The sequence below is a fragment of the Antechinus flavipes genome, chromosome 2, assembly GCF_016432865.1.
Source record: "Antechinus flavipes isolate AdamAnt ecotype Samford, QLD, Australia chromosome 2, AdamAnt_v2, whole genome shotgun sequence".
NCBI lineage: Eukaryota > Metazoa > Chordata > Mammalia > Dasyuromorphia > Dasyuridae > Antechinus > Antechinus flavipes.
In genome coordinates, this window is record NC_067399.1 from 99,599,287 (window position 1) to 99,671,375 (window position 72,089).

General features: G+C 32.9%; 1 pseudogene; it reads right to left on the minus strand.

Moving 5' to 3' along the window:
* Positions 1 to 28,951: 28,951 nt before the first annotated feature.
* LOC127552728 (uncharacterized) lies at positions 28,952 to 29,084 on the minus strand (annotated as a pseudogene).
* Between the last annotated feature and the right edge of the window lie 43,005 nt (positions 29,085 to 72,089).

The window sequence follows — 72,089 nt, forward strand, 5'->3', positions numbered from 1 at the left end:
TTTTTTTTTCAGATATGAAGTAAAAAAAAATTAAATGCAATAACAGGTCAGGGGAAAATAGACCAAAATTAATTAAAAACTAAATAATCTAATTTTAAAGAATGAATTGGTGAAAAAATAAATCATAGACTCAATCAATTATTTCATCCAGGAGAATAAAAATAATGAGAGAATATACCAAAATTTGTGGGATGCAGCAAAAGCAGTTATTAGGGAAAATTTTATATCTATAAATGCTTACTTGCATAAAATAGAAAAAGAGATGATCAATGAACTGGGTTTGCACTAAAAAAAAACTAGAAAAAGAAAAAAAATTAAAAGCCCCAATTAAATACCAAATTTAAATTTCTGAAAATAAAAGAGCATATTAATAAAATTGAAAGTAAGAGAACTAATGAATTCATAAATAAAACTAAGATCTGCTTTTATGGAAAAAAAAGAAAAAAGAAACATTTAGTTGATTTGGTTAGAAAAAGGAAAGAAAAAATCAAACTGTACATCTCATAAAATAAAAGGGAGAACTTTCCTTCATTGAAGAGAAAATTAGGGCAATAATTAGTAGTTATTTTGCCCAACTATATGTCCATAATATATAGAGAGCAATACCTACACAAACATGAATTTCCCAGATTAATAGAAAGTGAAATAACTTTTCTTTTTTTTTTTTAATTTTTATTTAATAATTACTTTATATTGACAGAATCCATGCCAGGGTAATTTTTTTTTTTTACAACATTATCCTTTGCACTTGTTTCTGTTCCAATTTTTTTCCCCTCCCTCCCTCCATCCCCTCCCCTAGATGGGAAGCATTCCTTTATATGTTGGATATGTTGCAGTGTATTCTAGATACAATATACATTTGCAGAACCGAACAGTTCTCTTGTTGCATAGGGAGAATTGGATTCAGAAGGTATAAATAACCCGGGAAGAAAAACAAAAATGCAGATAGTTCACATTCGTTTCCCAGTGTTCTTTCTTTGGGTGTAGCTACTTTTGTCCGTCATTTATCAATTGAAACTCAGGTCTCTTTGTCAAAGAAATCCACTTCCATCAAAATATGTCCTCATACAATATCGTTGTCGAAGTGTATAATGATCTCCTGGTTCTGCTCATTTCACTTAGCATCAGTTCATGTAAGTCTCGCCAGTCCTCTCCGTATTCATCCTGCTGGTCATTTCTTACAGAACAATAATATTCCATAACATTCATATACCACAATTTACCTAGCCATTCTCCAATTGATGGGCATCCATTCATTTTCCAGTTTCTAGCCACTACAAACAGGGCTGCTACAAACATATTGGCACATACAGGTCCCTTTCCATTCTTTAGTATTTCTTTGGGATATAAGCCCAATAGAAACACTGCTGGATCAAAGGGTATGCACAATTTGATAACTTTTTGGGCATAATTCCAGATTGCTCTCCAGAATGGTTGGATTCGTTCACAACTCCACCAACAATGCATTAATGTCCCAATTTTCCCGCATCCCCTCCAACATTCATCATTATTTTTTCCTGTCATCTTAGCCAATCTGACAGGTGTGTAGTGGTATCTCAGAGTTGTCTTAATTTGCATTTCTCTGATCAATAATGATTTGGAACACTCTTTCATATGAGTGGTAATAGTTTCAATTTCATCCTCTGAAAATTGTCTGTTCATATCCTTTGACCATTTATCAATTGGAGAATGGCTTGATTTCTTATAAATTTGAGTCAGTTCTCTATATATTTTGGAAATGAGGCCTTTATCAGAACCTTTAACTGTGAAGATGTTTTCCCAGTTTGTTGCTTCCCTTCTAATCTTGTTTGCATTAGTTTTGTTTGTACAAAGGCTTTTTAATTTGATGTAATCAAAATTTTCTATTTTGTGATCAGTAATGGTCTCTAGTTCATCTGTGGTCACAAATTTCTTTCTCCTCCACAAGTCTGAGAGATAAACTATTCTATGTTCCTCTAATTTATTTATAATCTCATTCTTTATGCCTAGGTCATGGACCCATTTTGATCTTATCTTGGTATATGGTGTTAAGTGTGGGTCCATGCCTAATTTCTGCCATACTAATTTCCAGTTATCCCAGCAGTTTTTATCAAATAATGAATTCTTATCCCAAAAGTTAGGATCTTTGGGTTTGTCAAACACTAGATAGCTATAGTTGACTATTCTGTCTTGTGAACCTAACCTTTTCCACTGATCCACTAATCTATTTCTTAGCCAATAACAAATGATTTTGGTGACTGCTGCTTTATAATATAATTTTAGATCAGGTACAGCTAGGCCACCTTCATTTGATTTTTTTTCATTAATTCCCTTGAGATTCTCGACTTTTTACTGTTCCATATGAATTTTGTTGTTATTTTTTCTAGATCATTAAAATATTTTCTTGGAAGTCTGATTGGTATAGCACTAAATAAATAGATTAGTTTAGGGAGTATTGTCATCTTTATTATGTTCGCTCGGCCGATCCAAGAGCACTTAATATTTTTCCAATTATTTAAGTCTGACTTTATTTGTGTGGAGACTTTTTTATAATTTTGCTCATATAATTCCTGACTTTCCTTTGGTAGATAGATTCCCAAATATTTTATGGTATCAACAGTTATCTGAATGGAATTTCTCTTAGTATCTCTTGCTGTTGGGTTTTGTTGGTGATGTATAAAAATGCTGAGAATTTATGGGGATTTATTTTGTAGCCAGCTACTTTGCTAAAATTATGAATTATTTCTAATAGCTTTTTAGTAGAATCTCTGGGGTTCTCTAGGTATACCATCATATCATCTGCAAAGAGTGATAGTTTGGTTTCCTCATTGCCTACTCTAATTCCTTTAATATTTTTCTCGACTCTTATTGCAGAGGCTAGTGTTTCTAATACGATATTAAATAATAATGGTTCTAGTGGGGAACCTTCCTTCACTCCAGATTTTACTGGGAAAGGTTCCAGTTTTTCCCCATTGCATATGATGCTTACTGATGGTTTTAAATATATGCTCTTGACTATTTTAAGGAAAAGTCCATTTATTCCTATGCTCTCAAGTATTTTTATTAGGAATGGATGTTGGATTTTATCAATGCTTTTTCTGCATCTATTGAGATGATCATATGGTTTTGGTTTGGTTGGTTATTGATATAGTCAATTATGCTAATAGTTTTCCTAATATTGAAGCAGCCCTGCATTCCTGGTATAAATCCTACTTGGTCAAAGTGTATTATCCTGGTGACAATTTTCTGTAATCTTTTTGCTAATATTTTATTTAAGATTTTAGCATCAATATTCATTAGGGAGATTGGTCTATAATTTTTTTTCTCTGTTTTCAGCCTATCTGGTTTAGGTATCAGTACCATGTCTGTGTCATAAAAGGAGTTTGGTAGGACTCCTTCAATCCCTATTTTTTCAAATAGTTTATTTAGCATTGGAGTTAATTATCCTTTAAATGTTTGGTAGAATTCACATGCAAATCCATCTGGTCCTGGGGATTTTTTCTTAGGGAGTTGATTGATAGTTTGTTCTATTTCTTCTTCTGAGATGGGACAGTTTAGGATATTTACTTCTTTCTCTGTTAGTTTGGGCAAGCTATATTTTTGGAGGTATTTTTCTATTTCATTTAAGTTGTCGAATTTATTGGCATAAAGTTGGTCAAAGTAACTCCTAATTATTGCTCTAATTTCCTCTTCGTTAGTGGCGAGTTCTCCCTTTTCATTTTTAAGACTAACAATTTGATTTTCCTCTTTCCTTTTTTTAATCAGATTTACTAAGGGTTTGTCTATTTTGTTGGTTTTTTCATAGAACCAATTCTTAGTTTTATTAATTAATTCAATAGTTTTTTTACTTTCTATTTTATTGATCTCTCCTTTTATTTTTAGAATTTCAAGTTTAGTGTTTGACTGGGGGGTTTTAATTTGTTCCTTTTCTAGCATTTTTAGTTGCAAACCCAATTCATTGACCTTTTCTTTCTCTATTTTATACAAATAGGCCTCTAGAGATATGAAATTTCCCCTTATTACTGCTTTGGCTGCATCCCATACATTTTGATACGATGTCTCATTATTATTGTTTTCTTGGGTGAAGTTATTAATTATGTCTATGATTTGCTGTTTCACCCAATCATTCTTTAGTATGAGATTATTTAGTTTCCAATTATTTTTTTGTCTACTTCCCCCTGGTTTTTTGTTGAATGTATTTTTCATTGCATCGTGGTCTGTAAAGGACGCATTTACTATTTCTGCCTTACTGCATTTGAATTTGAGGTTTTTATGTCCTAATATATGGTCAATTTTTGCATAGGTTCCATGAACGGCTGAAAAGAAAGTGTATTCCTTTCTGTCTCCATTGCATGTTCTCCAGAGAGCTATCATATCTAACTTTTCTAGTATTCTATTTACCTCTTTGACTTCTTTCTTATTTATTTTGTGGTTTGATTTATCTAATTCTGAGAGTGCAAGGTTAAGATCTCCCACTATTATAGTTTTACTGTCTATTTCTTCTTGCAGCTCTCTTAATATCTCTTTTAAGAATTTAGATGCTACACCACTTGGTGCATATATGTTTAATATAGATAGTGCTTCATTATCCATGCTACCCTTTAGCAAGATATAGTGCCCTTCCTTTTCTCTTTTAATTAGATCAATTTTTGCTTTAGCTTGATCTGAGATCAGGATAGCTACCCCTGCTTTTTTGACTTCACCTGAAGCATATTAGATTTTGCTCCAACCTTTTACCTTTAACCTGCATGTATCTCCCCGCTTCAGGTGTGTTTCCTGTAAACAACATATTGTAGGATTCTGGCTTTTAATCCATTCTGCTAACTGCTTCCTCTTTATGGGGGAGTTTACCCCGTTCACATTTATGGTTAGAATGACCAATTCTGTATTACTTGCCATCTTGTTAACCCCGGTTTATGCTTTTCTCCCTTCTTTCCCCTTTCCCCCCTTCCCAGTATTAAGCTTGTGAGCACCACTTGCTTCTCACAGCTCTCCCTTTTTAGTATCCCTCCCCCCGCCTTAGAGTTCCTCCCCCTATCTTACCCCTTTCCCTCCCCATTTCCATATTCCCTTCCGCTTAGTTTATTCCTTCCCTTTTCACTTTTCCCTTCTCACTTTTGAATGAGGTGGGAGAAGTTTCACCATAGATTGAATATGTCTTAAGATTTTTCACTTAAAGCCAATTCTGAAGGCAGTAAGATACCCACTATATTCATCCCCCTCCATTCTTTCTCTCAGATATAATAGTTTTCCTATGCCTCTTCATAAGATGTACTACCCCCACTTTACCCTTTTTCTGGTACAATGTCCTTTCCACATCAATTTCCAGAACAAGGTATACATGTATTCTTTATACATCTATATAGTTGAAATATAGTTCCCAAGATTAATCTTTACCTTTTTAGATTTCTCTTGAGTTCTATATTTGTAGATCAAACTTTTTGTTAAGTTCTGGCTTTTTCATCAGAAATAGATGAAATTCGCTTACTTTGTTGAATGTCCACCTTCTTCCCTGGAAAAAGATGCTCATTCTAGCTGGGTAAATTATTTTTGGTTGAATACCAAGTTCCTTAGCCTTTCGGAATATCATATTCCAGGCCCTTCGATCTTTTAATGCGGATGCTTCCAGATCCTGCGTGATCCTTATTGTGGCTCCTTGATACTTGAATTGGGTTTTTCTAGCCTCTTGCAATATTTTTTCCTTTGTCTGAGGGTTCTCACATTTGGCCACTATATTCCTTGGTGTTTTGATTTTAGGATCCCTTTCAGTGGGTGATCGATGAATCCTTTCAATGTTTATTTTTTCCTCTGTTCCTATGACTTCTGGGCAGTTCTCTTTGATAATCTCCTGGAAAATAGTGTCCAGGCTCTTTTTTTCATCATGTTTTTCTGGGAGTCCAATGATTCTCAGATTGTCTCTCCTCATCTGTTTTCCAGGTCTGTTGTCTTCCCCAGAAGGTATTTCACATTCTTTTCCATTGTTTGATTTTTTTTGGATTTGCTTGACTGATTCTTCTTGTCTCTTCGAGTCATTCAATTCCAATTGTTCAATTGTGATTTTCAGTGAAGTATTTTCTTCACTCACTTTTTAAAATCTTTTTCTAATTGTCCCATTGAGTTCTTTTGTTCTGTGGAATTTTTTTCCATTTTGCCAATTTTGTTTTCCCGTTCACCAATCCTATTTTTCAAGGATTTTACTTCTTTATCCACTCTCTCTTTAACTGACTTCTCCAGGCTCTTTTGCCAAGCCTCCCTCTCCTTTTCCCAAGCTTCCCTCTCCTTTTGCCAAGCCTCACTCTGCTTTTCCCATTTTTCTTCTAGCTCCCTTGTGAGAGCCTTTTTAATTACTTCTATGAGGTTCATCTGTGCTGAGGAACAGATGATCTCCTCCTTTGGGGATTCACCTGGAGACAGTCTGTTCTTAGTCTCCTCAGGATTTAGAGTCTGCTCTCTATCCATATAGAAGCTGTCAAGGGTTAAAGTCTTCTTAAGTTTCTTGCTCATTCTGTCTAATAATCAAAGACAAACTGGCAAAGAAAAACAGAAAAAACTGGAGTCTTTCTTTGGGGGAGAGGCTGGGTTTGTTACCGAGCTTCCTCTCCAGACTGCGGGGGGCAGCAGTGAGGCACTAGCCCGACTGTGCTGCTCCTGCGCTCTGAGATCCCAGAGCGTGCTGAGTCACTCTGGGTGGGGGGGGGGGGCGGGAAGGGGGGGGCGCCTAGGTCCCGAGAGACTCCAGCTGTTTGGGGTTGTATTCTTCACCCCCGGTGTTTTTAGCTTCTCTGCTGGGCTGCTGACTTGCTGCTGGAGCAAAGTATCTAATCCTGTAGTGAAGCTCTCCCCACAGAGACGGCTGAGATCACTCCCCACCCCCTCTCCAGTCTGCTCCCGTGCTCTCACTGCCTCTGCCCGCCACCTGCACCCGATCTAAAACCGTCACAGCCCTCCAGTAAAGACAGACCTTTCTTGGTGAATCTCAAGGATGGCTTCTCCTGGTAACTATTTGTGGGTTTTTTTTCAGTCAAGCATTAATTTAGAGGCTTGTAATGAAATGGATAGTGAGAAAAAGCGTGGAGCTACACAATTGTGTGCCTCCTCTCCGCCATCTTAATCGGAAGTGCAAAGTGAAATTACTTTTCAAAATAGTCTCATTTGAACAAATAGAATGACTGATTCATTGAGACATCAAGAATCAGTCAAACACAAAAAAATTAAAGATTGGAAAAAAATATCAAATATTTACTTGGAAAAACAACAGACCTGGAAAATAGATCTAGGAGAGATAACCTGAGGATCATTGGGCTACCCAAAAAGTATAATGAAAAAAGAGCCTAGATACTATTTTACAGGAAATCATCAAAGAGAACTGCCCAGAAGTAATGGAATTGGAAGGTGAAATAGGCATTGAAAGAATTCCTCAAACACCTTCTGAAAAATCCTAAAATAAAAAATCCAAGAATATTGTGGCCAAATTTCAGAATTTTCAGACCAAAGAAAAAATCTTACAAGCAGCCAGGAAAAAAACAATTCAAATACCAAAGTGCCACAATAAGGGTCACGTAAGATCTGGCTGCCTCAACATTAAGGGATTGAAGGGCCTGGAATATGATATTCTGAAAGTCAAAAGAATTTGGAATGCAGCCAAGAATAAACTACCCAGCTAAGTTGAGCATTTTTTTTTCCATGGAAGAAGATGGACATTTAATGAAACAGAGGAATTCCATTTGTTTCCAAGGGAAAAAAAAAACAGATTTAAACAAAAAAATGTGATCTCCAACCAAAGGACTCAAGAGAAGTAGAAAAAGGTAACAGGAACTCTTGAGAACTGTATTTCTGTTATGGATATACATAAAAACCACATGTATAATTTGATTTTACCGATATAACATAAAAAAGGGAAGTAGAAATGCAAAGGGGATAGTGTCAGAAAAAGGGAAAAGGGGAGATAAAAAGGGAAACTACATCCCATGATAAGGCAAAGAAAACCTATGTTATCTGAGGGAACTTAGAGAGGGGAAGGAACATGGTGTGAATCTTATTCTCATCAGAGTTGGCTCAAAGAGAAAATAATTGGCATATTTGTTTTAGAGAGAATCTTCTCTCACCTCATTAAAAAGTGGGAGAGGAAAAGGGAAAAGGAAAACAAGTGATAAGAGAAGGGTACAAAAAAAGGAGAAGGGATTCAAAGGGAAGAGGGAGGGATCCTAAAGAGGGAGAGCTGCACAATGCAAGTGGGACCCATAAGTTTAATACTAGGGAAGGGGGTAAGGGGAGCAAGAAAAAGAAAAAAAAACATAATCTGGGGATATTAGGATGGCAGGAAATACAGAATTAGTCATTTTAACCGTAAATGTGAATGGGATCAACTCTCCCATAAAGAGGAGGCAGAAAGCAGACTGGATCAATATGTTGTTTACAGGAAACACATTTAAAACAGGGAGATACATACAAAATAAAGGTAAAAGGTTGGAGCAGAATCTATTATACTTCAGGCAAAGTAAAAAAAAAAAAAAAAAGCAGGAGTAGCTGTTGGAATCCTTACTAACTGCTAACTAATTAGAGTTGATCTAATCTTACAAGAAGATGTTTTGGCCAGAACCTGAAACAAGGTACTAAGTAGAACTAATCAATACAAGGCTTGTGTTCACACCTTTACTCATTGGAGTCCACAAGTATGCTAGCTTCACAAAGTACATTTTCTAACTTCAAGGGAGTCTACACATCCCTTAAAAGCTCATTGGGCCAGAGAGCACTATGGGAGAAAATCCATAATCCCATTCTCTCAGAAGAGGTAGGTAAAAGGCCAGTGATGAGGCATCTATGGCAGAATACATTTTTTCCTCTTGGCTGGCTGATCGCACTGGACTCGGGAGGAACGACTCTGGTGCAGAGAACACTTTTGACGGATTTCAGTGGAGCTACGCCAGAAGCCTCTCTCCGCGGCAAGTTGGTGGCTGGGCTCCCCAGAAGGAGATAAGAGAGACCTTCCATCTCTGTCTTGGTTGGAGGCAGAAGAAAGCAGAGGCAGAGGCTGAAGGACAGAACCTTTGGATTTGGAGACATCCGAAGGGCTCCAAGCCTCTAAACCGGCTTTGCCCTGAGAAGAACAGGAACTCCAACATTTGAACTCACAACAAGTAGCCATCCTTATCTCAGATCAAGCAAAAGCATTAAATTGATCTGATTAAAAGTGATAAGGAAGGAAACTATCTTACTAAAGGGTACTATAGACAATGAAGCAATATCAATATTAAACATATATGCAACAAGTGGTATAGCATCTAACTTCGAGAAGTTAAGAGAATTGCAAGAAGAAATAGACAGCAAAACTATAATAGTGGGAGATCTCAATATTGCACTCTCAGAATTAGATAAATCAAACCACAAATAAGAAAGAAATTAAAGAGGTAAATAGAATATTAGAAAAATTAAGTATCATAGTTCTTTGGAGAAAACTGAATGGTGACAGAAAGGAGTATATTTTCTTTTCAGCAGTTCATGAAACCTACGCAAAAATTGACCATATTTTAGGACATAAAGACCGCAAAATTAAATGCAGGAAGGCAGAAATAGTAAATGCTTCATTTTCAGATCGCGATGCAATAAAAACTACATTCAACAAAAAGTTAGGGGTAAATAGACCAAAAAGTAATTGGAAACTGAATAATCTCATCTTGAAGAATGGGTGAAACAGCAAATTATAGACACAATTAATAATTTCACTCAAGACAAAATAGTCTCATTTTAGAAAAAGAAATAAAACAAGTTATTAATCAACTCCCTAATAAAACATCTCCAGGGCGAGATGGATTTACACATAAATTCTATCAAGCATTTAAAGAACAATTCATTCCAATACTATATAAAATATTTGGAAAAAAATAGGAAAAGAATGAGTTCTACCAAATTCATTTTATGACACAGATATGGTGCTCATTCCTATACTAGATAGGGTAAAAACAGAGAAAGAAAATTATAGACCATTTTCCCTAATGATGCAAAAATGTTTAAGAAAATATTAACAAAACGATTACCGAAAGTCATCACTATAATAATACACTATTACTAAGGGTTTATACCGGGAATGATAAAATATTAGGAAACTGGTTCAATATAAGGAAAACTATTGATATAATTGGCTGTATCCATAACCCAACTAACAAAAATCATATCATCATTATCTCAACTTTTGCAAAAAGAAAAAGGATTTGATAAAATCAAACATCCATTCCTATTAAAAACACTAGATGACAAAGAATAAATGAAGTTTTCTTTAAAATAATCAATAGCATTTATTTAAAATGATTAGCAAGCACCATATATATTTGAAACAAACTAGAACCATTCCCATTGAGATCAGGAGTGAAACAAAGTTGTCCACTCTCACTGTTAATGTTCAATATGCATTAGAATTGTTAGCTTTGGCAATGAGAAGAAAAAGAGGTTAAAGGAATTAGAGTAGGTAATGAAGAAATCAAGTTATCACACTTCCAAATAATATGATGGTACACTTAGAGAACCCTGGAGAATCAACTAAAAAACTACTAGAAATAATTCACAGCTATAGCAAAGTTCTAGGATACAAAATAAATCCATATAAATCATCAGTACAGGGGCAGCCAGTTGGTACAGAGCAACAGCCCTGAAGTCAGGAGGAATGAATTCTAAATCTGCATTCAAACACTGAACACTTGACCCTGGGCAAGTCTCTTAATATCAATTGCCCTAGCCAAAAAAATAAAAATAAAAAAAAAATCAGTATTTTTATTATCATCCACAAAGTCCAGCACCATGAGATACAAAGTTAAATTCCATATTAAAAAAAATGTTGATAATATAAAATATTTGGGAGTCTACCTATCAATGTAAAGTCAGGAACAATATGAACACAACTATAAAACACTTTCCTCAGAAATTAAGTCTTATCTTGCAAATTGGAAAAATTTCAAGTGCTCATGGATAGACCAAACAAATATAATAAAATTAGAATACTTTCTAAATTAATCTACTTATTAAGTGCCATACCAATCAAACTGACAAGAAATTATTTTACAGATCTAGGAAAATGAATAATAAAGTTCATCTGGAAGAACAAAAAGTCAAGAATTTCAAGGGAATTAATGAAAAAAAAATGCCAATGAAGGTGGCCTAGCTGTACCAGACCTAAAACTATATTAAAAACAGTGGTCATCAAAACCATTTGGTCCTTGCTAAGAAATAGAGTAATCTATCAGTGGAATAGATTAGGTTTACAGGACAAAATAGTCAATGACTATAGTGATCTAGTATTTGACAAACCCAAAGACTCCAGCTTGCTGGGGAAATTGGAAACTAGTATGACAGAAATGAAGCTTTGATCATACCTAACAATATATATTAAGACATAGTGGAAATGGGTTCATGTTTTAGACATAAAGAGTGACATTATATGCAAATTAGAAAAAAAAAAAAAACCATAGGATAGCTTATCTCTCAGATCTGTGGAGAAGGAAGAAATTTGTGACCAAAGAAGGACTGGAACTCATTTTTAAGCCCCAAATTGATATTTTGATTACATTAAGTTTAAAAAGTTTTTGTACAAAAAAAAAAAACAAACAAACAAAAATAATGCAGACAAAATTAAAGGGAAGCAATATGAATGTGGGCAGAGAAGAAGGGGAAAAGTGGAACACAAGGTTTTGCCAGAGTGAGTGTTGAAAATTTATCCTTGCATGTTTTGAAAATAAAAAGCTTTAATATATTTACATGTATATGTACATGAACACACATACACATGCATACATATGCATAAATATACATATATGTATATAAACATATGTATAAGCTTACATGCATGCATGTGTGTATATGTATATGTTTGTCTATCTAACTGTATGAAATTTATAAGAACACAGTCCCCAGTGATTCCCCAGTTGATAAATGGTCAAAAGATATGAAGAAACAATTTTAGATGATGCAATTAAAGTCATCTACAGTCTTATAAAAATGCTACAAATCTCTATTGATTAGAGAAATGCAAATGAAAACAACTGTGAGTTAATACCTCATACCTCTCAAATTGGTTAAAATGACAAGAAAAAGATAATAATTATTGTTGTAACAAACATATTGTTGTATGTGGAGAAAATTGGGACAGTAATGCATTTTTGATGGAGTTGTGAAATGAACAAACTATTCCAGAAAGCAATCTGGAACTATGCCCAAAGGGATGTACAACTCTTCATACCCTTTGTCCTAGCAGTGCCATTCCTGGGTCTGTGTCCCAAAGAAATCATAAAGGAGGTAAAAGGACCTATATGTTTAAAAATGTTTGCACCATTTTGTAGCAACTCTTTTTGTGGTAGCAAAGAATTTGAAATGCTGAACAAATTGTTTTTAGAAAGACCTGGGAAGATTTACACCAACTGATGAAACAAGCCAAATAACGAATAGATTGTACACAATAACAGCAAAAATGTCCAGTGATCAACTATGAAAGAATTGTTTCTTCTCAATAGCTCAGTGATCCAAAGCAATCCCAATACACTTTGGACTGAAAATGCCATCTGTATCCAGAAAAAAGAACTATGGGGATTGTAATGTCAATCAAAACATGCTATATTCACTTTTTTTTTCTTATTTTTAATCTCTTCCATGTTTTTTCCCCTTTGCTCTGGTTTTTCTCTTCAAAAAGCAATATGTGTTAAAAATAAATAAAAATTTAAAATGCTGTGAATATTTTTTTGTTATGGGTACTATCCTTGAAGTTTAATGAAGATAATGAACTGAACATAAAATTTTAAAACATGCTCAATTCTGACACTTAATATCTGTTTCCTTTGGCTTCATACTTTGCCGACCTTGAATTATGCTTATTTGCAGAAATCAAGATGACAATCCTAATACTGTTTTCCTTATTCATTCAAAAATGAGTTCCAGTTTTTCTTTAACCACAAATTCTTTCCTTCTCCACAGATTTGAGAGGTAAACTATCCTATGTTTTTCTAATTTGCTTATAATATCACTTTTTATGTCTAAATCATGAACCCATTTCCACTTTGTCTTGGTATATATTGGTAGGTGTGGAACAAAGCTTCATTTCTGTCATACTAGTTTCCAATTTCCCCAGCACTTTTTGTCAAATAATGAGTTCTTATCCCAGAAGCTGGAGTCTTTGGGTTTGCCAAACACTAGATTACTATAATCATTGACTATTTTGTCCTGTAAACCTAACCCATTTCACTGATAGACTACTCTATTTCTTAGCAAGGACCAAATGGTTTTGATGACCACTGCTTTGTAATATAGTTTTAGGTCTGGTACAGCTAGGCCACCTTCATTGGAATTTTTTTTTTCATTAATTCCCTTGAAATTCTTGACTTTCTATTATTCCAGATGATTTTCCTAGATCTGTAAAACAATTTCTTGTCAGTTTGATTGCTATGACACTTAATAAGTAGATTAATTTAGGAAGTATTGTAATTTTTATTATACTTTCTTGGTCTGTCCATGAGCACTTGAAATTTTTTTTTCCAATTTACTAGCTCTGACAGTTTCTGAGGAAAGTGTTTTATAGTTGTGTTCATATAGTTCCTGACTTCTCATTGGTAGGAAAATAATGTTTCCAAATATTATTATTGTTATAATAATAAAAAAATTTGTAATGAGAATGGAGGTGCTTTGTAAGTGCAAGTAAATTCTATAGAAAGATAAATATACATATTTGTATATGTATATATGTGTGCATGAGAAAATGGATGCTATGTATTATTGCTTTTTTTTCACTTTTGAAAGCTTAATTTTCTAAATTTTATTTATTTATTTACAAAGCATATATGCATAGGTAATTTTTCCAATATTGACTCTTGTGACACCTTTTGTTCCAAATTTTTCCCTCCTTCCTCCCATGTCCCCAGCTGACAGGTAGTCTACTACATGTTGAATATGTTGAAATACATGTTAAATCCAATGTATGTATACATATTTATACAGTTATCTTGTTGCACAAAAAAAAATCAGATCAAGAAGGAAGGAAAAGAAAAACTGAGAAAGAAAACAAAATTATGCATTATTGTTAATGCTATATTCAAAATATCCATTTTCTGGGTGAGCTTCAGTCAACTTTTTCAAACACATGGAAAGCAATTCTCCTTTTGGTTTCTTCCAACCCCCACTGCTACTTTAAAAACCTATTAAAAAAGCAAAGAGGTGATAGATCATTTACCTTCATAGCTTTCAGAGTGAGTAATATGTAGCTTTCTTGGTGCTCACCAGAATGACTGGTGATAGTGATAATGATGAATATCCAAGCAGACTTCTTAAGATATTAGGAAAATGGTTCTCTTTAACTCACATTAAATACTTCAGCTTCCTAGCAGGTGAACAATGTCTTTGAATGATATTATGGAAGAAGAAAATATATGAGTCCACTTAAACAACTGTAGGGTATTTTGCAAACAAGGATGTGCCAGGGAATTAAAAATATAAATGGGAGTAAATAAAAAGGGCTCATTGAAGGTCTGGACTTTGCATTAACCAGGAACATGCTAAAATGAATTAAAATGGAACCATATTTCAGTTTTATGTTTGTTTGACTTTTACTACACTACACTAAATTCTTTGAAAAATTAGTGTCCACATTACTAGGAAAAAATATTTTATACTTCAGTTTCTTCAAGGGTTATGATGGTTTGTTTTATATGTTTGAATTGGAGATGGAATGAATCAAATGAACCACTGTAGTATAATGTTCCCATCAAATAAGGCAGAAGTAAAATCATAATTTGTGATCAAAATATGATGGGTAACTAGGTGAGAACTTTTGGGTGCAGATTGTCTATAAGCTGCATTTAGTAATCACCTGCTTCTTCCTACAGAAGCTACATAAAGACACTTGATTTCATGCTCACCATGTCATTAAATCTTCATTTGTTTCTTCCCCTACAGCCACCATGTCATTCTTGTTTTTTTCACATCACAGTCAACTTCAAGCCTACTACTTTTTCCATTAAAATATCACCTCTTACTGTACTATTTTGTATCTTGTCTAATAATAACACCAGCTCATAATCATATTCATATGCAGTTTTTCAGAGTACTTTATTTCTTTAACCTCATTTGATTTCATAATTCGTGCTAATCGGGAATAAAAATGGAGAACACTATACGATACATACAGATTTCTGTGAATTGAACTTTTGACTTAGTTTTAAAATGTGTTGTTTTCTGTGATTTATCATATTTATGTTATTATTTTGTTTTTTAAATAACTTTTTATTGATAGAACCAATGCCAGGGTAATTTTTTACAATAATTAATTACATTAATTTATCCCTTGCACTCATTTATGTCTGATTTTTCCCCTCACTCCCTCCTCCCCCTCCCCCAGATGGCAAGCAGTCCTATACATATTAAATATGTCACAGTATAGATACTATATATGTGTGCAGAACCGAACAGTTCTCTTGTTACACAGGGAGATTTGGATTCAGAAGGTAGAAATAACCTGAGAAGAAAAACAAAAATGCAAACAGTTTACATTCATTTCCCAGTGTTCTTGCTTTGGGTGTAGCTGCTTCTGTCCATCCTTGATCAAGTGAAATTGAGTTAATATCTTTGTCAAAGAAATCCACTTCCATCAGAATATATCCTCATATAGTAACTTTTAACAATGATACTATATGAGGATGTATTCTGATGGAAATGGATTTCATTGTTAAATTATATAATGATCTCCTGGTTCTGCTCATTTCACTTAGCATCAGTTCATGTAAGTTTCTCCAAGCCTCTCTGTATTCATCCTGCTGGTCATTTCTTACAGAACAATAATATTCCATATATGTTTATTATTTTGTATATTTCCCAATTATATGTTAATCTGCTTCAAGCTGCATTAAAGTATTTCCAGCCTCTTGGCCATAAATTGTACCTCTGTATTAAATGATTTCACGTGTCACAATGCCCATTTTGTCTACACAACTTAGGCATATCGTGTTCCTTACCTAAGATGCTTACCCTCTTACTCTATGCCTCTATTTACCAAAGTGTGTTCTCTGCTTATTGAATCTAGATGATTCATGGGGATGGAGCAAATATAAGCATAAGAACTGAATTTACCATGAAAAAAAACTTGAAATTTCTAGAGAAATACACTGGTTCCTTTAAGAAAACTTACTCCTTGAGACTTGCTTAGAAGATTGATCATTTAAATGATTTATCCTGCACAAGTAAAAAAAGATAGTCTTCTTACTTTCAGGCCAACTCTCTATCCTCTATATGTCAATTTATGTCATTACTATCCTTTAAGACTTAATTTATTTCCATCATGTACCCTTCCATTAAAAATTCACTAGCCTTTTTTTGAATCCCTATAATGTGCATTTCCAGTTCATTAATTTGTTGGTATTTATATATTTTATTTTCCTAGCTATTCATTTGTATACCTATGTCAGATAGTCCCATCACATACTGTATATTTTTTATGTCTCTACTATCCTGATCATTAATCCAAACTAAAGCAAATTAGACACATAAGCAAGTTTTAAAATGTTATATACTGAGTCTAATTATGTTTTCTTCATCATCAGAGCATAAAAAATGAAAATCATATAAGGAATCATCTAGTTTGACTATTTGATCCTGTTAAATAAAGAAAATGAGGCACAGAGAAGAAAAGTAACTTGATTAAGGGCCAATGGGTAGAAAAATGGAATATATGACATTTTAAAATCTTTCCCTGCTTTATATTCTATGCTTAAAATGCCCTACTCTTTCTCATTAATGATGATAATGAGAACAAGAATGACAACAACAATAACAACAATAATTAACATTTACATAGCACTTCAATCTTTAGAGCATTTGGTACATATTAGCTCACATCCTCATAACAATGTTGGGAGTTAGATGCCCTTGCTATTTATAAATGCTTAAACTGAGGAAATCAGACTTCAAGTGACTTAGATCACACAGATAGTATCTGAGAGGATTCAAACTCAAGACTGTCTGACTCAACTAAGTCATCAATTATTTCTTTAAATTTATAAATATGCTTTAAGATTCAACTGACATATGACCTAATTTTAAAAATGTCCATTATTTCTCCACTTGATAATATCCAATATTTATTTTGATTTCACAGTACACTTTGATCAGGAGTTCTAGTCTTCAGATCTTTTCACTACTCTGTTTTAAATTGGTATTTAATCCCTGAAGGCATCACCAAATCTTCTACCACTCTCACTGAGAGTGCAATTATTTTCACTCAACTCTACTTTATTGATATTTAGTGCTCCACTCTTCAACAGGTGTCATCAATCTTCTTTCCTTCTAGGTCTTCATGGATTAATGATGTTACATTTCTCTCTATTGTCTCCATCCTCTAAGAAGCAGAATGATGCAACCTATGTTAGCTGAAGTCCCATAGGCCCAGTGGCTTGACTTTGGAAAAAAAAATTTTTTGTATTGTTCAAATAAGTTTCTCTTTTACCATCTAGGTCTGCTCATTCTGAATGTCTGTTACATATTGAGTATCATTTTTCTCTTTGTACTAATATCACCATAACTAAGTATTATGCGTGGCATATAGCAAACACTTAAGTGCTTATGAATTGATTAACACCATGATGATTCTCTCCTTTTAATTCAAGAAATTTATTGAGTGCTTGCCACTTGTGTAAATTTCTACTCTTTCTATTTTATCATTCTTTCTCCTTCTATTTCTGGAATAGCTAGATAGCAGGCTATTTCTTGAAAATTTTTATAAGTGAAAGGAAATGGGATCCATCTTAAGCTCAGAGGGAGAAAGATCTCTCATGTTGAAATGTATTTTCTTTAGATGATGCATGTGAAGTCAATACTGCAAGTATGACTATCATTTTTATTTTATAGATGAGAAGACTTGAATATTCTGCTAGCTATTTTAATTTGTAATATCTCTAACTCATCATATTCACCACAGCTTACCAGAACTTCAAACATCTCTTTTTTGATTGTAGGTCTATCACTATTTGTCCAATAACACAAGTTTATAATTTCATTTATATTTAACTTTTCCCTTTCAAATTTCACATTCATTTATCTTATTATTTTATATTGTTCTATTAATGCTTATATATATGTATGTTGACATTTGTAAATATACATATATACACGTATATGTATGTATGTGCACTTATATAATCCTATGTATGTTTATGTCACTCAAATTTTACCCTTCATCTCTCTCTTCCTTCTTTTTCTCAGGAAATCATTCATCATTACAAAGAACATCATTGAAAGAAAAATATAAAATACAAGATTAAAAAAACATTCCACAAAATTTAAAAAAAAATCAGTGTTCCACATCCACCATCATTTTTTTTTTTCTGGAAAGGAGTAGAGGACAGGTCCTATATTTCTCCTATAGAGTTAAGATTGTTCTTGATAATTTTTTCAAGATTTGTTTGCAGTTGTTTTGTAGTCAATGCTCTTTCTACTTATATTATTGCAGGAAATGTGTATATTTCACTATTGCATGTTTGCTTAATTTTGCTTTTGTTCATGTAAGTTTTTGAAAATTCTTTGTATTAATTTTTGTAATGTTTGGGCTAACTTTCTGGAGGTCCTCCAAATGGGCCTTGGTCTCAATAGAATAATTATCATGAGGATGAACAAGAATAGAGTCCAATGTCTTTATTGTCTCTTACACAGTCTGTGTCTGTCATAGTCTGACTGAGTCTCAGTCTGACCCAGTTTCCTTCAGCAGTCTGCCAGTCTGCAGTCTTAACCAGTCTCCCTCTGAGTCTGACTTTGTCCCCAGTTTAAATACCCTATTACAATTACATCATTACAATATACTGAGTATGTGTGAACTAGAGAACCAGTAGCTCACCAATTCCACTGAGTTAATATCGTGTTTCAAATATATTTCTCCAGAGTTCTGGCACTCTACAACATTTACCTGCTATTTCTTGCACTGCAGTAATATTAGATTACATTAAATAATTTACTTAGCTATTTTCCTAAGTGAAGGGTATATTTTCCCATTTATATGCTATCACATAAAAAGATTCTATAATAAATATTTTGTATATTTGAAGTCTATTTCTTATCAATTATATCCTTTGGTCTGTATTTATACGAGAATATTTTAATCAAAGAATATGAACATTTTTATCTGCTTTGAATGATTCAAGTTATTTTCTAAAATAGTTGGACTAATTCATATCTCTTCCAAAATCTATTAATATGCCTCTATTCTCATAATCCCTCTTCTAATATAAATTATTTCCACATTTTGTCAGTTTACAGTGTATGAACATTAAAATATTTTTACATGGATAACATAGAGTCAAATTATAGATGATTTAATCCAATGTATAACAAGAAACATTTATTCTGTGAGTTAAGTATTGGGGATGCATATATGTAATAAACAATGAAACAATTATTTGTAGGGGTGTATTGATAATAAAATTTGCTCATTTGAGGAAGATTAGAGTACTCACAGAGGAAGTTTAGTATGACATTTCTATAAGAAATTGACACATGGCCTAAGTCTCTAACATGTTTGGAGTAAGGTTGAAGAGGAATTAGATTCCAGATATGAGGCTTAATCTATGCAAAGAACTGATAGAATAGAATATTGAGTTCAGAAAAAAATCAAGATAGAAAATATAAAGTATGTGAGGGTGGAAGTTAATTAATTTGTTTAAAAATAATGTATATGAATTTTGAAGAATTTTAAATACCAATTGAAAGAGACATTGTTAATGACCTAGTTCAGGTCTTCATCTATTTTATCTTGTACTCCTGCAATAACCTTCTAGCAATGTTCTTGGCTTCCAAGTGCTCTAATCAATTCTTCACATAGAAACCAAAAATAACATCCCAAGAGCTCAAGTATGACCAAGTCACTTATGTATTCAAAAATCTTTTGTTTTTCCCAATTGCCTGAAGAATGACATGATTTATCCTTAATTTTCAAAGAGAACCAGTTAAATTACAGGGCAATGTTTTGACTTGCTCATGAATTTGATTTAAGTGAAGCATAGTTGCGAAGTTATCAGTCTCACATTCTCTTCCAGAGTCATCAAAGTGTAGTGGCAGGAAAAATATAAAGACGACTGGCAATGGCCAGGGATGCATACATAAAATGACTTCGGAATCTTCTCCATAGTGCCTGTTTCAGGCACCTTCATGGCCTCTTGGATGAATTGTTCTCATCTGTCTATTCTGCTAGCGTAAGTCTTCATATGCTTAGGAGAGACATCCCAAAATTCACTGATGTGTGAATTTTTGGGATCTGGTACTTATTCTCAACCTTATTTAACCCATCTGCCAAAATTGTTTTATTGGGATTTAGTTATTGTATGTGTCATGGCTTCTTGGAGCCAAAGCTGAGAAAAGTGTAAATAGAAGTTAATCTCAAAGGGAAAGCACTAACCATAGTTACAATTATGAAAGAAGTTTGCAAAACTATGGTATTTGATGTTATCCATTAAAACCAGAGAAGCCAAAGAAATAGATGAAGGAGATCATTCCAAGCATATAAAAGCACAAAAATGCAGGGAGTTGGGATATGAAATATAGTGTATTAGAAATAACAATAGGACAGAATTTTTTTAAATGACATTTGTTGACAATAAACATCTAACTAGACTAATTCATCCACCCAACAGATATTTATTTGGAAGTGACATTTATATGATATTTTAAAGTTCCCCAAATGACTTACAACCATGAAGTAATTATGCCCATTTTTCAAATGAAGAAACAGAGTTTCCAAGACCTTAGTTGCCAAGCTCATGATTACAATTTACTTAGTGTTCTGGACAGATCTTAAACTTGATTTCAGTTTCAGAACTCTACCACACCATGATCTAAGCATTGTTTTCTAGTACAGACACAATATTTATATGACACATTTTGATTACCTATATTTATAGAATTTACAATAGTAAAGATAGAAATATGCATCATAATCAATATGTAATAAATATATTTGGATATATAAAGTTAGAAAAACAGTTTTATTTTAGCTATGATGATTAAAAGAGTTCCTCAGGTAATCCCTAAATCCCTAAATCCCTAAATCAAGTCACTGCCCAGAAAACTTTAAAGAGCTGCAAGTGAATTACAAAAAGCATTGGTTTTAGTTTTCTCTTTTTTTCTGACTTTTTGTTTTGAGAATGGTAATGTGGAGCTCAAAAACAGAAAACTGGAAAAGCTGTGGATAGAAAGGAAATGGACCAAAAACTCTTGAATAATAAAACATGATTATATTTAATCTCCCAACAATGACAATTATAACAAGGTAAGGCAATATGCATACACACACACACATACACACACACACACACACAACACACACTTTCCCTACTAAGACCTTTCAATGTAACTGAAATCTGTTTTAAATCTGTTTTAAATAGTATTATGTTAAGTCATATTGTGGTTGGGGATCTAGACTGGGAATCTTTGTCATTGGTAAATGTAATGAGCATATTTCTGACTTGTCTCTCATGAAGTTGCCAACCAGTATAAATTTTCTCTGTTCTTCTTTCTCCTAAATATTTGCTTTCCTGGATTGTCAAAATACTTACTTTTGAATATATTGACAAATATATATTCATAATTTTCATATGATTCAACTTCAGATTCCACAACATGTTTTCATGTATGGAATTGTTGTGATCTTTTTCTTCTCAAAAAAGCAGCCAGGTGATAAAAGTTCAGATCTTTTAATATCTCCAATATAGCCCGGTTAGCTTAGAGGCCTATCTCTCTGCTTGGTTCCAAGAGCTCTCTCCAAATGTCTTTAAATCCAAAGGTCTGGTCCTTCAGCCTCTGCCTCTGCTGTCTTCAGTCCCCAGCCAGCTCCAGTCTTCATGCCATTCCGGTGAAAATCCCCCAAAGTGCTCTGTGTCTGTTTCTTTTATACAAGAGGGAGGAATTGTGGGATACGAGAGAGAGGGATTATGGGTTTTCTCCCATAGTGCTCTCTGGCCCAAAGAACTTCAAGGGAGGTGTGAACTCATTGAACTCCAATGAGTAAAGGTGTGGACACAAGCCTTGTATTAATTAGTTCTACTTAGTACCTAGTTTCAGGTTCTGGCCAAAACATCTTCTTGTAAGATTAGATCAACTCTAATTAGTTAGCAGTTAGTAAGGATTCCAACATCTCCCCCTTTCTTTTGTTTTAAAACATAGGGGGTTTCTGAGGGGGTACACATAAATCCATCAATATGGGCCAGAACTTTGTAACAGATATACATGGTATACATAAATCCATCAATATGGGAGGCATTATACATAATTTACATGAGCACATAGCAATATAACACAGGCTAGTGGTAATGTAACAAATAACATGAATCAACATGAAAATTTAACTACTGCAAAAGTCTCATCAACAATCTTTCATCTCAAGAAATCCAATGATTCTTGCAATTGCTTAAAATACATAATATAACACAGGCTAGTAGTAATGTAACAACATAAATCGACCTGAAAATTTACAAATGTCCATAAGTCCTAGAAATAGTCCATAAGGAATCCATTGTCCATTAGTTCATGCGCCAGGAATCTAATAATTCCTGTAAGCTCTGAAGTACTGCAAAAGTCTCATCAACAATTTTTCATCTCAGGGAATCCAGTGATTCTTGCTGGTTTTTCAGGAACTGAAAGCTGAAGATTTTAAAGTTCTTTTGACAGTCTCATTGTTAGCCATCTGATTCCTTTTCCACCTGTGGAAATATAAGCAGATCCTCTTCCCCAAGCAGTTAACCTATCTAATTCTCTTCTATTTACCACTTTTGGGATTTCTCCTCATCATCTGGTAATTACATTGGAGCTGTTTGCATTGGATATTGTCTTGTTGTCTTAAAGGCCTGTATTCTTCCCAACTGTAATCCTGATTGCTTTTCTGTTGGTTGATGACATCAGAGTTCTGAATTTCTAAAGTCTCTCTGGGTGTGACCTCAGCTGCTATCATGCCCCACCTGTCCTTTGATTGATACTTTAGAGCTGGGCCCTGCCTCTCATTCTTCTGGGTCAATATACATTTAGAGGCCCAATGAAAGCCTCGGTTACATTTTGGACATGGGGTTTTGGGTTTTCTCTCACCCTGTCTTCTCACTCTATCTCCATATCTACAATGAGCTCTCAAATGTCCAATTTTTCTGCACTGAAAACATCGACGAGTTTCTCTAGAATTCCTCTGCCAAGAAGGACCTTGTCTTTCCATGTTCATCATAGTCTGGGCATAATAAGCATTTGTGCCCACTGTGGCACAGCGTCTAATGATTTCTTCTAAAGGAGCATTTTTGTCTAGCCCCCATATAATTCTCTTGCAAATCTCATTGGCATTTTCCTTAGCCAAATGTCTAGTCATTATTTCTGTTGCTGCATTGTCTCCAATGGTTCTTATTACAGCTGTTTGTAAACGTCCCACAAAATCTGCAAAAGGTTCATTGGGACCTTGCTCTATTTTTGTGAAAGCATTATTTCCATCTTTCTGTCCAGGGAGAGAATTCCAAGCTTTTATGGCAGCCTTAGAAATTTGCTCATAGACTGTTATGGGATAATAAATCTGTTCTGAACTCTCTGCATACTGACCTTCACCAGCTAGTTGGTCAAAAGTGATTTGTACAACAGCTCCTTTTTGCCTATTGCGTTGGGCTTGAATCCTACATAATTCATGAAACTCCGAAAGCCACAATAAATTTTGTCCCGGTTCTAGACAAGTTTTCGTTATGGATTTCCAGTCATTTGGGGTTAGGATTTCATTAGACAAATTATCCAGTAACATCTTCACATAAGATGATGTAGCCCCATAAAGAGTGCAACCCTTTTTCAAATCTTTAATTTTTCCCAAATTAAAAGGAGTGTATTTTCTCTCTTTTTGACCTGAGGAGTTGAACTCTTCAATCACAGGATATGCATTTAGGCCCATTTTTATCATAGAATTGACAAAGATCCTCTCCAACCAATTTCCATTCATTTAGATCTAATTCCTTATCAAGAGAGAAACAAGGACATATGTCCTTTACAGTTTGTAAAAATTCAGTGATTTGCTGTAAACTTATAATTAAACCTTGGCTTTCCATAATTTTGACAATGCTCTCTAAACATTTTCCTTGAACAGAAACAGACTGTTTTCTAAATATCTGTCCCATCTTAGCTGAAATTCTACTTTAACTCTTCTAACAAAATTTCTTTGTTGCACTCACCCTAATTTCTGGGTTGAAGTCTTTTCCACTGGATCAGGATCAGAGGCTTTTCCACTTGAATCAGGATCGTAGCTTTTCCACTGAAATCCACTGAGGGGGTCTGTTTGTCCCTGTTCGGGCGCCAAAATGTTGTGATCTTTTTCTTCTCAAAAAAGCAGCCAGGTGATAAAAGTTCAGATCTTTTAATATCTCCAATATAGCCCGGTTAGCTTAGAGGCCTATCTCTCTGCTTGGTTCCAAGAGCTCTCTCCAAATGTCTTTAAATCCAAAGGTCTGGTCCTTCAGCCTCTGCCTCTGCTGTCTTCAGTCCCCAGCCAGCTCCAGTCTTCATGCCATTCCGGTGAAAATCCCCCAAAGTGCTCTGTGTCTGTTTCTTTTATACAAGAGGGAGGAATTGTGGGATACGAGAGAGAGGGATTATGGGTTTTCTCCCATAGTGCTCTCTGGCCCAAAGAACTTCAAGGGAGGTGTGAACTCATTGAACTCCAATGAGTAAAGGTGTGGACACAAGCCTTGTATTAATTAGTTCTACTTAGTACCTAGTTTCAGGTTCTGGCCAAAACATCTTCTTGTAAGATTAGATCAACTCTAATTAGTTAGCAGTTAGTAAGGATTCCAACATGGAATGAATTATTTTTGCTTGATTATTTTTGTTGAATTGGGTATGGATCAAACCCATGTGCATAGGCATGTGGATTCAACCATGGATTTTATATTTTCAGTGCCTCATAGAATTAAGCATAGTGAAAGTGTTTAGTAAATATATAAAAAAATTTTGATCTTTCTAGATAATCACCTTAAATAGCAATACTATATGATTTAATTAGTGACTAATCATTGAGACCACATGAACAGAGTTGTAGATTCTAATTAGGTAAATATCTTTTAGCTTCATGTGCTGTTTTATATGAAATTTGTTATTGTTTTAAAATGTATGTTGCTCAAAGATATCTAGGAGGGCTGGAGGTTGCTGCCTAACACAGATCTATATGGATTTTTCCTTTTATCCTCTTATAGTTTCATCTCATTTAGCCTCCAGGTGTTCTGAGATTTTTTTTTATCTTATTCAACCCCCCTAATGATTACCTCAAAGTCTCATGGAGTCCTCCTACCAATTACTGCTAATTACTTGCTAACTACTGCTACTAACTACTAACTACTACTATTAGCATGCTAAAAATATAATTGTTGACTTACCCAAGTCATGATAAATGACTTATCCATAGTATCATACATTAAATGCAGAAATTAAAAACATTCCCATTCTAGAAAGGAATAAAACAACGCAGTTTAAACCATTTGAACCATCTTGTTAAAATTTATCTTTTCAAATTAGAGGGATTACCTCTTGAAAAAGAAATGTTGAAACATACACTTCCTAAGAAATAATATTTCATATGCTTTCAGAAATACATAGATTTCTTTCTTCTTCCTACCATGTGTGTTGTAATTATTTTTATATTTCCAATTATGTGTTTCAAGAGGGGGTTTTGTGCAAAAGGCACACATTTCCAAAAACATAGAATCCCAAGATCTACTATTGAAACTAAACTCCATGGTATAACAGAGGAAGGAAGAGCAGAAGGTTAATGGAAATTAACTATCTGGGAAATCAAGGACTTCTTAATATGTCCATCTGGCAGCCTACCTGTTTTTCTCTTTTTTAAAAGACATAATTTTGCATGCAGTTTGCTTAATATGACATTTTATTAATTTAAGCAAATAGAAATAATTACTAAACATCACTCACTAGCAAATGATATTTTCTCTTTACAACTATGTGGAACACAAGAACTAAAAATGAAACAGTTTATTTTCTCATTTAGGGGAAACATTTTTCTTCTCTCATGGAATTTGAAACAAGACCAAATTGTATATAGTTTTATTTTGTAATGACAAAAAACATGAAGTTTTAATCTACATATTCTTTGATTGATAGAATTAAGTTGTTATGAATTAGAGCTGTACTACTAAGGTATCCTGTATTACAATATTCCTGCTCTATTTTTTACCACTCCTGGCTGACAATTGAATTTATCATATGGTTGATTCTATTAAATGGTACAGCAATAAATAATTAATCTCAGAGAAAAAAGTTTAATAAACAGACCTTGTATTCTTTAGTAAATGTGTATGGGTAAGGTCTTTACTTATTACCTATAGGTCTTTCTATAATACTCAATCATTTTCATTAATCTACTTCTAGACAGATTACAGTGCTTTCAAAATGATGGCCTAACCTTTGAGTATTTTGTAAAAGTGTCAAAGTATAAATGAGGAGAGGTATTGAAGTAAGAACTGAATGACAGGCCAATATAAGTTTTGTTGAGTCAGGATAGAATGTCTGCTGGCTTCTAAATAATTATTCCTTCACTTTGGAGAGATCAAAACCAGTCTGTACTTATAATACTTGTGAATGGGTTATAGTCTAACAAGGAAGAAAATACTGAGATAAACTTAATGAAAAAAGAAATAGTGTGATATAAAATGTGAAATTCTGTGCAGTCCTAACACAATTTTCAAGACTAAATTGTCTGCTCATTTCATTTTTCCAGGAACAGAAATAAGTAGCACATGCCCAACAGCAAAAAGAGAATAAATCCCTTTACCAAAACTTGCACATCTGTCTGACATTTCCCATTTTCTTTTAGTCATCCTGAGTTTTCAACATACATTAACTTTTTTTTTTTTTTTTTTTTTGGCAAGGGAGGGGTTGCTTAGAATTTTTGGAAAGTAACAATCACAGTTCTAGTAGATATATTTTTGAAATGTCTTCATCAGGATCATAGATACCATTAAAATTCAGAATAAACAAACTATCAAATCCATTGAAGTAGGAGTCTATTCAGCTATTTCAGTATTTTTTTTTAAATAATAGATAACTTGGTGATCATTACATTTGTTCAGAATGACATAGATCAGTCATTTAGGATGTGGAGACACAGGCTCAAAGATGAGTTGATTGATTTATGACTTCTTTGTTCCTTGATTTTAAATGTTTGAATGGTGACAGTTCGTCCTAAATTCAAGATTCAAATTAAGCCCTATTGAAACCTCTCTAACAAGTGCATCGCAAAATAATAGCTTATTCCCCTCTGAATTCCTATAATAATCAATTTTTATTTCTCTCATTCAGTACTTATATTCTGTCTTGTGCTAATTAATGCACAAATATTGAATTTATAACTACATTAAAAGATAAATTTGAAAATGTGTTATACAAAAGTTATACACAAAAATGCTCCTCAGACTGATATTCTTCTTAAGACATACCAGCTATGTTGGTCCTTAAGTTTCTAATAAAATTATTTAAGCCTTCTTAAATTTCTCATTTCATCAGAACACAGCTTACCTCTGAAATAGGGGAGTATAGAATTTGCCTTATAGGGTGCTTTTTAAAGCTATAATGTTCTGGCTAGCTCTCTGAGGTCCTCTGAATGGGTCTTGGTTTGAACAGAGTAATCACCACAAGAATAGTCAGGGATAAAAGCCAAAGTTTTTATTATCTCCTTCACAGTCTGTCTCTGTGAACTGGGGCTGCCCTACCATTCTGGGGGATCTTCAGACAAGCCTTGGGCTCAATGGAGAAATGTAGGAGGACAGGCCAGACACCATGAGGGTCTCTGTTTTCAAGTCTCTTGGGATCCTCCTCTAGGTCTCACTCTGACCTCTTACACACTCTATTAAAATTAAATTCATTCATTACTGAGTATAAGCCAATCATTCTATCACTAGAGAACCATTATTTGTTGTAAGATTAAATCAATCATACTGAACTAAAGAACTATTAATTACCATGCTAAACTAGATAATCATTGTATTATCAATTCCTTGTTGTAAAAATCCTTGCCTCAAGTATATTTCTCCAGAGTTCTAGCCCATTACAACAGCAATAAAAAGAAAAAAAAAAGATGAAGCCTGCCAAGATGAAAAGAAAATATCACTAACTTAAATTTTACATCATTATGTTATGATAATTTAAAAGAAATGACAACTGGCACTTGGATTTTATGGTGAGATTTGCCTATGAATTGGGAAATTAAAATAAAACAAGTCTGAACATAAAAAAAAATCCATAAATTCAATTTTTTCCCTGAAAAACAGGCCTGGGACTTCTTCAGTATTCTGAAGAACATTGGAAGTGTGCCATATGAATTTCTTGGCAGTCTGTTATATGACATTGCTGATGTGAGACACTTGAGAGATCAGAGTTTGATTTTTCTCAAGAATCCTTAGGATTTTTTGGCACTTAAGATATGAACAAATATATCTCAAAATGTAGAGAGGTTATATGAATTGAAAAAAAAGTTAAGAGTCAGAAACTGCTCTAGAACTGTGAATACTTTCTTTCTCTAAGATTTTCAATAGCATGAAGGTTAGGCAAAGGGCTTTTTAGATACTCAGTCTCCACATATTCTCCTTTACCTTGTCAGAAGTGATGAATCCTTGATATAGATAGCAGATAGAGAATGCATATAGGCTTACATAAGTTTCTGACTTTATGACATTTTTTTGTTTATTTATTTCACCTTGAAAATGACTTTTTGAGTTTGATACAGTTGGTGATCATGTCTTTATCAATAAAGGCTACCTGTCAGCAAGAGAACTTCGTTGAATTGTAGAGGATGATGACAGTGGAGGAGGAAGCTAAATTGTAAACTGGATTTATTCATTTAATGTTTGGAACTCTCTGAAAGAATTATTCTTGACTTTGTCAATATGGCAGACCAACCAGGGATAATTTTAATAGTTAACATTAAATCTACAAGATTTAGAAAGCGACTTATTTATATTATCTCAATTGACATTCATATCAGTGTGAGGTAGATATTATTATTGTTGGGAAAAGTTTTCAATTAGCAATAATCATGCCTCAGGTAAACCTCATTTGCTACAATACTGTCACTGTGCAAAGCTGGTGATGTTATTATTTTTATTTTAAATGTGAAATTGAAGCTTAAAGATTTTATGTGTATTGCCTAGTGATACTCAACTGTTAATTGATAGAGGAAGAATTTGAATTCATGTCTTCCTGACAATGAATTCAATACTTTTTCTATTATTCCACCTAGCTATATCTCAGGATATGGCATAGGGAGATTAGAAATAGAGTAGGGTTGAGAAAAATACTGAATTCAACATAAGCAAGAATCAGTAGCCCCAGCCTTTTATTTGTATGCCATCACTTAATACAATTCCTGCCACACAGCAGACAATTAATTCTGTTTATTTTCTGTTGAACTAATAAGTCTAACATTACAGAAACATTTATTAAGCACTTACCATATGTCAGGTATTGCTGATTTTTGTTGAGAATTTTTGTTGTTAAATCATTTTCCAACATGTCCAAATCTTTGTGACTCTATTTGGGGTTTTCTTGGAGAAGATACTGGAATTATTTTACATTTCCTTCTCTAGTTTCATGTTACAAAAGAGGAAATTGAGCAAACATGGCTAATTAGCCTTGCCTGGGGTTATATTCCTAGTCTGAGATAAAATTTAAACTAAAGAAGATGATTCTTTCTGACTCCATGTTTGGCATTTTATCTGCTGTGCTGCCTAGTTGCCACAAGACTGAAAATATAAATGTTTAACTTTGTCTATATCAACATACTTAGACCTACAGGTACATATATAGGTGTATGTGTATATATAATAAAGAAATAAACAAAAAATAAATAAAATAATAAATATTTATAAATGTTTGGTATCTATTATCTATCCATCTACTATTTATTTTTATACCTACTAATCAAAAAGAAAGAAAAAAAAAAACATTTCTGGCCCTCTAAGAGTTTAAAAGGCAACTGAAAGAATGTGGGGGAGAGGAAGATATTAATATTGTAATAGTCTTGACATTATATAATGAAGAATTACCCCAGATTACTTAGAGAAAAGAGAAGGAAGCATGTGCAAGGGATTTTATAAAGGCAAAATCCTAAGTAAAATGCAATAGATAAGTAATGGGACAGATTAGTAATAGGCTTAAATAGAAAATAATAAGTAAATTTTTAGGAATAGTTCCAATTCATTCCCCACAACTGATTGATTAATTCATAAGGCATTTTTAATGTTTTATACAATTCTTTAAGATTTTATACAATACAATACAATGTTCTTTTCCTCTCCCTCCCTACAGGTTTCTTGATGTGATAAATACAAAAGGGAATGCTAGAATTACATCAATTTAAAAAAAAATTCTTAATCCTTTGAAGGATTTTCCACATAGCTGTTAGATCAGAATTTAGACTTTAAGAACCAGTTGTTCATATCAATTATTTCTCATTTTTTTTAATTTCTCTCATTTTTATATATTTGAATCACTTTTTTATATATTTGGAAATGATTTTTTAAATTAATGTAAATACTTTCCTTCAGATATTTTCCTGTAATTTCATTTTCTTTTGTTTATTCAATTTAAAATTGTATGTAATCAAAAGTGTCCATTTTGTTTTTGTGAGCCTTTTTAACTCTTACATGATTTTAAATTCCCCATCCTTACATTCAAAAGGTATTTTTTCTTAACACTTCTGTTTGTTTATAAGGTGAGTTTTTTATATGAAAATCATGCATCCATTTAAAATGCCTCTAGGTATATGGTGTAAGATGTTGTTTTGAACCTAATTTCTTTCATACTGTTTTGCAGTGTTTCCATAAGATTTATTGAATAATGGTTTCCAACCTCAGCAGCTGGGCTTTTATGGATTATTAAACACTAACTTGTTATTTTGTTTTTCTATATGCTGTATCATTAATCTGTTCTACTGATCAATCTCTAATTATTAACTGGTAGCAACTTATTTAGATGATTATTGTTTTGTAATCTAGTTTGAGATCTGGCACTTCAAGACCTTCTTCCTCATCACATTTTAAAAACATTTTTCCCTTTTTATTTTTGCCCTTTTTAGTCAAAAGCATTATAATAATCAATAATGCTAGTGTCAAGGTCATGAAGCTTTTGAATGGCTTCTTCAATCATAATTGAATCAATAATGAGTTGTTCTTTATACCCCTGAGACTTTTTGGAACACTCTTGTTACTCATCAGCCATTTTTTAAAACCTTGTTAATGTTTATAGATTTTTTTTTTGAGTGCTAAAACCACAAATGTGCAGTGTAACATATATAATGTGTAATTGACTTACATTTGGAGGAGGAACTGGTCACATTTCTAGTGATAAATTCCCTCTTAGAAGGAAGATAGGTTCAGAGAGAAAGTTAATAACATACTATTCTACTGTAAAGTGTTCAAGCTAATAGTTATAAATTTCATCAAGTACTACTTCTTTCTAGTTTTGAAGAGAAATGAGTTTATCACTTTAATTAATGCAATCATTCTGTTATTAATGCTGCTAATATGCAAGTTTTCAGTTTTTATTGACATGTAAATCATATGAATATTTTTTTTTATCTTGTTTTGATTGTGTAGGGTATTTAATGGCCATATAAGGTAATGAAAATTTTATTCTTTTTCATGAATTCTTTCATTTCTCAGTTTCTCAAGCATTTGAATCAATGATTCTTTAATGAGTATATGTGTGTATGTGTGTGGGAATGTGCATATGTTGTGGACACTTTTGGGATTCTCATGAAAGTTATAGACTGTCCCTCAGAATGTTTTTAAATGTGTAAAATAAAATTCATTGGCATTCAGAAGAAACCTATTGAAATATTTTCCCCAAAACCAATTCTTGAATCCCTGATTTAAAAAAAAAATATCCTGTATATTAATTATTTGGATGGATGTTGAATTGTGGATAATATATTTTGTGCTACTTTAAATCTTTATTTCACTTGTGAATGACATTTATTGATCACAAGCTCACTCAGTTCTCCTCCCCGGCCCCCCTTGTTTCTAGCCATGGGAATACACCACCAGATCCAAGATCATACTACAGGCTTACAATATAACTAACCTTTATAATCTGTGCCTTTTTCCCCACTTTATAATGTCATGAAGACACTACCTCAAGGCTCAAAATGTTTGCTTAGGGCTTATCAGCCAGCTTATTCCTAGTCCTACAAAAACAAAATCTTTCCAGGAGCTGCAACCCCAAAATATCAGTGCTGCAAAACTGTACTAGTAGTGCCTAGGAAAATAGCACTGCATAGTTGTGTATTTCTGATGCCAGGTCAGACAACTGAAGAATATATACTGAATGGTATAGGAAACTGAGAAAAAAATAACATGTTTTTATGTGTAGAGGATGTGAGTGACATAAGAAACAGCATCCACCTGAAGCAAACCAAATGTCAGTTGGGGCAGACAGCTAGGCTTATGAATTGTGAATTGTCTAGTGTGGAGAAAGCTGAGATGTTTTGAGATCCTGTCTCTAAGGAAAACAGAGGAGAAAGTGTGGTTTAGGAAAAGAAGTGGGGGAAAAACCCTAAAGTTACAAAAAATATCAAGAAGAAGAAAACTTAAATTCTTTGAAAATAAATAAATAAATTAATAGGCAACACAGCAACAGAAAGAAACATAAGCGCTTCCAGATATATAAATGACTTAAGTAAGTATAAAATAAATGAAAGTGATACAACAGTGATGATTAAGAGGACCCCATCAAATTTTAGGTAAACAGAATCACAATTAAGTGTTACAGAATAATTTAAAAGAGAAATTATAATTATTGCACAATAATTTAGTTCTGACACAGAAAAAAATAGTAACAAAATTTTTAAAAAATGGATCTGAAATGGTAAGTTTTATTAGAGAAACAAATGAGAGAATAGTAATTTAGGAATTCAAGTACAAAGCAGTAAAAAAAAAAAAGAAAAAAGAAAACAGCTTAGGAGGAAGAAAAAAGCATAAAAACATTAAAAGAAAATATATTCACGGGCAGCTAGGTGGCACAGTGGAGAGAACACCAGCCCATCTGGCCTCAGACACATAATATTTCCTAGTGTATGACTCCAATTGCCTCAGCAAAAAAAGGAAAAAAAAATCATTATTCAAGAAAAACATATTGATCTGAAAGACTAGATGAAAAAGTAAAAACTAAGAACATAGTAGATGATAGCAAAATCTTTACTTGTATTGAATGAAATTAGGTCCCAGAACTTCTGGACATAGAAAATGAAATTCCAACTGATTATGATTCTGAAATTGAAATTAAATTATGAAAATGAAAGTGAGCATCACAGATTACTTCCTGTCTATGTCATGTGTCATTTCCTGCTTTGTTTAATGTTGCTACTTGTACTAAGCAGTTTCTAGAAGATGAGATATGGGTATTTCCAAGATCTTCCAATGTATCTTGAATTCTTATGATACCAGATCATAAAGTATACAACTTTTGTACTACTGTTTTTGGTATTTGAAAGGTTTTTATATTTTTTGTAGTTCCCATTTTTCATCCTTTGCAAGTCTAATTTTATTAAATTCACAGAAACTTTAATATCATTCTGCCTGATGTTTTGTTCATCTCTCTAACTCTCTATATACATATAATCTCACTCTACACACACACACACACAGAGAAACTATATATATATATATACATATACATATATATATGTATATATATATAAATCCACAATAAGTGTCAAAAATCTTTCACTAGAAATTGTCCTCTATATCTGTGGAGGATTTAGCCAAATGATGAAATCATAGGTAGCAAGGAAATACTTAGAGCAAGCATTTAATAAAATTAATAATTTCCACAACATCAAATTTATGTACACAGCTAATATTATCAATTTAGGGTACCTATGCTACACCTGTCTTACCTTAGTTAATAAAGATAAAGTACAGATCCTGTTACAGAATCTCCACATTTCTTCCAAACTTATGTAATTTCTTTTGGAAAATGAGAAATATTTCCTATTCATGATCTTCACAAAAATGTATCACATTTCAGACAATACTTGAATGAGTTATTTTGGGTCTATATTATTTTTTTATGTGATAATGCATTTAAACCACTTAATACACTTCCTGTTGTAGTTATAATGCTGGAGCAATCTCACTAGTTCAGTGTTTAAACTAGACAATCAATATATAATATAGAAAAAAAGTTGTCTATATTTTAATAAATATTTCCTTAATACCAGGTCTTGAAAATGTAACAAGTTGAGCTACATGGAATAAAGAGTGTATTAAAATCCCTAGAGTGCACTTAGCACCAATTATTTTTTTTCAAAAATATATTTAATTCATATCTCATTAATATAAGGAGGATAATTTGACTCCTGGTGTTTTCAAACAAGTCAGAAAATGTTAACAGTGACCATTTTATTTTTCCTATCTTCTGAATAGTCCCCCTTACCACCTAGAAAATCAATCATTCTCTCAGAATAGTGCTAAATTTTGGGATGCAAATTGCCTAGTTCAAATTTGCTTAAGGTCCTATGTTAAAATAGTATTTTTAGTTCTCAATCCATTTTTACTGTGTAAACATAAACAGAACTTTACTCACAAAGTCAATAACAACAAAAATAAATACACACAAAATGCAAGTTTAATAGATATCTAATAATAAAAATTTAACAATTAAATTTAACAAATTTAACAGAAATTTGATGAGAAGTAAAATAATTGTTTACTCAGCTTTGGGTTGGATAAGACATCATTTATTTTGCAGTTTTACTCTGGTCAATCTACAAATGCATGACATATATTTCAGTGGCCTGAGATTTAAAGAAATTTTCTATTGAAAAATTCAGCTTTAATATTTACACATTTTAAAGGGGAGACTCCTTTTACAATAAGTTTCTCTGTCAGAATAAATCATATAGTAAATATTCAGTGGTGAATGTGAGAAATGAGTAGTATTGTGAGTAAACACATTATCTTTAGATACATGCAATATTCTGATCATCCAATGAACAAAAAGAGGGCAAGATCAATCCATATATTGTCCTTTGGCATTAAATAAGACATGTGTCTAAAGAGTAGACAGTGAGAATGAGCAGAAATGGAATTCTGAGTGAAAAAAAATCCCCTTATGATATTCAGATCAAGAATGTAACCTTGGGTTTTTGTTCTCTTCACAGTAGGGAAAATATAAAACTACTTCTATTCAATTAGATAAAGTTTTAAAAGTTACTTTAAAAAGGTAAAAAGATATAATAATCATAATTCTAAAGTAATTATTGATCATATTACTCTTTATAATATGATTAATTTACATGAAATGGTCGCTTCATAAGTGCCCTGTAGCATATATAGCACTTTCTATGCTCCTTTACACATGGAGGTGCACAGTAAATATTGTCTATATTGAATGACAATGACACACACATATATTTTTTGTGTATATAGATATGTGTGTGTGTGTGTGTGTGTGAGTGTGTGCATGTGTTTGAATATGTGTATGTGTAAATATAACAAATGTGATATTGACTAAATCTCTGTAAAATATATCAATAAAATAAGAAAGTTTCCCAAAATTTTTGACATTCATATGATAAATGATAATTATATAGTTTTAATAAGAAATCTGCTAAAGCAATTATTTTCTGTTCCATTCATTGACATATAGTACATTCTTGTTTATAATCTTTATTTTTTTTTCATTTCTGTAATATAAATTGCAATGTTTTTGAAAAAAAGAATGATAACTTTGAGAAAGGCAGTGAAATAGAAAGAAAAAAAAAGATTTTAATTGAAATAGAAAGACATTAATTCTAGTCCATGTTCTGATATCAATCATTTTATCCTAAACAAAGTAAGAAGCTCTTCTGACTTGCATTTCTAATATAAAAATAACAATATTGCACCACCTTAATAACGGTATTACTGATTATAAGGAGATTGAGGATCAGTATGATTTCTTACTTGAGTTCAAGAATAAAGATTTATTTTGGAGAGGAGTGGGAAGATGAAAATAAAGGATCATAGGTTTTAGAGTTAGCTTTCTTTATTTGTAGCCAGATTCTATTATTTTGAAGATTGATGACCAAGAAAAAATAATTCAGTTCTGTAACTCAGGTGTTTATCTGTTTTTCATCTGTTTATTTTATTGTTTCTATTGACCTAACATAGCACAGAACCTCTCACATAATAGACAATAAATGCTCACAGGCATGAATAACTTGTGACAGATATTTTAAAAAAAGAACTCCTGAATCAATGAAATCACAGATGGCAATTGTTGAAAATATTTTTTGCACTAATACAGACAAGATTAGAAGGGAAGAAGCAATAAAGTGGGAAAATATTTTTACAGTCAAAGGTCCTGATAAAGGCCTCATTTCCAAAATATATAAAGAATTGACTCTAATTTATAAGAAATCAAGCCATTCTCCAATTGATAAATGGTCAAAGGATATGAACAAACAATTCTCAGACGAAGAAATTGAAACTATTTCTAGCCATATGAAAAGATGCTCCAAGTCATTATTAATCAGAGAAATGCAAATTAAGACAACTCTGAGATACCACTGCACATCTGTCAGACTGGCTTGAATGACAGGGAAAGATAATGCAGAATTTTGGAGGGGATGTGGGAAAACAGGGACACTAATACATTGTTGTTGGAATTGTGAACATATCCAGCCATTCTGGAGAGCAATTTGGAACTATGCTCAAAAAGTTATCAAACTGTGAATACCCTTTGATCCAGCAGTGTTTCTACTGGGCTTATACCCCAAAGAGATACTAAAGAAGGGAAAGGCACCTGTATGTGCCAAAATGTTTGTGGCAGCCCTGTTTGTAGTGGCTAGAAGCTGGAAAATGAATGGATGCTCATCAACTGGAGAATGACTGTATAAATTGTGGTATATGAATAATATGGAACATTATTGTTCAGTAAGAAATGACCAACAGGATGATTTCAGAAAGGCCTGGAGAGACTTACATGAACTGATGCTGAGTGAAATGAGCAGGGCCAGGAGATCATTATATACTTCAACAACAATACAATATGATGATCACTTCTGATAGATCTGGCCATCCTCAGCAATGAGATGAACCAAATCAGTTCCAGTGGAGCAGTAATGAACTGAACCAGCTATGCCCAGGGAAAGAACTATGGGAGATGACTAAGAACCATTACATTGAATTCCTAATCCCTACATTTTTGCCCACCTGCATTTTTGATTTCCTTCACAGGCTAACTGTACAATATTTCAGAGTCCGATTCTTTTTGTACAGCAAACTAATGGTTTGCTCGTGTATACTTATTGTGTATCTAATTTATACTTTAATATATTTAATATCTACTGGTCATTCTGCCATCTAGGGGAGGGGATGGGGGGAAGAAGGGGAAAAATTGGAACAAAAGGTTTGGCAGTTGTCAATGCTGTAAAATTACCCATACATATAACTTGTTTTTTTTTTTTTTTCTATTTTTTTTTCTTTTTTTATTTAATAATTACATTATATTGACACTCGTTTCTGTTCCGATTTTTTTCCCCCTCCCTCCCTCCACCCCCTCCCCTAGATGGCAAGCAGTCCTTTATATGTTGGATATGTTGCAGTATATCCTAGATACAATATATGTTTGCAGAACCGAACAGTTCTCTTGTTGTGTAGGGAGAATTGGATTCAGAAGGTATAAATAATCCGGGAAGAAAAACAAAAATGCAGATAGTTTACATTCGTTTCCCAGTGTTCTTTCTTTGGGTGTAGCTGCTTTTGTCCGTCATTTATCAATTGAAACTCAGGTCTCTTTGTCAAAGAAATCCACTTCCATCAAAATATGTCCTCATACAATATCGTTGTCGAAGTGTATAATGATCTCCTGGTTCTGCTCATTTCACTTAGCATCAGTTCATGTAAGTCTTGCCAGTCCTCTCTGTATTCATCCTGCTGGTCATTTCTTACAGAACAATAATATTCCATAACATTCATATACCACAATTTACCCAGCCATTCTCCAATTGATGGGCATCCATTCATTTTCCAGTTTCTAGCCACTACAAACAGGGCTGCTACAAACATTTTGGCACATACAGGTCCCTTTCCCTTCTTTAGTATTTCTTTGGGATATAAGCCCAATAGAAACACTGCTGGATCAAAGGGTATGCACAATTTGATAATTTTTTGGGCATAATTCCAGATTGCTCTCCAGAATGGTTGGATTCGTTCACAACTCCACCAACAATGCATTAGTGTCCCAGTTTTCCCGCATCCCCTCCAACATTCATCATTATTTTTTCCTGTCATCTTAGCCAATCTGACAATCTAATGGTTTGCTCGTGTATACTTATTGTGTATCTAATTTATACTTTAATATATTTAATATCTACTGGTCATTCTGCCATCTAGGGGAGGGGATGGGGGGAAGAAGGGGAAAAATTGGAACAAAAGGTTTGGCAGTTGTCAATGCTGTAAAATTACCCATACATATAACTTGTAAAAAAAAAAAACTATTAAAAAAAAAAAAGAAAATATTTTTTACTTAAGATTTTTTTTTAATAATACAATGTCAAAATTCAGCAGGGGGCATTTTTAGAATATGAAGAATAAATAATATTCTTTGTTGGTTTGAATCTTAGGCAAACTCAGATTTAGCAAGAAAAAATGAGTCATTATGAAAATTATGATTAACTAATACCATATACTAACTGAAATAGAAGCAGGTGTGTCTACACATCACATAAGTGTAAGTTCTAACTGATCAGTGATCAGACTGATTTAGATAGCAATGATAGGAATGAGATACAATTGGTCTACAATGCAAATAATAGAATAGAGATTACATTTACTCATTCATGTTTTCTTTACATGCAATTAAATGTGTTCATTGATGCAAAAGTTAATTCCTACTTATTCCATTTCACTATTTTTCTGTCATAAATTTATTGATTTTTATTAGTATGCTCACGTTTTACAGTTTTTAATTCATTATTTAGTATATTAACTATGAAAACATAATATATTTTCTAAAACTACTAATACGTCATTATTGAATGACTTGCTGACTTATAGAGAAAGCTGTAAATCACTAAAAATCCAAGTGTTGTTTATTTTGTTTAGTTTTTGTTTTTCCTATATGGGGAACAGAGGAAGTTACTTTAGAATTCAAAATTAGTAAAATATTTTCTTTTCCCTTCTTGTTAACAGGAAATAAATAAATAAATAAAGCTTCTGAAAAAAAGAAAAAAATGCTAATTAATAATTTATTAATTAACTGCATCACAGAAACTTTTCACAAGACATTTAACTTTTAAAAAGCATTGGGAAGGACATTTTAAAAAGATAATGTAAAAATGTCCCCCAGTTGCTAAAGAATTGTCTAGGATATGAAATTGTGGGCTTTTCCAAAACCACTCCAGTAGATATTATGAGGATAGTAACATTGAAACTTGAAGGTGGGATGAGGAGGAGTGAAAGAGTGAAGTCCCATCGATGATAGTTCCATGGATGTAATTATTTTTATTAGCTAAAAATCATTTTGAATTGAAGGATTCAAGACCTCCTATTTAGTGTGTAACCATGTCTGTTTCATCTTATGCTTGAGGAATTACTTTTTGGACCCAAATATAAGACTTTTTTTTATTCTTCATTAAATAGCAGATTTTTTTTTTTTTTTTACATCTGTATTCTAGACTATCAAGAACTGGCTGAATTCCATTTCCACTCAGAAACAACATTAAATCAAGCCTCTAAACTGATTCTGGAGTGATAGAGCCATCACAAATTCAGAGTGAAACAATTTTCCACCTTAAAATATCTTGCCAGGGCATCAGTAAAGGTATGCCTCACTTGGATAAAAGGGGAATGTATGCAGCATATGTGCAGTGCAAGGAATATAGTAAAAGGCTTTTAGCTATAGCACAGACCAGCAGAATAACTCCCAGTGATCCTGGCTCAGTGGGCCAGCTGTGAGACCTCTCTAACTGAAATGCAGAAAGTTTGTGAGCTCCTAATTCTCTACATGACATGTAGGAGTAGGACAGCCAAATCAGAATAATGGGAAGAAAAAAAAAAAAGCATTTTCAGCCCCAGCATGGAAAGCAAGTGATATGCCCCATCTCCCTGCAAAAGAACACTGGAAGTGTTTCCCCTCTGCCCTTAGAAGCAGAACTCAACTTTTTAAAAAGAGTAAAATATCAAAAAGAGCACTGACCAAAGAAAATTACTAAGGTGACAAGGAAGATCAGAAAAAATAAAATAAAATCTCAGAAAAGCTCAGCAATGACAAAATACCTACATGCAAAACCTTGAAAGGTAATATTTTATTTGAATAGCTCAAAAATAATTTTTAAAATAAAGTAAGAGTTAAAGAAAAATTGATAAAAAGAAATGAAAACTCTGGAAAATGAATTATGAAAAAAGGTCAACAGTCTAGAAAAAGAAGAGAAAAAATACACTAAAAAAACACAAAATTTTAAAAATAGACTTGGCAAAATGGAGTTTTATATATGTATATGTATTTACGTAATGCACACACACATACACATATCATACATAAACAAAAAACTCATTAAAATAAATTTGATGAAATGAAAATAAAATAAAAAATATTCCTTAAAATATAAATCCCTACTTACTTACCATGTTGGGGAAAGGGGGAAAATTTGGAACACAAGGTTTTAAAAGAATTGATGTTGAAATGTTATCCATGAAAATGAATGGATGCCCATCAATTGGAGAATGGCTGGGTAAATTGTGGTATATGAATGTTATGGAATATTATTGTTCTGTAAGAAATGACCAGCAGGATGAATACAGAGAGGCTTGGAGAGACCTACATGAACTGATGCTAAGTGAAATGAGCAGAACCAGGAGATCATTATACACTTCGACAACGATATTGTATGAGGACATATTTTGATGGAAGTGGATTTCTTTGACAAAGAGACCTGAGTTTCAATTGATAAATGACGGACAAAAGCAGCTACACCCAAAGAAAGAACACTGGGAAACGAATGTGAACTATCTGCATTTTTGTTTTTCTTCCCGGATTATTTATACCTTCTGAATCCAATTCTCCCTACGCAACAAGAGAACTGTTCGGTTCTGCAAACATATATTGTATCTAGGATATACTGCAACATATCCAACATATAAAGGACTGCTTGCCATCTAGGGGAGGGCATGGGGGGAAGAAGGGGAAAAATTGGAACAAAAGGTTTGGCAGTTGTCAATGCTGTAAAATTACCCATACATATAACTTGTAAAAAAAAAAAACTATTAAAAAAAAAAAAAAAAAAAAAAAAAGAAATGTTATCCATGGACATCCAGCCAAGATGGCGGAGAGGAGGCACACAGCTGCATAAGCTCCGCATTTTCTCTCAGAATCCATTTCAGGACAAGCCTCTGAATTATTGCTTGACTGAAAAAAAAAAAAAACCTACAAATAGTTACTAAGATAAGACATCCTTGAGATTCGCAGGAAGTCTGTTTTTGCACAGTTTTAGATCAGGTGCAGGCTGAGGGCAGGCAGCTGAGAGCACGGCAGGCAGCTCACAACCAAGCAGATGGGAGAGGGGGTGGAGTGTGATCTCAACTGTCCTTGCAGGGGGGAGCTTTGCTATAGGATTGGATATTTTGCCCTGGCAGCAAGCCAGCAGCCCAGCAGAGAAGCTAAAAATACCGGGGATAAAGAATACAACCCCAAACAGCTGGAGTCTCTCAGGACCTGGCCGCCTCTCCCCCACAGTGTCTCAGCACGCTCTCAGATCTCAGCGCGCAGGCACCGCACAGTCCTGCTAGTGCCTTGCTGCTGCCCCCACAGTCTGTAGAGGAAGCTCAGTAACACCACCCAGCCCCTCCCCCCAAAAAAGCAGTCTCCAATTAGGGTTTTTTCTTTTTTTTTTCTTTGCTAGTTTGTCTTTGATTCTTCTCTGACAAAATGAGCAAAAAATTGAAAAGGACCATAACTATTGACAGCTTCTACATGGATAGAGAGCAGACAGTCTCCAGATGAATCCCCAAAGGAGGAGATCATCTGTTCCTCAGCACAGATGAACCTCACAGAAGAAATTAAAAAAGCTCTCACAAGGGAGCTAGAAGAAAAATGGGAAAAGCAGAGTGAGGCTTGGGAAAAAGAGAGGGAGGCTTGGGAAAAGGAGAGGGAGGCTTGGCAAGAGAGGCTGGAGAAGTCATCCCACTCATTTAAAGAGAGAGTGGATAAAGAAATAAAATCATTGAAAAATAGGATTGGTGAACTGGAAACAGAAAACAGCTCTCTAAAAAACAAAATTGGTGAAATGGAAAAAAAATTCCATAGAACAAAAGAAAAAAAGATATTAAAAAAGTGAGTGAAGAAAATACTTCATTGAAAATCAGAATTGAACAAATGGAATTGAATGACTTGAGGAGACAAGAAGAATCAGTCAAGCAAATCCAAAATCCAAAAAAAAAAAAAGAAAAAAATGCTAATTAATAATTTATTAATTAACTGCATCACAGAAACTTTTCACAAGACATTTAACTTTTAAAAAGCATTGGGAAGGACATTTTAAAAAGATAATGTAAAAATGTCCCCCAGTTGCTAAAGAATTGTCTAGGATATGAAATTGTGGGCTTTTCCAAAACCACTCCAGTAGATATTATGAGGATAGTAACATTGAAACTTGAAGGTGGGATGAGGAGGAGTGAAAGAGTGAAGTCCCATCGATGATAGTTCCATGGATGTAATTATTTTTATTAGCTAAAAATCATTTTGAATTGAAGGATTCAAGACCTCCTATTTAGTGTGTAACCATGTCTGTTTCATCTTATGCTTGAGGAATTACTTTTTGGACCCAAATATAAGACTTTTTTTTATTCTTCATTAAATAGCAGATTTTTTTTTTTTTTAATCTGTATTCTAGACTATCAAGAACTGGCTGAATTCCATTTCCACTCAGAAACAACATTAAATCAAGCCTCTAAACTGATTCTGGAGTGATAGAGCCATCACAAATTCAGAGTGAAACAATTTTCCACCTTAAAATATCTTGCCAGGGCATCAGTAAAGGTATGCCTCACTTGGATAAAAGGGGAATGTATGCAGCATATGTGCAGTGCAAGGAATATAGTAAAAGGCTTTTAGCTATAGCACAGACCAGCAGAATAACTCCCAGTGATCCTGGCTCAGTGGGCCAGCTGTGAGACCTCTCTAACTGAAATGCAGAAAGTTTGTGAGCTCCTAATTCTCTACATGACATGTAGGAGTAGGACAGCCAAATCAGAATAATGGGAAGAAAAAAAAAAAAGCATTTTCAGCCCCAGCATGGAAAGCAAGTGATATGCCCCATCTCCCTGCAAAAGAACACTGGAAGTGTTTCCCCTCTGCCCTTAGAAGCAGAACTCAACTTTTTAAAAAGAGTAAAATATCAAAAAGAGCACTGACCAAAGAAAATTACTAAGGTGACAAGGAAGATCAGAAAAAATAAAAATAAAATCTCAGAAAAGCTCAGCAATGACAAAATACCTACATGCAAAACCTTGAAAGGTAATATTTTATTTGAATAGCTCAAAAATAATTTTTAAAATAAAGTAAGAGTTAAAGAAAAATTGATAAAAAGAAATGAAAACTCTGGAAATGAATTATGAAAAAAGGTCAACAGTCTAGAAAAAGAAGAGAAAAAATACACTAAAAAAACACAAAATTTTAAAAATAGACTTGGCAAAATGGAGTTTTATATATGTATATGTATTTACGTAATGCACACACACATACACATATCATACATAAACAAAAAACTCATTAAAATAAATTTGATGAAATGAAAATAAAAATAAAAAATATTCCTTAAAATATAAATCCCTACTTACTTACCATGTTGGGGAAAGGGGGAAAATTTGGAACACAAGGTTTTAAAAGAATTGATGTTGAAATGTTATCCATGAAAATGAATGGATGCCCATCAATTGGAGAATGGCTGGGTAAATTGTGGTATATGAATGTTATGGAATATTATTGTTCTGTAAGAAATGACCAGCAGGATGAATACAGAGAGGCTTGGAGAGACCTACATGAACTGATGCTAAGTGAAATGAGCAGAACCAGGAGATCATTATACACTTCGACAACGATATTGTATGAGGACATATTTTGATGGAAGTGGATTTCTTTGACAAAGAGACCTGAGTTTCAATTGATAAATGACGGACAAAAGCAGCTACACCCAAAGAAAGAACACTGGGAAACGAATGTGAACTATCTGCATTTTTGTTTTTCTTCCCGGATTATTTATACCTTCTGAATCCAATTCTCCCTACGCAACAAGAGAACTGTTCGGTTCTGCAAACATATATTGTATCTAGGATATACTGCAACATATCCAACATATAAAGGACTGCTTGCCATCTAGGGGAGGGGGTGGAGGGAGGGAGGGGAAAAAAAAAATCGGAACAGAAATGAGTGTCAATATAATGTAATTATTAAATAAAAAATTAAAAAAAAAAAAAAAAAAAAAAAAAAAAAGAAATGTTATCCATGGACATCCAGCCAAGATGGCGGAGAGGAGGCACACAGCTGCATAAGCTCCGCATTTTCTCTCAGAATCCATTTCAGGACAAGCCTCTGAATTATTGCTTGACTGAAAAAAAAAAAAAAACCTACAAATAGTTACTAAGATAAGACATCCTTGAGATTCGCAGGAAGTCTGTTTTTGCACAGTTTTAGATCAGGTGCAGGCTGAGGGCAGGCAGCTGAGAGCACGGCAGGCAGCTCACAACCAAGCAGATGGGAGAGGGGGTGGAGTGTGATCTCAACTGTCTTTGCAGGGGGGAGCTTTGCTATAGGATTGGATATTTTGCCCCGGCAGCAAGCCAGCAGCCCAGCAGAGAAGCTAAAAATACCGGGGATAAAGAATACAACCCCAAACAGCTGGAGTCTCTCAGGACCTGGCCGCCTCTCCCCCACAGTGTCTCAGCACGCTCTCAGATCTCAGCGCGCAGGCACCGCACAGTCCTGCTAGTGCCTTGCTGCTGCCCCCACAGTCTGTAGAGGAAGCTCAGTAACACCACCCAGCCCCTCCCCCAAAAAAAGCAGTCTCCAATTAGGGTTTTTTCTTTTTTTTTTCTTTGCTAGTTTGTCTTTGATTCTTCTCTGACAAAATGAGCAAAAAATTGAAAAGGACCATAACTATTGACAGCTTCTACATGGATAGAGAGCAGACAGTTTCCAGATGAATCCCCAAAGGAGGAGATCATCTGTTCCTCAGCACAGATGAACCTCACAGAAGAAATTAAAAAAGCTCTCACAAGGGAGCTAGAAGAAAAATGGGAAAAGCAGAGTGAGGCTTGGGAAAAAGAGAGGGAGGCTTGGGAAAAGGAGAGGGAGGCTTGGCAAGAGAGGCTGGAGAAGTCATCCCACTCATTTAAAGAGAGAGTGGATAAAGAAATAAAATCATTGAAAAATAGGATTGGTGAACTGGAAACAGAAAACAGCTCTCTAAAAAACAAAATTGGTGAAATGGAAAAAAAATTCCATAGAACAAAAGAAAAAAAGATATTAAAAAAGTGAGTGAAGAAAATACTTCATTGAAAATCAGAATTGAACAAATGGAATTGAATGACTTGAGGAGACAAGAAGAATCAGTCAAGCAAATCCAAAATCCAAAAAAAAAAAAAAATCAAACAATGGAAAAGAATGTGAAATAACTTCTAGGGAAAACAACAAACCTGGAAAACAGATCCAGGAGAGACAATCTGAGACAATATTGTATTTAGGATATGCTGCGACATATTTGACATATATAGGACTGCTTGCCATCTAGGGGAGGGGGTGGAGGGAGAGAGGGGAAAAATCGGAACAGAAGTGAATGCAAGGGATAATGTTGTAAAAAATTACCCTGGCATGGGTTCTGTCAATAAAAAGTTATTATATATAAAAAAAAGAAATATTATCCATGCATATGTTTTGAAAATAAAAAGTTTCAATAAGAAAATAAAAAATATACCTTCTAATGAAAATGCCAAAGACTCTTACCGCTAAATTCCAGAATTATCACTTCAAAGAGAATATATTGCAAGAAGCCATAAAGAAACAATTCAAATATCAAGGAATCACAACTAGCAATATCCAGTTCTTACCAGCTTCCACATTAAAGAATAGGATGTCCTAGATTATGATCTTCTGGAGGCCAAAGAGTTTGAAGTACAAGCAAGAATAAACTATACAGAAATATTAAGTATTATCTTTCAGATGAAAAGATAGACATTCAATGAAATAGATGATTTTCAATTATCTGGTGAAAAGACCAGCACTGAATAGAAAATTTGATCTTCAAATAATGGACTCATGAGAAGCATAAAAAGATAAACAGGAAGGAAAAAAAAAAACATTTTATTTAAATATTGAACACAACTACACTGGAAAATAATACTTATACCTTTTGAAAACTGTATCTTTGTTAAGGCAATTAGAAGTTATATATATATGATGTCAGTATGTTGATGTTTTTGACATTATAAAATAAAACTAAGGGATGAAAATAGGATTGTACGAGGAGAAGAGAAAAGGGGAAATAAAATGGGGTAAATTGCATCATGTGTAGAAGCACAAAAGAACTACAGTAGAGGGAAAGAAGGGAGAAAGATAAGCATTGTCTGAACCTTAATCTCATCAGATTTGACTCAAAGAGGAAACAGCATAAATATTCAATTCAGTATAGAACTGTATTTTGCCTTATAGAGAAGAATAAGGAAAAAAAAAAGGGTAAAGAAAAGAGAAGACTGATAGAAGTGAAGGCAGAAGGAGTAGATTGGGAGTCAGAAGCAAAACACTGATGAGGAGCAACAGGTTGAAGGGAGAGAGAAATGTATAAACAAGGAAAACATGATGGAGACTGATCATAATTGTGAATGTCAAAGTGATGAACCAACCCCCCCCCAAAAAAAAAAATGGAAGTAGATAGCAGAATGAATTAAAACCCAGAATCCTACAATATGTTGTTTACAAGGAAGATATGTGAAGCAGAATCATACACATATAATAAAGATAAAAAGCTAGAACAAAATATATTATGTTCCAACTAAAGGAAAGAAAAAGAAGGGTGGTGATCTTGATCTCAAACAATGTAAAAACAAAAATAGATATAATTAAGAGATAAGAAAAAAAAACTTCATCTTGCTCAAGAGATAATAAAGTAATATCAATACTAAACATATATACATCAATTGGTATAGCACAAGTTTCTTAGACGAGAAGTTAAGTAAATTGCAAAGAGAAATGGAAAGCACAACTAACTACGGAGTAATTTAAAGCTTTCAATCTCAGAACTAGATTAATACAACCACAAAACAAAGAGGAAAAAAGTTAAGGGGTGGAATACAATTTTAGAAAAATTAGAAGTGGTAAACCACTGGAGAAATTTGAATTGGATAGTAAAGAATATGCCTTTTTTTCTGAGCAGGAAATGAGAACTAAAAAATTAGCCATATATCAAACCATACAAACCTCTTAATCAAATACAGAAAGACAGACATATTAAAAGCATTTTTCTATATCATTATGCAGCAAAATGTCTAAAAAATGGTCATGGGAAAATAAACTAAAAAGTAATTGAAAACTAAATAAACTAATTCTAAATAATAGATTGGTCACAAAATATATATAAAAAAGGGTCATCAAAACTATTTGTTACTGGCTAAGAAATAGTCGATTAGTGGAATTGTTTAGGTTCACAAAACACAATAATCACTGAGTATACTAATCTAGTATTTGATAAACCCCAAAACCCCTGTTTCTGGGAAAATTACTCACTATTTGACAAAAAATTGCTGGGATAATTGGAAATTATTATGGCAGAAACTAGGCATTAACCTACACTTAATATCCTATACCAAAATAATGTTGAAATGGATTGATGGTTTACACATAAAGAATGATACTAAAAGCAAATTAGAAAAAACAAAGAATAGTCTACTCAGATTTGTGGAAAAGAAAGCAATTAGAGGCCAAAGAAGAACTAGGATACATTATGGAATGCAAAATGGATAAATTTGATTATATTAAATTAAAAAGTTTTTGTACAAACAAAGCCAATGTAGACAAGATCAGAAGGGAAGCAGTAAACTTAAAAAAAATGTTTATAATAATGAGACAAAATCCTAAAGCTTATGGGATATAGCCAAAGCAATTCTTGGGGAAATTTTATATCTCTAAGTGGAGAAGGAGAAATTAGATATTCAATTAAAAAGAAAGCTAAAAAAAAGAAAAAAAAAATAAAGCAACAATTAAATGCCACATTAGAATTTTTGAAAATCAGTGAAGATTAATAAAAGTGAAAGTTAGAAAAATATTGAATTAATGAATAAATTTAAGACTTGGTTTTATAAAATCAACAACAACAACAAAATACATAAATCTTGCTTTAAATTAATTAGAAAATGAAAGAAGAAAAAAATTACCAGTAAAAAAAGAAAAAAATAAATTTACCACCAAAGAGAAAATAAAAGCCATGCTTAGGAACTATTTAGTCTAACCACATGCCAATAAATAATAATTTAAATGGATTGAAAACTTACACAAAGGTAAATTGTCCAGTTGAAAAGAAGAGAAAATAAACTACTCAAATATAGCCATGTAAGAGAAAGAAATTGAGGAAATCATCAATGATGATTTCTAATGAAGAAAAAAATCACTAGGGCCAAATAGATTTATTTACAAATGAATTCTAATAAAAATAATAATAATAATAAATTCTAATAAAAAGAAAGAACAATTAATTCCAATAATATACAAACTATTTGAAAAGAGAGGCAAAGAGTTTTAGCAATTACTTTTATGACACAGATTTGATGCTGATAGCTAAACCCGGAAAAGCCAAAACAGAAAAAAATATATAGACATTTTTGTTTAATGAATATTGATGCAAAAATCTTAAATAAAATTTTTGTAAAAATATTACATTTTTCACCATGAATATATGCAATGACCAAGAACGTAGGCTGCTTCACTATCAGGAAAACTATCAGTATAATTGATTGTATCAATAACATTACTGACAGACGTCATATAATTATCTTAATAAATGCAGAAAAAGCATTTGACTAAAAACAGAAAAAGCATTCCTAACAAAAAAAGTAGAGAGAATAAAAATAAATGTAGTTTCCCTTAAAATAAGTAAACCATCAGGAAGTGTCATGTCGTGAAGATAAAGTAGAAGTATTCCTAATAAGATCAGAGTTGAAAGAACAATGTCCATTATCACCACTATTGTTCATTATTGCACTAGAAATGTTAAAGAAAAAAAATTTTCATTGAAGGAATTAGAGTAAGCAAAGAGGAAATGAAATAACCACTTTTTGTAGATGATATAATAATACATTTGGAGAATTCTAGAGAATTAACTAAAAAAAACTACTTGAAAAAATTAATAACTTTAACAATGTTGCAGAAAAGATAATCTCACATAAATCATTGGCATTTTTTTTTTTACCAACAAAGCCCAGCAGCAAGAGACAGAAAGAGAAATTCCTTTTAATATAACTGTAGACAATATAAAATATTTGAGAATCTACCTGCTATTACATGCAACTACATGCACACAAATACAAAGCAACTTTTATATAAATAAAATCAGATGTAAACAATTAGAAAAATATAAATTGCTCATAGGTAGGCTGAGCTAATACGACAAAAATGATAAATCTACCTAAATTTATCTGTTATTCAGTGTCACAGTAATCAAACTACCAAAAATATTTTATGGAGCTAGAAAAATGATGACAAAGTTTATCTGGAGGAAAGCAATGTCAACAATATCAAGTGAATTAATGAAAAATAAAATGAGAAGGAAGATGGCCTAGCTATACCAGACCTAAAACTATATTATGAAGTTGCAGTCAAGAAACCCATTTCGTACTGGTTAGAAAATATTGTGGTAAAATGGTTTCATAAGTTAAGTACAAATGACACAATGTTTAATAGCTATAGTAATCTACTCTTGGACAAACACGAAGACTAATATCTAAAATAAAAACTCATTATTTGACAAAAATTGCAGGGAAGACTGGAGAATGATACAGTACCCCCTTGGCATAGACCAATATTTCATACCTTCTACATTAAGATAAGATTGGAAGGTTATCATGATTTTGACATAAAGAAACACAATAAGCAAATTATGAGATTAAGGGATAATTTCCCTACCAGATCTCTGTAGAAAGGATGATTCTATAACAAAAAATAGAAAAGATGAAATGCAAAATGATTAATTTTGGTTAAATTTAAAAAGTTCTTGAATAAATAAAACCACTATATGCAACTTTAGAAGACAAGCAGAAAGCAAGTAAATTATTTTTTCCTACTAGTGCTTCTGATAAGGCCTCATTTCTAAAATATATAGTGAAATGAGGAAAATTTATAAGAATACAAGTCATTATAAAATTGACAAATGAGCAAATGATATAAATAGAAAATTTTCAGATGATGAAACTAAAACCATCTATAGCCATATAAAAAATAGTTTAAATGACTATTTATTAGATAATTCCAAATTAAAACAACTCTGAGGTAGCATCTCATACTTATCAGATTACATAAGATGTCAGGAAAAGATGATAAATCTAATAGAGGATATAGAAAAATTTTTTGACACTAAAGCATTTTTATTGGCATTGTGAATTGATACAATCATTCAATCATTTTGAATTTAGAATCAATAGAGCAATTTGGAACTATGTTCAAAAGGCTATTAAACTAAAATCAAAGGCATAGCTTTTGACCCAACTGTGTCCCTACTAGACACTACTACTACCTACTAAATTTCTATCCCAAATAAATCAAAAAAGAAGGGAAAAACCCACATGTGGAAAATGTTTTAGTAACTCTGTTTGTGTTGGCAAGGAATTGGAAATTGTATGGATGTCTATCAAATGGGACATGTCTGAATAAATTATGGTGTGTGAATGTCATGGAATATTATTGTTCTATAAGAACTGATGAGCAGGCTGATTTCAGAAAAAATTGGAGAGACTTACATGAACTGATGCTAAATGAAATGAGCAGAATCAGAACATTGTATACAATAGTAGCATTATTATGAGATGATCAACTGAAATAAATTTACCCTTTCTCAGCAATATAATGTGATCTGCATTTATAGAGAGAAATATGATAACTGAATGTGCATCATAGTATATCCATATATAACATATGTACATACATATTATCACCTTATTTTTTGTTTTGTTTTATTCTTTTTCATGTTTTTTTCCTCTTGTTCTAATTTTCATTCCAATGCTTATTAATGTGGGAATGTATTTAAAATTATTGTACATAAATAATCTACATCAGATTTTTTTCTTTTGGTGAGTGGGGAGGTATAGAAAGGAAGGAGAAAAATATTGGAATTTGACATCATACAAAAATAAATATTGAAAAATATTCTTAAAAAGACTAAAAAAAAAATCCTTGTCATCTAATAATATTTTGCTTTGAGTCTCTTGAAGAAACAAATAAAATTTTGATATGTATGTCTTCCATGTCTTTATCCAAAATATTGAGTAAAATGATAACCATAATGTGAAGAAACATAACTTTCTGGAATACTGCTATATCTCCTTTTAAGTTGATATATTAATTGTTATCATGTAAAGCCATTCATTCAACTAGTTCCATTTAATTATATTAATAGTATTATTATATAATACTATAATAATAGTAATAAATAATATTAATATTAATTAACATTCCATAATTTCTCCAAGGATAACATGAAAATTTATAAAATATTTTGCTAAAATATATAAAAAAAGCTCTAACTTTTTTGTTCAAGTGGATGTTTGGTAATCATTTTTTTTTAAAAAGTGAACTTGTTCTAGAATGTGTTCTTAATCAAATCACACTGAGTCTCTGTAATGACTTCAGTCTTTCTCCATTTGCCTATTCACTATTGCTAGAAATCTGAGTCAAGTTTAATAGCCCAAAGTTAATAGTCTCCATTTCTCTCATCTTTTTTGAAATAACACGTATGGCCACTATTCCAAAATACTCCCCTATTTTCCATATAATCATGTATTATACACATTTATATTATTGCTTATTAGGGTAAATATATATATAAATTGAAAAGTATTGTGGAAAAATTATTGTTTCCTAGTAAAAATGCATATGAAAGATTAGTTTAAAAGGTTTCTGAATGAATATCCAGTATTTTGTTTTCATAAGCATAAATTAGAAAATATTGAATTCTCAGGGCTGGAAGGGACCTCAAAAACCACAGAGAACAATCGATATTTCAAAAAAATTTATTTCCCCAACATATTCAAAAGTGGTTTCTTCAATTTCTGAATGGCTTTAACTTCTGGATGGCAAAGTATCTCAGTAAATAAGAGTTCTGGGACTAGAATTAGGAAGACCTGAGTACAAATCTACTCAGTCACTTACTGTGTTACTCTGAGCAAATGGTTTAGCCTTATTTGTCATAATCCACTCTGATATCTCTGGAAAGAAATTCCCATAGACAGTATTGATATCCATTTGTACACCAATTGGGGTCATGAGGAGTTGTACTGACTGAGTGTCCACACAATAACAGCAGTTTTTGAGAAGATTTTTCCTTCTTCAAACCTAAATTTGCCTTGTTGAAATTCCTATTGAGACACTGTTCTATAAGAAAGGATCAGCAAGATAATTTCAGAAAGGCTGGGAGAGACTTGAGTGGATTGAAGAAAAGTGAAGTGAGTAGAACCAAAAGAACATTATATACAGCAACAAGAAGATTATGTAATGATCAGTTGTGATGGGGGCTCTTTTCAATAATGAGGTGATTCAGGCAAATTTCAGTAGACTTCAGATTATTTTGCTTCATGGAATTTAGCAAGTCATCTCTGCTTTTTGAGTGTTTAATATGCTCACTATGCACATTGATTCTCTTGACAAAAATCTCATCTTTATTTTTTTGTTTACAATGATGCCTTTGGCATACTAAGTAATATTATAGTCATGCTCATTCTTGTCATTGTAACATCAGGGATATTCTTTGCTGAACACTCAGTATTTTTCTAAAACTAAAAGTTGAAGTGATGGTGCTGATCTACATTGATTACTTCACCTAGGGAGTTTACTATAGCAATATAATTACAAGTCCAGCCCAATCTTATTATTTCAAATAAAATATGAATATAAAAAGTATATTATGAATACTTCTTAATCTGTTAGCTAAAATAGAAAATCTGTGCCAAAAATCACAGTTTTGATGTTCATAAAGATGTCATGATATATTACATATCTAATGGTGATTTAAAATATGAAATCAATATTATTTCACAAAGATGGCAGCTTACTAATTTTATGAGGTGAAAAAATTCCCTTAGCAATGCAAACATTGCATCTGCATGCTTGATCTAAAATTTTATTTATGACTCTAAGAAATTGTAATTTACATTTGATCAAAAAAAAAAAAAAAACATGGATTGCCTGAAGTAAATGAAGATAAATACCTATAGTATGATATATATTAAATTTAGAATGAGACCCTATTTAGAAAGGATACACTTGTCCCAAGGTCTCTATATTTGAAAGATTACATTTCTTTCTTCTATTCCTTGTACATAGATTTTAAAACATGTTGCTATTCACATGTTAAACAGATGCAGATTAGATAATTTAAAATAATAATAGTAGATAATATTTAGGCAATATTTGCTATATTTCTAGTACTGTGCTATGCACTTTATAATTATTGTCTCTCTGATTCTTATGACAATATTTAGAAGTAAGTACTGTTATTATCCTATATTTTTAGGTGAGGAAACTGAGACAGTTATTAAGTAAGTGATTAATCCAAGGTCAATTTCTAAATAAATAAATATTCATTTGGCCCTAATTGCGTGTCAGAAACTGTGTTAAGTTCTCATAAAAGAGAGGTAAAAATATTCCTTGTTCTCAAGAATGTTATAATCTGATGGAGGAAACCATAGGCAATTAAATATATAAAATGCACTCTATATACAGGGTAAATTGGAAATAATTAACAGAGGGAAGGTGCTGTAATTAAGAAAAGTTGGGGAAGGCTTCCTGTCAAAGATGGAATTTTAACTAGGACTTAAAGAAGTCAGGGAGGTCAATATATTAGAGTAGAGAAGGGAAAAGCTTTTCACTTCTTTTCTACTCCAGTCACCAGTCATATCTTGGCTCAGGTTTCCTTCCAAGTTAGCAAAGAGCTGTTCCTGCTCAGAGTAGGACTCTAATCTGTTTATTTTAAGTTTTATCTACTTGTCTTTCCTCAGGGCTGCCACTTTTGTTGAATGAAAATGTGTAGCTCAGAGAGGCTAAGTCTGTAAATCCAGCATAATGTGCCACAAATCACTTTCATCACTTTTACATACTGTCTGTCTCTTATCCTTATAATGATATAGTCTATGAAATGTCATGACATAATCTATTAAATGTCTGCTGTCAGATGCATTTATGATGTTTTATTTCTTTTAGATAAATGTAGAATATTGTTGGTGTTGAGGTCATGAGATAAGTTTTCAGCACTGTGCCTTGCTATTCTTTTTTTTCTGACTCCATTATTCCCATAGACGCTCCACCTTGTCTGAGAGTTTGTGCCTGCTCTGGTGCTAAAGTCACCCAGAAGTATGTTTGTCCTCCTTTGGCACATTGATGATGAGAGTTCTCTAAAGATTCATTGTTGTTGATGTTGTTGTTATTGTTTGTTTGTTTGTTTGTTTATTTGACTTTTTCAGGGTTTGTCCTCTTGGAGCATGTATACTGATGATGGTAGCATGGTGCTTTCCTGCAAATAAAATTCACATTGTTCAAAGCCTTTTATTCACCAATTTTGACAGGCAAACAAACTGATTGAATAGATTAGTTTTGGTGACAAATCCTATACCAATTTCACATTTCTCCCAATCACTGAGGCTACTCCAAAAAAAAATATATATATATATATATATATGTATGTATGTATGTATGTATGTATATATCTATCTGGCTCCGGTTTTAGTATTTTGACCTTCATTTGCCAGCCCAGTTTCATTTAGGACTGTGATTTACATGTCATACCTGCTGAGTTCTCTTGCAATACAAGCTTTCTTTCAGCTATAATAGCTTTCTTGTCCATAAGTATGAACATTTATAATGGTGAGATCCTCTTTGCAGAATTTTGTGTGTGCATATCTATCTACCATCTATCTGTCTATCTATCTACCTATCTATCTATGTGTGTATATGTTACATTATATTATATTTATTATACTCATACAAATGTACTCATGTATATACATATGTGTGTATGTATGTATGTGTATAGGTATTAATTCTAACACGGGCTCAGATCCCCACCTGCCTCAATAAGTGAGCCAAGATTAGTTTTGATGAAGCAGACAACAACTTTTAGGGTACCTTTTCTAGCTCTTTCATCATGATTGGAGGTGAAAAGCATGATCTTTATAAAAACGGTGCTCTGACATTGAGGGGGCTGCTGAAGTCCACTTTTCCCTCATTCCAGTAAGAAGATGACCCTACAATTTGGACTACCTATGTACAGGGCTGTGATTAGACCTTCCAGTGTAGCCACTCCTGCTGCTTAGTCATTTGGTGTCTTTCAACACCAAATTCTGAGATATGTAAAAGAGTATTTTTTTTGTCTTTTGTCTTGTGGATAAATTGTATCTTAGTGAGATAGAGCTATATAAAGTTATTAGTCTTCTTCAGTTATTAGAGTCCAGTGGCAAGACAAAAGTCAGGATGATTAATAACAGTTTGAGGTGGATTGGATGAATTTGATGTCTAACTTGTACTTAACAGTTTCTAAAAGTTCAATGATCTGCTGCAAAATTATAATCAAACCTTGGCTTTCCATAACTTTGACAATGCTCTCTAAACATTTTCCTTATACAGAAACAGAAGGCTGTTTTCTAAACATCTGCCCCATCTTAGCTGAAATTCTACTTTAAGTCTTTTAACAAAAATGTCTTTGTTGTACTCACCCTAATTTCTGGATTGAGAAGACTTTTCCACTGGATCAGGATCAGAGGCTTTTCCACTGAAATCAGTCCCTGTTCAGGTGATCTTCTTCTTTAAAATATAATGGTTCTTTCTGGGAGCAGATTTCTTGGGGAGGTTTTCTGGAGGCAGCTTGAGTTTCAGTTAAAAATGCAGCCAGCTAATTAAAATTCAGACATTTATTTTCTCCTTCCAAAATAGCCCAGTTAGTTTTTCTTAAAGGCCTCTCCCTCTCCTTGGTTTTAATAGCCCTTGCAGCTTTGTCCTTTGCTTCTACCTCTGCTTCCTTCAGCCTCCAGCCAGCACAAAGATGGAAGAGGGCTTCTCTCTGAACTCACTTGATGCTCCCCTCTCAATCTGAATTCCCTTGACTGGCTCACTGAAGCTCTATTTATGCTCCTTCTCTGAGAGAGTGGGGGTATGGGTTTCCTCCCAGAGTCCTCTCTGGCCCTAAGAGCTTCTTGCTTTTATGAGTGCTCTAAAGGTGTGAACACAAGCATTGGTTTTATCAGTTCTACTTAGTACCTTGTTTCTTCTGGCCTATAACATTTCCTTGTAAGATCAGATCAATCATACTGAACCATGCTAAATTAGATAATTATTGTCTCTATCAACTCTAATGACCTAACAATTTGTAAAGATTCCAACATAACTAACCTCTAAGCACCCACAACTTCTTCCACTCTCTTCATAACCACTGGAACCAACTGTTTTCATTCATCCATTGCAATAAAGGAAGCCTTTAAATATTTGTGGTAGATATTTCAGTTTGGCATAGACCACTTGGTTATTCTCAATCAGTTTTAACATGTCTTTTGAAATATTTTCCTGAGGTGTGGTCACAGATTCTTGGAGGCAAAGGTAAGAACTGGTAAATCAGATGAACACCAAAAATGAAAGGCAGCCTTGAAAAGAGCTTGGGAGCTCTCACATCAAAGGTACTAGCCTTCCCAAGCCAATGAACCAAATAATTAGCTCTTTTTAGTTAACAAAAGTGTTTTATATTTATAGTAAAACCTCAAACTTTATATAGTACACAATTTGACAATAGCAGTTTATTAATATTATAAAAGGTAATACAATATAATGAATAGCAGATTAAGCTTGGTGCCAGGATGACTTGGGTTGAAGTCTGACTCTTCCTCTCTAATGGTGATGTTATCACAATCAAAATACTTATTTACCCATACAACCATTTATTGCACATTTTCAAACATATATTTGCATAATCTGCACCAATCAACAATTCCACTTTACTTAATATAACTGTAGTAGTTCATGATATCTGTCAGCTAGTTTTGTTTCATTATCTTAAACCTCTCCATTTCTGTACTCAAATCATCACGACACTATTTGGTCAGTTCTCCTCAGATAAAACATGTTATTTGAGTTTCTATTAATATCATTCATGTAGGCTCTATTAATTTTACTTTAAGTAAATATGTATGCTTCATTTGGAGGTTAATCACTTTTGGATACATTAAATAAGAGCAGAGGTGATTAATTAAAAATAACCTTTATTATTTTTTTCAGCAATATCTGTTCAGAAGATTTTTTATAAACTTTTAATCTTTTAATTATATATTCTATGAACATCCACCAATCATCTTCCTATTTTGGAAATAGAAATACTTTTCTATGCATGTCTTAAAATGATACATCCTGTGTTTAGTTAACAGTGTGAAGTTGGTGTGGGTATACACATGCATAGATATTTTTTTCTGTGTATATATTCCTTTCTTGTTTTTTAAAAATTAATTAATTTACTTAATATTTCCCCAGTTATATTTAAAATAATTTTATGTTTGTTTTTAAAACTTTTGACTTCCATGTTCTCTGTCTTATCCCCACTCTCAATTAAAAAAGACACATGTGAAGTTATGCAAAACATTTCCATAAAAGTTACCTTGTGAAAAAAAAAAACCCAAGAAAAGTAAAACTGAGACAGAGAAACAAAGACAGAGACACAAAGAAATTATTTTTCAATCTATATTTGCATACAATAAGTTCCTTCTCTGAGTATGGATAAGATTTTTTTTATCATAAATCCTTCAGAGTTGGGTGGAATGAAATCTAAAGATAGAGATGATTCTCTATTTTTCGGTAAGATTCCACCAACTCTGAGAGATTTCTTCTTGTTGGGGCAGCTGAGTTGGGGCAGTAATAAATTTTCACCCCAATATTCCCTTTTATGAACAATGAACTTTGTTTACAACTTGTATTAAGGACATTTTCATAGTATTTCAATCTCCAGAGATGCTAAAATGGTATTTGATGAGGGAAGTAATGGGTTACTCATTATGTCTGTTTTCAGATCTGTGCATTGGGATCAGTGAACATAATAAAAGGTAAATGGGAGGGAGTCTCATTTTCTCTATTTTAGTTCAAGGTCTTTTAACAAGAGAACATGAAAGTCCATTATCTATTATCCCAAGTCATATGAGGCCAAAAAATCTTTCATTTTAATTCATTGATAAAGATATGAGACAGGACTGAAAAGTTTAACAATGAATAAAGCCTTGAAGCATATTTCATAACATCTCAATAGTAGAAGAATATTCTATAGCCAGAGAGTCCCACCCCCCAAAAAGGATATCAATTCTGACCATGGTATTCAATCATATACACGAAGACTCAAATATGAATACCTATAAGATATTCTTTCAGAGGAAAACTCAAAGAAGTTCCTTTATGGCTTAAGGAAAAAGAATAAGGCTTAATGAATAAAATGTGCTGTGACTGAGATATCAGTAGATTATACCTTTATGTGTTCAGTGAAATTGTACCCCACAGTTGCTCTTAAACCAAGATCATTGCCTTTGTTTACATCTTATAACCTGAATCCTAGTAATTCTATTATAATGATGTCAAACTCAAATAAAAAACTAAATTATACTTATTGGCAAAAATCATATATTAATTTTTATGTATGCCATATTGTATTTTTAAAAATTTACTTTGTTAAGTATTTCCCAATTACAACCTATTTCATGTTCTACTCCAGGAGTGTTGCTGGCTACATGCAGCTACATGTCTGACACATTTCCTCTCTTGATTTTGTAAAATTACAGGTCTGCAAAAGTAGCATGCATACCAACTCTGCAAGCAGAAGGGCCAAATTTAGCATCAGAGACTTAACACTTACTAGCTGTGTAACCCAGGGCAAGTCATTTAAGTTCAGCTGCCTTACAAAATCAATTAACTAAGAGGTCTTCAATATGCTCAATTTTTATTGCATGAATTCTATTGAAAATTATTTGCAATTTTGAAATACAATATTAGTAGAATTGTGGAAATTCCACCCAGGCTTCTGCTTTACAATCATTTTGGAGAATTAAGTAGGTGATTCCATGGTTACAAGATAAGGGAATATCAAAGTTCTTATATATACTTCTGTAGTGTTCAGGCTAGGTTTCTGGAGGACCTCGGGACCAACCTTGTTCTTAGTGCAGGGGTGCAGGAAACAAGACAGTAGCAGGGGGCTGGTCAAAGATAGAATGTCTATTTTCCAGTCCTTCTTAGTCATTATATACCTTATTGTAATTACATCGGTACAGTATACTGATTATGTGTGAACTTAGAAAACCATTACATCACCATACTAAGTATTAAGTATATACATGAACTAGAGAACCATTATATCATCAATTCCACTGAGTTAACACCATGTTTCAAGTATACTTCTGCAGAGTTCCTGCTCTCTACATTTTTCTTATACATTTTCTAGATTATTAACATAGTTTTTTTTTTTGTTTGTTTGTTTGTTTGTTTGTTTTAATATGGTACATGGAAATAAACGTTTCCAGGACTGACTATAGTAGAGTACAAAAAGACCATTAACTTCTTCCCCCTGCCTTCAGAAGTTAAGCCTCTCTTAATGTTTCCCAACTTTCTGAAAAGCTTTTTGGCTACTGTATCACAATCCTGAATCAGTAAACCTGTAGTCTGATCAAATACACTAACTGGCTTCATAGGAATTAGTTTCAATCCATGAGTAACCAATTAGATTCCAGTGCTTCACCCTACAACTTAAAAAAAAAAAAAAAAAAGCACTCACCAAGTTAAAAGGCAAATGTAGGAATGGAAAATAATTTTATAGGAGAATCTTTGAAAAGGATGGTTCTAGTGGCTTTCCAGGTCACCTATTGGATATTTACTGTAAACATTTTTTTTTCTCTAAAAGATAGCCCTAGGTCTACCATAGAATAAAACAGAACAAATCACTACATTATCACTTCTGAGGGTGGAGCCAACATGGCAGCGAGAACAAACATTTGTTTCTGACCTTCTCCTACAACCCTCAGACTAATTAGCAAATCCAAGCTCTGAATTAGCTCTAGACCAGCAGCATTCATGAATATTGGGAGTGCAACAAATTACCAGTAAAAGATAATTTTGAAGATCACTAGAAAAGGTCTGTTTTGATTGGAAATGGGAGGGAGGCACTCATGCTCAAACAGGCTGAGCACAAATGCCTGCACACACAGCACAGAGCCCCAGGGGGGTCTGGACTCCAAGGGCAGAGAATCTACAGGAAGGAATCTACAACAGTGTTGGCCGCTCTGCAAGCCAGTAGATCAGCAGAGAAGTTATAAAACATCCAACACAAATACAAAGGTAAATAAATAATTGTTGGAGTTCAAATGTTGGGTTCTTGTTCTTCTTTAAAATATTATAAAAGTTCTCTCTGGGTGCCTTCCCTGGAATCAGGATTTTGTTGGTCCCTGTTCAGGCACCAAATGTTGGAGTTCAAATGTTGGAGTTCTTGCTCTTCTCAAAACACAGCCGGTTTAGCTTAGAGCCCTTCAAATGTCTCCAAATCCAAGGGTTCTGTTCTTTAGCCTCTAATCCAAAGGCTCTGTCCTTTAGCCTCTGCCTCTGCTTTCTTCAGCCTCCAGAGCCAGCTCCACTCTTCATGTCATTCTGGTGAAATCTGACCGAGAGCCTCTGTCTGTTTCTTTTATACAAGAAGGATGAATTGTGGGATACGAGAGAGGGATTATGGGTTTTCTCCCATAGTGCTCTCTGGCCCAAAGAACTTCAAGGGAGGTGTGGACTCACAAAGTTACAAAGTTTACTTTGTGAAGCTGGCATACTTGTGAACTCCAATGAGTAAAGGTGCAAACACAAGCATTGTACTAATTAGTTCTACTTAGGACCTTATTTCAGGTTCTGCCCAAAACATCTTCTTGTAAGATGAGATCAACTCTAATTAGTTAGCAGTTTGTAAGGATTCCAACAAATAATGAACCCTGAAATGCCAGAGTCTCACAGACCTGAACACACCTACCCAGGACCGAGAGTGAGTCAGCATTGACCCAGCACAGCTACAAACTTATAGAGGAAGCCACTGCTTGTAGAGGAAGCAAGGAAGCTTGGACAATCTCCCCTACCTTAAAATCAAATCTTATTTTAAAAAAAATGAGTAAAAAAGTAAAAAAAAAAAAAGAACTCTGACAGCTTTAATGATGAAAGTGAAGAATAGATTTCAAACCCTGAGGAGATTAAAAGCAAATCATCTCCAGACAAAGCCCCAAAAGGTGATATAACCTGGTCTCCATCACATAAGACTCTCCTAGAAGAAATTTAAAGGGATCTTAAAAGAGACCTAGAAGAAAAATGGGAAAAGGAAATTATAATTTTTCAAGAGGGTTTCGAAAAAGTATACAATTCATTAAAATAGATTTGATAAAATGGAAAAAGAAAACAACTCCCTGAAAAACAGAATTTGTGAAATAGAAAAAGAAAATAACTCCTTATAAAAGAGAATTTGTGAAATGAAAAAAAAATAACTCATTTAAAAACTCAATTTGACAAATACATAAAGAAATAAAAAAAAAGTAAATGAAGAAAATCATTCACTAAAATTCAGAACTGAACAAATAGAAATGAATGACTAAATGAGACAAGAAAAATCCATCAATCAAAACCAAAATAAAATGAAAAAAATTGTAAAAATGTAAAATATCTAATTGAGAACACAACTGACCAGGAAAAAAAAATATATCTAGGAGAGATAATCTAAGAATTATTGGATTCCCTGAAAATCATGATGAAAAAAAGAGCCTAGACACTATTTTTCAGGAAATCTTCAAAGAGAACTGCTGGGATGTCACAGAATCAAAAGATAAAACAGAATTGAAAGAATTCCATGAACACTTCCTGAAATAGAGCCCAAAATTAAAACTCCAAGGAATATCATGGCTAAATTTCAAAACTATCAGATGAAGCAAAAAAAAAAAAAAATACAATCAACCAGAAAGAAACAATTCAAACACCAAGGAGCCACAATAAGGATTACTCAGGACCTAGCAGCTTCCACTTTAAAGGATCAAAGGGCCTGGAATCAGATATTCTTAGAGCCAAGGAACTTGGAATGCAGCCAAGAATAAATTACTCTATTAAACCCAGCATTATCTTTCAGGGAAGAAGATGGGCATTCAGTGAGATAGGTGAATTCCATTTATTTTTAATGAACAGACCAGAGTTAAATAAAATATTTGACTTCCAAATATAGAACTCAGGAGAAGCATAAAAAAGATTAAAAAAAAAAAAACTCTTGAGAACTGTATTTCTGTTATGGGTATACAGAGAGAGTACACGTATAATCTGATTTACTATTTTAATATAAAAAGAAACTAGAAGTTTAAAGGGGATTGTCCCAGAAAAAAAGGGGAAAGTGGAGGTAAAACATGAGAAATTACATCACAAAAAGAGGCAAAGAAAACCTGTTATAACAGAAGGAAAAAAAAGGGAAGGTAATGAATATTGTGTGAATCTTACTCTCATCAGATTTGGCTCAAAGAAAGAATATTAGTTATATTTGTTTTTGCCAAGAAATTGCTCTGTTCTTATAGAAAAATAGGAGGGTAAATGGGAAAAGGGAAGAAGTAGGCTAAATAGAAGGGAAAACAGAAAAGGTAGAGGAAAAGTATAAGGAAGGGGGAGGGTTTCCTAAGAGGGAGGACTGAGGCAAGTAGTGCTCAAAAGTAAAATACTGAGGAGGAGAGAAATGGGAAAAGGAAGGATAAAAGTATAATTTGGGGTTAATAAGATGGCAAGAAATACAGAATTAGTAATGTTAAATGTAAATCTGAACTCTCCCATAAAGCTGGATAAAAAGACTGGATAAAAACCAGAATCCTACAATACATTGCTTACAAGAAACAAATTTAAATCAGAGTGCTATATATGGAGTAAAAGTAAAAGGCTGGAGCAAAACTACTATGATTCAGGTGAAGTTAAAAAAAAAAAAAAAGCAGGAGTAGTCATCCTTATCTCAGAGCAAGAAAAAGCAAAATTTGATCTAATAAAAAGATATATGGAAGGAAATTATATCTTGCTAAAGAGTACCATAAATAAAGAAGCAATATCAATATTAAACATATATGCACCAAGTGATGTAACATCTAAATTCCTAAAGCTGAAGTTAAGAGAGTTGCAAGAAGAAATAGACAGCAAAAAAAAAAAAATAGTGTGTGATCGCAACCTTGCTCTCACAGAACTAAAAAAAAAAAAAAAAAAAAAAAAAAAAAAAAAAAAAAAAAAAAAAAAAAAAAAAAAAAAAAAAAAAAACAGAAAATAAATGATAAAGAAATTAAAGAGGTAACTAGAATTCTAGAAAAGCTAGATATGTTAGATCTTTGGAGAAAATTGAATGGAGACAGAAAGGGGCACAGTTTCTTCTCAGCAGTTCATATAATCTATATAAAAATTGACCATATATTAGGACATAAAGATCTGCAGAAAGGCAGAAATAGTAAATGCATATTTTTTTTCAGATCACAATGCAATAAAAATAACATTCAATAAAAGGCCAGGGGAAAATAGAACATAAAGTAAATGGAAATGAAATAATCTCATCCCAAAGAATGAGGTGAAAAAAACAAATTATAGATATCATCAACAATTTCATCCAAGAGAATGACAATAATGACACTTCATATCAAAATTTGTGGGATGAAGCCAAAATGGTAATAAAGGGAAATTTTATATCTCTAGATGCTTATTTGCATAAAATATAGAAAGAGAAGATTAATGAATTGGGCTTGCAATTTAAAAAGCTAGAAAAACAACAAATTAAAAACCTCCAACCAGTTATCAAACTTGAAATACTAAAAATAAAAGGATATATCAATAACATTTAAAGTAAAAATACTATTGAATTAATAAATAAAACTGAGTTGGTTTTATGGGAAAAAAAAAGAAATAGATAAACCTTTAGTTAATTGATTAGAAAAAGGAAAGAGGAAAATTGAATTGTTATTCTCAAAAATGAAAAAGGAGAACTTGCCTCTAATGAAGAAGAAATAAAAGCATTAATTAGGAGTTACTTTACCCAAATTGATGCCAATAAATTTGACAACCTAATTGAAATGGAGGAATACCTATATAAATATAGATTTCCCAGATTAACAGAAGAGGAAATAAATTACTTAAATAGTCCCATTCTGGAAAAAGAAATAGAACAAGCTATTAATCAATTCCCTAAGAAAAAAATCCCCAGGACCAGATGGATTTACATGTGAATTATACCAAACATTTAAAGAACACTTAACTCCAATGCTATATAAACTATTTGAAAAAATAGGGATTGAAAAATAGGGAAAAGATTCCTTTTATGGCACAGACATAGTATTGATACCTAAACCAGGTAGGACAAAAACAGAGGAAGAAAATTACAGACCAAGCTCATAAATGAACATAGATGCAAAAATCTTAAATAAAATCTTAGCAAAAAGATTATAGAAAATCATCTTCAGGATAATACACCATCACCAAGTAGAATTTATACCAGGAATGCAGGGATAGTTCAATATTAGGAAAACTATTAGCATAATTGATTATATCAATTATCAAATTAACAAAAATGTTATGATTATCTCAATAGAAGCAGAAAAAGCATTTGATAAAATCCTATACCCATTCCTAATAAAAACACTAGAGTATAGGAATAAATGGACTTTTCATTAAAACAATCAGTAGCATCTATTTAAAACCATCAGCAAGCATCATATGTAAAGGGGATAAACTAGAACCATTCCCAATAAAAGCAGGGAATAAAACTAGCCCACTATTACCATTACTATTCAATATTGCATTAGAAACACTAGCTTCACCAATAAAAGAATAAAAAGAGATTAAAGGAATTGGAGTAGGTAATGAGGAAACCAAATTTTCACTCTTTGCAGATGATATGATGATATGTTTAGAGAACCCTAGAGAATCAACATAAAAAAAAAAAAAAACTATTAGAAGTAATCCACAACTTTAACAAAGTTGCAGGATACAAAATAAATCCACATAAATAATCAGCATTCTTATACATCACTAACAAAATCCAGCAGCAAGAGATACACAGAGAAATTCCATTTAAAATAACTGTTGATAGTATAAAATATTTGGGAATCTATCTGCCAAGTGAGGGACAGGAACTATATGAGCAAAATTGCAAAACATTTTCCACACAAATAAAGTCATATCTAAGCAATTGGAAAAATATCAAGTGCTCTTAAATACATTAAATGATTATAATAAAGATGATAATACTATCTAAACTAATCTATTTATTTAGTATTATGGGCCAGAACTTGAAACAAGGTACTAAGTGGAATTGAGGAGACAATGATTAAATCTAGTTTAGCACTGATTTAATCCTACAACAAATAATAGTTTCCTAGTGATATAATGATTGATTTATACTCAGTGTAGAGCATATAAGGAAGAAGCTCTCAGGGGCAGAAAAGACAAGCACACTATAAGCTCTCGGAGGCTGAAACAGATTCATTCCATATTCCACCTTTGTGGTGGCTGGAGGCTGAAGCACAAACCTTGGGATTAGGAGAGATTCAGGAAGCTAAAGGCAGAAGCAGAAAAGACAAAGGGCTGGCGGTAGGAGCTCAAGCTCTTAGAACCAGAGAGAGGTAGGCCTCTAAGAATGGTAACCAGGCCCCAGGAAAGGAGACAAGACTTTGAACAAGATAATAAAGGATTTGGACTTTAACACCTGGCTGAACTTGTGGTGATTACTGCACTGAAACCAAGGTTGCTCCCAGAGGCCCCAGGGAAATCGAACCAAGAAGAACATTACAATTTAGTGCTATACCAACCAAATTCCTAAGAAATTATTTTACTGACTTAGAAAAAATAACAACAAAATTCATCTGGAAGAACAAAAGGTCAAGAATTTCAAAGGAATTAATGAAGAGAAAAGCAAATGAAGGTGGCCTAGCTGTACCAGATTTAAAACTATATCATAAAGCAGTGGTTATTAAAACCATGTGATACTAGCTAAGAAATAGAGAAGTTGGTCACTAGAATAGGTTAGGTTCACAGAAAAAAAATAAACAATGAATATAACAATCTAATATCTAACAAAGCCAAAGATCCTAGCTTTTGGGACAAGAATTAATTTTTTGACAAAAACTGCTGGGAAAATTTGAAACTAGTATTACAGAAAGAAAGTATTGCAGAGACCCACACCTAACACTGTATACAAAGATAAGGTTTGAAATGGCTTCATGATGTAGACATAAAGAATGATATTACAAACAAATTAGGAGAAACATAGGATAGTTAACCTCTCAGGTCTGTAGAGGAGCAAGGAATTTGTGATACAAGAAGAACTGGAACTCATTACTGAACACCAAATAAATATTTTTTATCATATTAAGTTAAAAAGTTTTTGTACAAACAAAACTAATGCAGACAAGATTAGAAGGGAAGTAATAAACTGACATTTTTACATCCAAAAATTCTAATGAAGGCCTCATTTCTAAAATATATAGAGAATTGACTCAAATTTATAATAGTTCATGCCATTCTCCGATTGATAAATGATCAAAGGATTTGAAAAGACAATTTTCAGATGAAGATATTGAAACTATAATCGTATGAAAAGATGCTCCAAATCATTATTGATCAGAGAAATGCAAATAAAGAGAACTCTGAGATACCACTACACATCTGTCAAATTGACTAACAAGACAGTAAACAATAATGACCAAAGTTGCAGGGGATGTGGGAAAACTGGGACACTGATACATTATTGGTGGAATTGTGAATACATCCAACCATTCTGGAGAGCAATGTGCCCTTCAATTGGAGAATGGCTGAATAAGTAATGGTTTATGAATGTTAGGAAATATTATTGTTCTGTAAGAAATGACCAGCAGAATGATTTCAGAGAGGCTTGCAGACACCTACATGAATTGATAATAAGCGAAATAAGCAGAATCAGGAGATCATTACAGCAATAATAAGACTATACGATGATCAATTCTGACAGACGTGCCTCTCTTCAATAATAAGATGATTCAAACCAGTTCCGCTTGTTCAGTGATGAAGAGAGCCATCTACACCCAGAGAAAACTGTGGGAAATGAGTGTGGACCACACCAGAACATTCTCACTCTCTCCACTATTATTTGCTTGCATTTTGTTTTCTTTTTCAGTTTTTTTCTTCTTGATCTGATTTTTCCTGTGCAGCAAGATAACTGTAGAAATATGTATACATATATTGCATTTAACATGTATTTTAATATTGAACACGTATTGAACTACCTGCCAGCTAGGAGAGGAGGTGGGTAGAAGGAGGAGAAAATTTGCAACAAAAGGTTTTGCAAGAGTCAATGTTGAAATAATTACCCATCTATATGTTTTGTAAATAAAAAGCTTTAATAAAAAATTTCTACACTCTGATTTGAAATGATATGGCATATGTGCAATAGTATGCATGTATATTCTTAAACTGCTGAATTTGTCAAAGATGAAATATACCAAAGTGTGAGATGCATGTGGGTGAATATTCTTTGAGAATACTATTTTTTAAAATCAAATCCTCTGCTAATGTATCCCAAAGCTGAATATTTCCAGGAAAAGAAAATTCTACTAATAGACTTGCGTGACTAGCTGCCTCTTATATGTGATCTGTTGTTCCTACATGGCTCATTATTTTTGGATTTGATCCAAGAGAGGGATAAGGTAATAATGTGCTTCAGCAGAATGATAGATCAATACAATTTATTTTATTTACTACTGTTGGCCTTTCCATGCATGAAATACATATGCCTATTAATAACACAGACAAAAGAACAATTGTAGATGTGGCATTATGTGAAAAACCTCAGGGGAGAGGCAGCAGGTGAGTTACACGATTTGGAGCTGTTATAACAAAGGGGTCAGAAGAATTTGCAAGCCAAGCCTTTAATTCATAAATGTTATACATTATCATAACAAAATAATTTATTTTTGGATGAAGATTAATATATTTGTTATAGTCAACAACTCCATACTACATAACTATAGAAATTTAGACTGATTTTCACTAGGAAGCACAAAACACTGGTATTGAAAGTTTCCTGCATTCTGGCCTTAGGGCAACTTCTGCACTATTCTAGGGAGCTGAATGTCTATGAATTTTTTAAATTATTCCCCAGAGAGAAAATCCTAGCCACATCAAGGAATGTATCTATTGAATTCCTTTCTTCCCTTACCTCAGTGAAGATAGATAAAAAGTGGTCAATAGGCTTTACAAGCTGCTCTTCAGACATTTGGAATCAGATTTATATTTGGAAAGGAATGTTAAAAATGCATTGGAAAGTCTTGGGATCAGCAAGTGAGTTAGACCCTGATATCTGCAATTATGAATTTTGTGACAGTAATGGTTACCCTTTCTGAATATCATGTTCCTTGACTGTAAATGGGAATAATCTTATTAATGTAACAACAGCTTAAATTCTTAGACTTGACTTTGCCCTATTTTAATAATACATCTTTATTGAAGGACAAATTGACCCTCCAATAAAGAACTATTAAGATTCTATTATTTTAGGCCCTGTGTTAAGGACTGAGAATACAAAAAGAGGGAAAAGTTAGTCCCTTCCCTAGAAGACCTTATAATTTACTGACAAAATATTCTAAGTCAATTAATTAAATTCATATACAATGATTTTTCCAACCTTAAAGAAATATAATCATAGTTATTATTTTTTGTTGTTGCTGCTGTTATTCTTGGTATTAATCAGCTTTCTACTTTTAATGATAAGGAAATTCAGGCCTAGGGAAAAATTTTTTTTAACAAGATCATACAGATGAAATTAAAGCCACTTATAGGTTTATGAAAAAAATTCTCTAAATTAATATTGATTTGAGAAATGCAAATTAAAACAACTCTGAAGTACCACCTCATACCTCTAAGATTGGCTAAGATAAAGGAAAAACTAATGATAAATGTTGGAGGAGATGTGGGAAAATTGGGACACTAATGCATTGTTGGTAGAGATGTGAACTGATCCAGTTATTCTGGAGAACAATCTGGAACTATGCCTTAAGGGTTATAAAACTGTGCATATCCTTTGACCCAAAGGTACCATTATTTGGTATGTATCCCAAGGAAATCTTAAAAGGAGGGGAAAGGATCCACATGGGCAAAAATGTTTGTAGCAACATTTTTAGTAGTATCAAAGAACTGGAAAATGTGTGGATGCTCATCAATTGGGATATGGCTGAACAAGCAGTGGTTCATGAAGGTAGTGGAATATTATTGTTATATAAAAATAATGAACAAGAAAGGCTTGAAAAGATTTACATGAACTGATGCTAAATGAAACAAGCAGAACTAGGAGTACAACTATACACAATAACAGCAAGAATGTGTGATAATTAACTATAAAAGACATGGTTCTTCTTAGCCATTTAGTGATCTGAAGCAGTCCGAATAGATTTTGAACCAAAAATGACATCTGGATCCAGAAAAAAAATTAAGACAATATAATTGATATGTACACTTATTTTTTTTATATTTTTTAATCTTTCCTATGTTTTCTTTTCCTTTTTGCTCTGATTTTTCTCTCCCAACATGTCATGAAATCATTATGATTAATATTAAAAATAGTATTAAAATAAATTTACTACAAAGAAAGAAAAATGTTATATAGTTTATAAATAGTAGAGACAGCATTCAGATTTTTATCTGATGATTCAAAACCTATATTTTCCATTACTAATCTCAGAAGCTAAATAATTTCTATGCCACATTGCCGATGGATTTATTTTTTTTATCATTTCAATATGTTTTATATACCTGATGAAACATGTTTTCTCTTTTTGGCTGGTTAGTATAACAGCCAATTCATAAGCAAACACAATTTTGAGCCCCTACTTAGGTGAGAAAGTGTGTTGGTTGTAAGTCAGGAGAGAGTACTTGTTGTGGACCTGTGTCTGATATATTTATCTGAATACTTGATTCCTTATCTCAGTTAATTTGTCCTCAATATTGTCAATTAACCGGTAGATTTTCACGATGATTTGTAAGAACTTCTCTTATTGATAGATGCATTGTGTTCTACAGTAAAAATTTTGTATATGTCTATGGTCCTCAATATGTTTTTGCCATCTAATCTGCTCTATTGAAGTCTACTGACCTTTAGATATTGGTGTCAAAATATAATTTATCACTGGTGCCAGGAGTAGAAATATATCATTTATATGATGAACACGTAGAGTGTGGTAGGTGTGATTTTATTTTAGTGGTCTTAAAAATAAGCTACTGCTATAATGAAGGCCTCCATGTTTCTATCACACTATAAATTTTACAAATAAGATTGTATTTTGACCTTTTTAGCTCCACATCAAGGAAGCAATATAGGAAGTTTCAATCCAACAACAATAATTCAGAAATTCAACTCAATAAGTAATTTTTAAATGTTTATTCTCTTCTAGATGTGGGGAGGGAGGAGGGGGATGAATCAGTCCTTGTCTTCAAGGAGCTCGTGTTCAGACATTGATGTATTTTTAGCTTATTTAAAATGTTAGTTACTTTGATTTTATTTATCCAAATCAAGTGGAAAATTCCCTTTGAAAAGTAGCATTATTTGTATGTGCATGAGAATAACATTACTTTTACATGGATTTTTTATTTTTTAATAAATAAAGAAATAAACCTGCTGCTTGATACAATTGTTGTGATTATTGGCATTAGACCTTTGTTCTTGAGAAAGACTGTGATACCAGGGAGATAATGCCATGACATGCCAATGAATTGAATTTAAATGAGTGAGAGCTGTGCTTCACTTTTGCCTCCAGAATCAACTGGATCCAGTCGCAGGATGTACATCAAGCTGACTGGAGTCTTTGGGATTTTTCTCTGCAGAACTGAGATGACAAGTGACAAGAGTCATAAAATTTGTATGTGGCACATGCTGGACTTTAAATCACTTCTTCTTTATTAAGTCTAGCTTTCTACTCTCTATTTCTATGTCTTCTAAGATAAATCTGTTCTATCTATTTTCTATATCTTTCATTAAAATAATGAAATATTCATTCATTTGATATTTATTTTGGAAAGATTTCTTAGCATAGAATTTATATAAACCGCTATGTTAAAATCAAAGAGAAAGAATGAGTTCAAAGCGTAGAAAGATGAAGCACCATTTTGTTTGAGAATTACAATATTAGAGATGAGATAAAGCAAATTATTATAAGCACAACACATTAAAAATAACATATGATTGTAATTTTAGGTAGTTTATTAGGTGCCATGAAAAGCACAAAGTTAATGTAATAGGATTTCATGAAAAGAAAAGGTCACTTCCAGCTGATGAGATCATGGGAAACTTCATTTAAAAAAAGAAAATTAAGGCTGAGTGTTGAAGGTAAATTTTTAACAGATGGCGATATGGAAGGAAGGAAGAAAAGGAGCACAATCAATTTCAGGAAAAATAGAGGCATATCTAGTAAATGATAAGTAGTACATTTTGGCTGATTCCCAGAGTTCATAAAAAAGAACTAGAATTGTAAGATAAGATTAGAAATGTGATATGACTCTATGTATGTTGAAATATATTATAAATATGTTTATATGCATATGGGTAAAGACATACATATACATATATGTATATATGTATACACAAATATATACACATGTACAAATATATGCATATGTACATTTGTGTATATGTGTGTACAGATATACATACCATAAGTTTGAAAAAAAAATCTGTTATCTACTATTTTCAGCAGAATCATGGTAAATATGCTACCTATACTTTAACTGGATATTTTCCATGGTATTGGTTGCTGACATTCTAGTTAAAGGAAATAGAAGAAGACCTTTGCTAAGGTGTTCCTGCTCAG